General features: G+C 34.1%; 4 protein-coding genes and 2 long non-coding RNA genes across 14 annotated transcripts; 5 read left to right on the top strand and 1 right to left on the bottom strand.

The window, feature by feature from the left end:
• The first annotated feature begins 5,046 nt into the window (after positions 1–5,046).
• LOC145114837 (hAT dimerization domain-containing protein) lies at positions 5,047–9,072 on the top strand. 2 transcript variants are annotated; one of them, XM_079050927.1, is made up of 7 exons: positions 5,047–5,218; positions 5,651–7,101; positions 7,183–7,869; positions 8,001–8,084; positions 8,190–8,265; positions 8,359–8,678; positions 8,746–9,072. In XM_079050927.1, exons 2-7 carry the CDS (start codon positions 5,815–5,817, stop codon positions 8,941–8,943), a joined length of 2,652 nt encoding a protein of 883 aa, XP_078907053.1. In that variant the 5' UTR covers positions 5,047–5,218; positions 5,651–5,814; the 3' UTR covers positions 8,944–9,072. The 2 variants fall into 2 exon arrangements, with proteins under 2 accessions (XP_078907053.1, XP_078907052.1); XM_079050926.1 differs by having other exon boundaries at positions 5,619–7,101.
• Positions 9,073–17,741: 8,669 nt separating this feature from the next.
• LOC145113936 (uncharacterized) lies at positions 17,742–24,588 on the top strand. Of its 2 annotated transcripts, none has more exons than XM_079049971.1 (10): positions 17,742–18,298; positions 18,737–19,115; positions 19,196–19,267; positions 19,364–20,152; positions 20,229–21,326; positions 21,388–21,543; positions 21,608–21,957; positions 22,034–22,454; positions 22,542–24,134; positions 24,221–24,588. In XM_079049971.1, the coding sequence occupies exons 1-10, from the start codon at positions 17,925–17,927 to the stop codon at positions 24,404–24,406; spliced, it is 5,418 nt and encodes a 1,805-aa protein (XP_078906097.1). In that variant the 5' UTR covers positions 17,742–17,924; the 3' UTR covers positions 24,407–24,588. The 2 variants fall into 2 exon arrangements, with proteins under 2 accessions (XP_078906097.1, XP_078906098.1); XM_079049972.1 differs by having other exon boundaries at positions 18,110–18,298; positions 18,742–19,115.
• A 266-nt stretch (positions 24,589–24,854) lies between these two features.
• On the top strand, positions 24,855–26,647 carry LOC145111976 (uncharacterized). Of its 3 annotated transcripts, none has more exons than XR_013710400.1 (3): positions 24,861–25,723; positions 25,828–25,974; positions 26,059–26,647. It is a non-coding gene; the product is annotated as an uncharacterized LOC145111976 (long non-coding RNA). The 3 variants fall into 3 exon arrangements; XR_013710401.1 differs by having other exon boundaries at positions 24,862–25,723; positions 25,831–25,974; XR_013710399.1 differs by having other exon boundaries at positions 24,855–25,974.
• Positions 26,648–26,855: 208 nt separating this feature from the next.
• LOC145115760 (uncharacterized) lies at positions 26,856–28,339 on the bottom strand. 2 transcript variants are annotated; one of them, XR_013711688.1, is made up of 4 exons: positions 28,229–28,339; positions 27,397–27,455; positions 27,190–27,279; positions 26,856–27,106 (listed from the first exon to the last, which is right to left on the bottom strand). It is a non-coding gene; the product is annotated as an uncharacterized LOC145115760 (long non-coding RNA). The 2 variants fall into 2 exon arrangements; XR_013711687.1 differs by having other exon boundaries at positions 27,190–27,261.
• A 9,311-nt stretch (positions 28,340–37,650) lies between these two features.
• On the top strand, positions 37,651–43,340 carry LOC145115470 (Spc97 / Spc98 family of spindle pole body (SBP) component). 3 transcript variants are annotated; one of them, XM_079051761.1, is made up of 13 exons: positions 37,651–38,054; positions 38,257–39,090; positions 39,177–39,488; positions 39,617–39,711; positions 39,930–40,811; positions 41,266–41,407; positions 41,498–41,657; positions 41,868–42,031; positions 42,187–42,263; positions 42,435–42,534; positions 42,624–42,685; positions 42,774–42,891; positions 42,980–43,340. In XM_079051761.1, the coding sequence occupies exons 1-13, from the start codon at positions 37,881–37,883 to the stop codon at positions 43,154–43,156; spliced, it is 3,297 nt and encodes a 1,098-aa protein (XP_078907887.1). In that variant the 5' UTR covers positions 37,651–37,880; the 3' UTR covers positions 43,157–43,340. The 3 variants fall into 3 exon arrangements, with proteins under 3 accessions (XP_078907887.1, XP_078907886.1, XP_078907888.1); XM_079051760.1 differs by having other exon boundaries at positions 42,435–42,555; XM_079051762.1 differs by having other exon boundaries at positions 37,961–38,054; positions 38,202–39,090; positions 42,435–42,555.
• A 935-nt stretch (positions 43,341–44,275) lies between these two features.
• On the top strand, positions 44,276–47,709 carry LOC145115143 (transcription factor GAMYB-like). Of its 2 annotated transcripts, XM_079051338.1 has the most exons (4): positions 44,276–44,757; positions 45,341–45,709; positions 46,439–47,264; positions 47,393–47,709. In XM_079051338.1, exons 2-4 carry the CDS (start codon positions 45,341–45,343, stop codon positions 47,557–47,559), a joined length of 1,362 nt encoding a protein of 453 aa, XP_078907464.1. In that variant the 5' UTR covers positions 44,276–44,757; the 3' UTR covers positions 47,560–47,709. The 2 variants fall into 2 exon arrangements, with proteins under 2 accessions (XP_078907464.1, XP_078907463.1); XM_079051337.1 differs by having other exon boundaries at positions 44,276–45,709.
• Positions 47,710–72,089: the final 24,380 nt, after the last annotated feature.

The raw sequence follows: 72,089 nt of genomic DNA, 5'->3' as shown, positions 1-72,089 counted from the left end.
GTGCACTCGGCGAGTCTGGTCAATGTTGACTGTTGACTTCTGTTGACTTTTAGGGATTAGTCAGTGTTTGGACTTATGAGCCATTAGAGGGGCAGAATGGTCTTTTACCCTTCTTAGAGAACTTATAGTGAGGAGTTGGCCTAGCCTTTAGAAGTTGTATTAATTAGAGAATTTATTTATGTGATTAGGTGAAGGCTAGTACAGTATTTCAGAGTTCGAGGTTTACCGAGTTACTCGAGGTGAGTCTTCTCACTATACTTTACCTAGGGTGGTAATTAGAGTTATGTGACAGAGTATTTTGTATGCTTTTGCATGATGTGATTTTTATGTGATTTATGCTATGTATGTACCAAAGTTTACAAAGTTAGGACCGAAAGGTCCACAGAGTTAGGGCCAGAGGGCCCACAGAGTTATGGGACTGGAGGGTCCCACTGAGACACATTGACCAGATGGTCAAACAGAGTCATAGCCTCGAGTGGCTAATATGTGTTGTGTGTGGTATTTTGGGGAACTCACTAAGCATTTATGCTTACAGTGTTTTGTGTTATGTGTTTCAGGTACCAGTGAGGATCGCGGGAAGGCGCCGGCATGATCAGTACACACTATTGGAGTTTTATATATTATGATCTTGGAATGTGTTTTTATGGATTTGATATGTGATACATTGGAATTTGAGAATATTTATGAATGAAATCATATTTTAAAAAGTGAAAAATTGTTTTGAAATTTACGGTGTTACAAACGGTTTAGCATCACATTATGCTAATTGTTATATTATTTCCAGCAAAGTAGGATGAATCGAATGATTAATGCTAAGTGCATTAATCATTTATAGTAGAATAAAAATAGAAAAAAAACGGTTTAGCATCACATTATACTAATTGCTATATTATTTCCAGCAAAATAGGATGAATCGAATGATTAATGCTAATTGCATTAATCATTTATAGTAGATTTTATAAGAATGAAGGTTCGATATCAAACACAAACCATGAAGAAGATGAAGGAGAAGCAAATAAATGTAGAAATATGAACGATAGAATAAAGACTAACCTTATGGGTTGAACTTTGATGAAGCAAAAATTCTGAGATGCAGTCGAAACATAAAGAATACGAAGCAGAAATACCATATATCCAAGTAACCGGTGAATATATAATTCAAAAACTGAAAGGATTGTGATGTTTACGAAATTTAAGGTAAGATGTTGCGTTATCTTTAAGGTGATTACATTTTTAGTGCTAAATTTGTATAGAATTATATAGATATAGATATACGAAATATAATTGAAAAATTCTTCCTGATTTTATGTGATTTTTAATGCAGGTTTATTGGAATAGGAAGATTTGAAATTTGAAATCCGAAAATTTAAGGTAAGATGTTGCGTTATCTTTAAGGTGATTACATTTTTAGTGCTAAATTTATATAGAATATGAAATCCGAAAATTCATAATGATTTTATTTGATTTTTAATGCAGGTTTATTACAATAGGAAGATAGGAAGATTTGAAATATGAAATCCGAAAATTGAGGATTGAGGAATAGCATATTAATAGGGACAACTACTTTTTTCGGTAAAGGGCAAATAAGGAAGTTAACTTAGCCTTTTGAGCGGGAAAAATTGATGGGGGAGCTCATAGAATGTTACGTGGCGAGTTGGTACTGTTTTATTAGATTACATTTTCTAAACTATATACATTTCAACGAATGCTTCAAGCTTTGTCGTTAACAAAGTTATTAATTTTGTTATCTATATATGGATATGTATTTAAATTTATGTAAAAACAATTCTTTAATTATGTATATAAAATTATTTTCATACATGTGTATATTAAACATAAATAGTTTACAAAAATCACTAAAAGGTATTTATGTCATTTTTATTATTGATTTTTCAGATTCCATTTTTTTGTCATACAAACACTCCTCTAGGTTTGAACTCCATCTAAGTTCCAACTTCACTAATATTTTAATTTCTTCTAGAACATTATGTGTACCAAACAAATCCTAATTCTTTACAAGAAATATGTGAAATCTCAAGTTGAGTTCATGCACCTTACGTATTCTAAAAGAAAATTAATTCACCCATCTTGGATCAAAATTTTATTCCAAACATATAATATAATAATTAAACCTCCAAGTCATGGAAGTATGTTTCTTCGTTTCTTCATATAAAAAGATGTTTCAATTTTTCTCGAAGGAGGTGGGAGGGGAATTGAAATCATTTTTTCTTGTCAGTTTCTTGATGATGGCAATCGTGAGTTTTTTAGGGGATGGGGAATCGTAGGGAATGAAAAATAATAAGGAAAAAGAATTTAAGGGTGAATTGGAAGTTTCATGTAGTAGTAGCATGGAGTGGTGGTATGATGTGGAAGAATGAGAAAGTGAGGGATAGAAAGGTCAAATGTGTTTTGTTTCATATTTTGGATGAGGCTAAAATTCAACAAAAAAAAATCCATTTGACTTGGTCAACATCTTACGATGTTCGTCATGTGAAAAGGCCATGTTCTTTTCTTATCCAATCCCATGCATCAAATTCTACCATATGTAAAAGTCACAATTAGGTCCCGTTTGATAGTTACTGTCTGGGAAAGTGTTGTCTGGTAAAGTGCTGTCTGGAAAAGTTTTCCGACTGAGAAAGAATGATTGTACATCTGATTGACAGTGTTGAATGATGAAAAAAGTAATAATTCAATAAAAAATAAATTTAAAAAAAGTTATTTAAAAAAATTAATAATCCAATAAAGAAAGAAAGAGGCGGGGTTTGGTGTATAATTGTCTTTCCAGCCCATTTAGCCAGAAAGATATGATTTTGGGGCTTTCTGGGAAAGACATATCTTACCGGGAAAGACCCCTTCTTTTGTGCAAATCAAACGGTCTTTCCGGTCCATTCAGCCAGAAAGATCTGTTTGGACCTGGAAAGATGTGTATCAAACGGGGTCTTAGTAAAACATGATGTGTTTGTGTGCTTGCCTGTGTACACACTCCTTAACAATATACAATTTACAAGTCTATAAAAACTTAAGTTGAGTGTTACATACAAATAAAAGTTAAGCCCCGTTTGATAGTTGCTGACTGAGAAAGTGCTGACTGAGAAATGTCTGTCTGGGTAAGAAATCCTGGCTGAGTAAGAAAACATGTTGTTTGATTGTTCATCTGATTGAATGTGCTGACTAATGAAAAATGACCATTTTACCCTTTGCTCTATAAAATTTGTTCTATACAGTGATGTAAATTACACACAGATCCTTTAAAAATCCAAATAAAAATTATAAAAAAAGTCATTGTTTTTATAAAGTTATAAATAAATTCATTGTTTTTCTAACAATTCAAACAATTTATTCATCGACCAAAATTGATACAGAACAACAGTAAACATAAGAATAACACTTTGACCAAATTCCCCCTGCTCCATTTTTATTCCAGACCATTCCATGAGCATAGAACTTTGAAAAATCTTGCTTTCCTTGAAAAGAAAAAGATTGAATTGCCCTTTAGACAAAACCGTATAACTCCAACTCTTGAACAATTATAAAACATACTAAAAATTATCATACTAATATTTCTTAACTAAAACATATAACCCTATAGAAGCTTTATTGATCGAATAACCTCCAATTAAAGCCTCTTTTTCCAAATTAAATAAACTCATCAGGTGGTGATAATGTAGTATCAACGCATTGAATGAGTGACTGTTATGACATAAAAGAAACATTTAATGGCAATTACAATTTATGACCAACATAAGCAAAATCTCACCGAAATTAAGAATCCAAATCAGCTTCTCACAAAGAAAAAGTGCAGACTGAAAAGGGTGTTTCAAAGAACTCAATTACACAAAATCGGCAGCTTAATTGAGCATATAAGGATATAACCAACAAAGTAAACTTTTCACCCTTCAAGAATTATAAAAGATTAGACGAAACAATAAATAATTCATAAATCGGTTCAATAAAACAAACACTTGACGATTTTCAAACAAATTCACCAGTTCAAGAAATTATCTGAGAGCAGCAACAAGAACATACCCAATTCATAGAGATCGTTATTTAGAGCAAAAACAATTCTGATTTTAGAGCTTATAAACAAAGAACTTCTAATTTTAAAGGTTATGTAGTGATTGGGAGGATGAAGATCTTACATTCCGGAGAAGATGAAGATCCGACCGAAGGAAGGAGGAGGAGATCCGAAGGGAGATGCAGCGATTGGGAGGGAGCTGTCCGTTGAAGGCGATGGAGGACGCTGTCTTTTTTAGGTCACGAGAAGAATTATTGAGGGCATGAGTGTCTTTTGGGCAAGTCAGCAACTTCTTCACATCTGACCGAGACATACATTTGGGCTAGACAATCTAACTGAGACAGCCCGTATCAAACACAAATGTCTGACCGAGTAAGCTGAAACATCTGACCCAAACCGAGTCAGATGGGTATCAAACAGGCCCTTAGTATATGTTTGATTTTTATATTTATTTCATAAATAAAATAAAAATTAAATCTAACGTATACATTTTGGGGATCTTTGGGTATTCAGAATACAACTCCTAACCCTTGCCCCTAACATTTTGTTAAAAATACTCCCACCAATCGAGAATGGAACCCTCTCAATAAAGGTGAGGCCGAGAAACAGTTTGATATCTTGACAAGGATTCCTTAAGGAAATCTGAGAACTCATAACACTAAATTGAACTTTTTTTTGCTTACAGTTTAAATTAGATAGAAAAATATGAGAAACTCGAAAAAAAAACATGAAATATGATATATCCAAAGTTATCGGAGAGGAAATGTAAATATAAAAAGAAATGAAATATTCTCATATCTTTTATTTTTATCCATCTTCTTTTTTATCCATGTTAAATGGTGACATTCGTAATATTTAATAAAATTAATAATATTTTAATATATATATATATTCATCCTGACTAGGAAAGAAAAGATAAAAGAATATTTACTTTTTCAAAGAAAAATATAAGATTTGAGAAAACAAATCTTATTCCAAATTACAAAATATAAAAAAACCGAGAATTTGGATCTACCCTTCTCAAACGAGTCGATTTGGGCCAAAAAAAGAACAAACGGGTCATTCTGATGGTTCACCCAAAGACCCCAAAACAGAAGCGTCTTCTTCGTTAAACATCATCTTCTTCTTCTTTTTCCTGCTTGAATCCTCTCGTCAATAACTGATTCATCATCTTCGCTCAAATCTCTACCCTGTTTAAACCAGGTAACTTCACAATCTGCTGCGACTAACTGCTCATTTCTCATACTATATTCTCATTTGATTTCTTCAATTTGTAGTTTAGGGTTTCATCCATTTCGCTGTTCCAGTTTTGTAGTTTAGGTGTATACTATGATGCGTTGAAATAAATTTATGGTCCCAAGATAAAATTAAACATTCGTTCCCCATATGTTTACATAAGTTATAATGTTCTGCCGAAAATATCAGTTTGATTATCTCAAACCAGTAGACCTAATTCTCTGTTCGAATTTACGATTCCCTTTGCTTTTAAAAAATATGTTGCATACTTATTTCAACGACACAAAACTCAAACTATATGAGTATGTGGGCAATATGAATTACGAATGCCTAAAGCTAATTCACCTGGTTAATATTTCACTGACAGTTGAACTTCTGTTAAAACCCCTTGTTGCATAGCTGGCGATTGAGTGATTCAAAGCTATTCTAAGTGGGAATGCAAAACGTGCTCCATGCTAGAAAGGGCATTCTTGATACATCAAAAAAGGTATGTCTTTTAGCTTATTGCTGATGTGGGGTTAAGACTTAAAGAACCCCATGATGCCTGTGAACAATTTGAGAAAATGACATCACTACGTTCTAGTGGATATGTGGATCCTGGATGGGAGCATGGTACTGCTCAAGATGTAAAAAAGAAGAAAGTGAGATGCAATTATTGTGGGAAAGTAGTTAGTGGTGGGATTTATAGATTGAAACAACATTTAGCTAGAGTATCAGGAGAAGTAACATATTGTGAAAAGGCTCCTGAAGAAGTCTGCTTAAAGATGAAAGAAATCATGGAAGGATGTCGAATTGGTAAGAAACCAAAACAAATTGAATATGATGAACAAGCATATCTCAATTTCCCTTCTAATGATGATGTTGAAGAGGAAGAACATGTTGGGTATAGGAATAAAGGGAAACAGTTAGTAGGGGACAAAGGTTTAGTGATAAACATGGCGCCTCTTAGGTCATTAGGGTATGTTGACCCTGGTTGGGAACATGGGGTTGCTAGAGATGAAAGGAAGAAAAAGGTTAAATGCAATTACTGTGATAAAATAGTGAGTGGAGGGATTAATCGATTCAAGCAACATTTAGCTAGAATACCTGGTGAAGTTGCACCTTGTAAAAGTGCACCTGAAGAAGTTTATTTGAAGATAAAAGAAAATATGAAATGGCATCGAACTGGAAGGAGGCATAGAAGACCTGAAGCTAAACAAGCTTCACCTTTTTACATGCACTCTGAAAATGAAGATGAAGAAGATGAACAAGAAGAAGATGAAATACAAGGACAAGGGCATCTACTAATGAGCAATGAGAAACTATTATTAGGTGATAAAAAAAGATTCACAAGTGATTCAAGAAGATCCGATTCCTTTTCAAAAAAACCAAAATCCGAAACCCTTTTGATACATTCACATTCACCAAAGAGTCAAATATCAGGTAAAGTATCACGAAAGGAGGTGATGTCAGCAATTTGCAAGTTTTTTTATCATGCAGGAGTTCCCACACATGCAGCAAACTCACCTTATTTCCATAAGATGTTGGAGATGGTGGGACAATGTGGGCAAGAATTAGTGGGTCCCACAAGTGTTATGTTATCAGGGAGGTTTTTACAAGATGAAATCTTGACCATTAAAACGTATCTAGCTGAGTATAAAGCTTCATGGGCAGTTACTGGTTGTTCTATATTAGCAGATAGTTGGAAAGATTCACAAAATCGGACATTAATCAATATTTTGGTTTCATGTCCACGTGGTTTACACTTTGTTTCTTGTATTGATGCCACTGAATTTGTTGAAGATTCACAAAGTTTATTCAGGTTTCTTGATAAATTTGTGGATGAGATGGGTGAGGAAAACGTTGTTCAGGTATTCAATTCAATTCAATTCCATTCTTCCTCTTCTATCAAAAGACCAAAATACCCTTTTGATTTTGTTAATATATTCTAGGTTATCACGGAAAACACACCAAGCTATCAAGCAGCTGGAAAGATGCTTGAAGAAAAAAGACAAAATCTATTCTGGACTCCATGTGCTTCTTCTTGTATTGAACAAATGCTTGAAGATTTTTTAAAAATAAAATGGGTTGCAGAATGTATAGAAAAAGGTCAAAAAATCACAAAGCTTGTTTACAACCATATATGGTTATCAAGCTTAATGAAAAGAGAATACACAGGGGGACAAGAGCTTCTTACACCATCTTTCACTCAAAATTCTTCAAGTTTTTCAACATTACAAACCCTAATGGATCATAGAATTTCTCTCAAACGTTTATTCCAATCCACTAAATGGCTTTCATCTCAAGTTTCAAAATCAGAAGAGGGTGAAGAAGTTGAAAAAATTGTAATGAATGCTACTTTTTGGAAAAAGGTGCAATATGTTAGGAGATCAGTGGGCCCTATTCTTGAAGTGCTTCAAAGGATCAACAGTGATGATGGACTTTCAATGGCATATATATACAATGACATGTACAAAGCAAAACTTGCTATAAAAAGTAACCATGGTGATGATGCAAGAAAATATGGAAACTTATGGAGCATAATAGACAATCACTGGAATTCATCTCTCAATCATCCTTTGTATCTTGCTGCTTATTTTCTAAATCCATCATACAGATATCGACCTGATTTTGTTATAGTAAGAAAAATTAAATCTTCCCTTATCCAGTTATCCTCCCTTTTGTTACAGTAACAAAAGACGTAAATACCCTCGTCATTTATTACAGAAGCTGTTTTCTTATGTTTTACTTATGTGGTTTATTTATTTAGTATCCTGAAGTTGTTCGTGGACTAAATTCATGCATTGTTAGGTTTGAGCCAAACAATTCCAGAAGGGTTTCAGCATCAAAACAGGTATAATAAACTATTTATTAATATAATAATATAACACAAATACTCCTCCATTTTTATTATAGATTTCTGAAATTTGGTCATTCTGATTTTGATATTTTGTTATAGATTTCAGATTTTGGTTCTGCAAAAGCTGATTTTGGAACTGATTTGGCTATTAGCACTCGAACAGAACTAAATCCAGGTAACTACTGTGTAGTAAAAGACGTAAATGCCCTCCTCTTCTTTAGAAAACTATAATTGATTCTGTTTTTTTTTTTTTTTTTTTTTTTTAAAGCTGCATGGTGGCAACAACATGGGATAAACTGTCTGGAGCTTCAACAGATTGCTGTAAGGATATTGAGTCAAACATGTTCGTGTTTTGGGTGTGAGCATAATTGGAGCATATATGATCAGATTCATAACCAAAGGCAGAATCGAATTGCACAAAAAAGATTGAATGATTTTATTTATGTTCATTACAATTTAAGACTTAGGGAAAGACAAATTAGGAAGATGATGCCAAACACATCGGCTTCCATGGACACAGTTCTTCAAGAAGCTTTATTGTATGATTGGATTGTAAAACCAGAAAAACAAGCATATCAAGAAGACGAGGTAATATTTTTAAATATGATATATGAATACATGAGTTAAATGAATAATATGAATTTGGAATATTCAGGAGCTTTGTAGTGAAATGGAACAAGGGGATCCATATGAGAATGGGTTGGTGGAATATGAAGAGGGGAGGAAGGGTTCATTACAGGTGGTGACAATGGTGGACATTGAACCATTAGATACTCATCCAAATCCAGCCAATAATGTTGAAGATGAAGATGATGACTTAAATTTTCTGGATGATGGGTTGAGTGATTCATAGATGGGTGTGGCACATAATGCTAGAGGAAGAGTGTTGTATAGGGTGGTGTTAATGTTATGATGTTTTACCACTTGTTGTAATGCAAAATGATGTGTTGGTTTTTATGAAAGGGCATTGGGTTCTTAATCATATCATTGACAGAGTGAATGATAAAAATGTGTGTAGTCCCATTAAGGCAAGTGTTAAACAATTGTGTTTTAGGAGCATAATGTGAGAATTGCATAAAAACTAGATTATAACCCGCATTAAACGCGGGGAAATGCATAAAAAAAGTACAAATTGTTGAAGGACATATCTGTAGACAACTTTTTATGTTAAAAAGAATTGGATGCATTAATGGGTTAAAATGAATTTATTCAATTCTTCAATACATATATTAAACAAAATTAATATTATAAAACAAAATAAGAGATGAGTTGGCGATTAAAAAAATTAACGCTACGTTTGATATCTTTTCCATCAGCCACTGATTACCACGGTAAATAACATCTTTAACATGACGATCAAACAATACAAAAGAAGCATACCCAATTTCATATTGAACACGAATTACGACCCTCACCCTAAAAATTATAAAATGACACTTTAATGGACAATGAAATAATATTGGAAACATTCGAATACAGACTAATGGCACAAGAACTTTACAAATGTAAAATTATGAACTTACTTGCTGTAAACATCAGAAACTCCACCACAAGCATCACAAGTAAATGGTTCAGCATTAGTATCATCATCATACTTACTTTTTTTGAACAGTCACAACAATAAAAAGAATACCAGCCTTCGTCTAAATCAAAACCGATGACAGTAGAATCCAATCCAAATACAAACACACACGCAATCCAAACACATAATCCAATCCAATTAACACAAAACTAATTAAACTGAATTTTACGTTATCCAATCCAGACATAGAATCCAATCCAAACACACACACACACACACACACAGAGTATTAAGTCCGTTTATCAAAAACTCACTAATAAGTCATTGATACATATACTGAACACATAAACTATAACCAGATGTAAGAAATTAATCGGTAAATCAAATTTTTTTTTGCTAACCTTATGAAGCTGGTATTCGAACGTGATGCTGCAAAGTCCAGATTTCACGAATTTATGATAACAACTTAATGAGATTATACTTATACATAATTTTAAACAACGATTTTGGAAAGGATATGAAGAAATTAATACTGTGATTCATATCATACTATTTTGAATTCTTTGATTTAAAATTCTATAAGTATGAAAGGTATATACAAATTAATTGATTTTAAAAAGGAAGGAATCATATTTATGTTTTGACAATTATGCTACATTTATTTCATTTCAATACATTCCAATTAAAAATTTCATTCACCGTTAATAAGTTTTCAACTTTCCAAACATAGTCAATTGAATTTAGTTAATATTAATTTTATTTTATTTTATGATGACATCATCAAAATGATCTAATGATTGAAATTAATCAATGAAACATAATGAATGGCCCTGATTGTTGAAGGTGATGTCATCAAGTTTCTCTTTTAATATATAAAGATGAGTGTAATGGATGGGTAATGGAATAAGCATGTTTTGGATTGTAGGAATGTAAAGAACGACTGTAGGGGTGTAGCAGACATGACAGGAAATGCTACATGTGGTCCAAAATATCGCCCATAAGTCAGTGAAACTCCGTCTTCAAAATTGAATGGTATAAAATAGAGCCTTACATGTAGGTTCATACCTATGATTTGACCCATAGTCCTAGGATGACCAAAAGACCAAAAAACAACTAGTAAAGTTGCCCCTGCCAAGTTGTCATCAAATCAAGAAGTGACCTAAAACGTGAAGATTGTAGAGGAGATAACATTTGTAAGATTCGTGCGAAGGTATATACTTATTGATTCGATAGTAATGCGGGTGGCAGTTGGAGACTACTTTCATGAGTTTCCACTGTAATATGTATGCATTCATTCCGGTAAATATGATATTTCTCATGAGTTATTTGTAATATTTTTAGATTCATTTCATAAAAGTGAAGGACTTTGTTATAAATGTGATGCCCATATCACGTAATATATTACAAAACAACACACTAGTTACTTAATATATGTTACCAAATTTAATCTACTCGTAAATTTATTTAATAACAAAATTAAGTAACATTTGAAGGTTATATTTCCTAATCATCTATAATTTTGTCAAAAAAAAAAACTAGGAATGTATATCTATATTTCTAGTTAATTACAACTCACGTGAAAGATTAGTCTCTAACACACTTCTGTTTAGTTATTATCAAACTAAAAAGTGGGTAAACATTCAAAAATAGTCTAATTATAAAGTCAAAACGACGTGTTTAACAACGAAAGCAATTTCAGTTTTGAATAAACTAAAACCATTTTGCCCGCCAATGATCATTTTGTAAAGCTTAGGAAGATTAAAACACAACCATAGGAAGGAAAACGTCACAACCTTTGAAGACTTTGATTCCTCTCGGAAGATGGAAGTTGATGAAGTGATGCATGGAGCTCCAGTGAAGAAGTTCTCTACAAGTATCCACCAAGCAAGAATAAAGCACCATAGATGCTAGTCTTCATTTGTATATATGTTTTTTCTTAAGCCTTAAGAGTTCATACCAAATGAACCTTAAAAAGAAGCAACATATTAACTTTTAATTCAAGCACCAAATTGCAATAAGAAGGAAATGAAGAGAGGCTCTCAAAACCACAAAATGGCAGCCATCTTCCCATGAAGAAAAAAAGTGGAAAAATCACTAGTTTTTGCCTCATACACTTTTTATACGCTTGGACAAAAGTAGGAAGGAACCATATCATCTAGCTAGTCAAAGCATGGGCTCAAAGGACAAGTAAGTGTGAAAGAGATTAACTAACAAGCAACCATCTTCCCATGAAGACTGTTTATGGTTTTGACTACAAACTAGTCAAAGTTAGTTTGTCTTCCACTTCAAATATCAACTAGTTACATATGTCAATTAGATGATTATTCAAAGTGTTCAAATAATTGTGCATGTCATATATTCATACCTTATGAATATAACTAGTTTTGTTCTATTTGACTATTATTTCATAGAATAATAAATTCCAATGTGTAGGTAAAATATTATTTTCATAAAATAATAATTATCCAATTAAATACAAGTATTGATAATATTTATTAATAATCAAATTACTTTAATAAATAATCAATTAGTAGTAACTTGCTATAAGGTGTGACCCTATAGGATCATATGCAAATAACAAATATCATTTTATAATTACTCTTGGACATAAAGATCTTTCATTTGATGTTTGGAACCATATGCTTCGCTTGGAAACATAGTTTTCTAGTTGAACACGATGAATGGAGTTTAGCAACAAGGTCATTTGAGTTGAACACCATATGGTTAGCCATTATGGAAAAAGGACATCGTGTACATCAAGCATTAAACGTGAAGCCATGATTGTGACATTAATCGGATACCCATTTGAGAGTTACACTGATCGAAGAGGGTAAATGATTGTGTGGTGGAACTAGTGGATGATGAAAGGTGAAATGAGGATGATGGATTTTGGACAAGAATGGTGTTGGTTGAGTGGAAAGAGGAAGAGAGTGAACTAGAATGTGGTGCTTTCCATGAGGAGCCGAGTAACAGTATGGATATGGTGAGGCCCTATCCCTTCTCGTGCTGCTTGCTGCAGGGGCAGTGGTGAACTAGCAGGAGATGGCAAAATAATGGAAGAAAACTTGATATGAAGCCATATATGTAGAAGAATCGATTGTGATCCCTAAGAAATTATGGTTAAATGTGTCTTCTCTTACCGTTTATGGAAACATACACACACACATACATGTAAATCGATGATGAACACATACAAATTTGAATACTTATGCTTTTGTTCAATGGAAAACATACATACTCCAAAATCGAGAATGTGGAGATCTAAGAAGATGAACTTGAAGAAACTCGATCCCAATTAGAAGCTCATGGGTGAAAACAAGTATCAAATCAAAAACTCGATCCTATTTCACTATTTTTTTAATGTATTTGAGAAGTAACATGTGGCGATTTCCATGTCTTCGTTTTGTGTATTTTTTTGTACCGAATGTTAGATTGAGTTGAAGTAAGCATTAGTTTGTTTCTTTTTGATGCTTCGATTAGGTTCAAGGAAGACGAATATGATGACGGTGGTGGTTTTCAGTAGATATGATATCGACGATGATGGTTTTGGCATGGTTTACAGGTAGAGAAGATGGGGTTACAAAGCAAATGAAAGGGTGGGTAAGGGTGTATGCATGGTGAGATAAAGAGAAAGTGAGGTTGTGGTAGCCACATCAGCCACTAAGACCAAGACCGGTCAGCTGCCAACACGGTATTGTAATCGTCTAGAGAATAAAAAACCTGCTAAATGACATTTACACAAACAAATCTTGTAAAATTTCGGTTTCAATTCATGAAAAAGTAAATTTATGGTAAAACCATATTTAAAAACTTAAAGTTCCGTAAACTTTTTGTTAAGAAAAAATTGCAAAAATGGTCCATGTGGTCAGCAAAATTCTGTGATTTTGGTCGGTCCCTATACATTTAAAAAGACGGTTATGCCCTTACACTTACAAAGACAGTTATAGTCTAATATTAGATCTTTTTATTGGTTTTGGTCCCTATACACTTAAAAAGGTGGTGTGTATTCTTTTATTTTTTTTATTAAAAAGAATAAAAAATATAAAAGAATATTAAAAAAAACAATTTGTCATTTTATGTGGGGTATAGACCAAACCCATACAAAAATACGAACCATAGAAACCAAAAACACATAAAGTATCTGAAATTAGATTACCGAAGCACCATCAAATTTTTTTAACCAGAATCAGGTAATTTTATAATTTTAACAAGTACCATTTTTATAATGTTGTCTTGTTAAATATTCTTTTTAGACAAAACTGCAAAATTGGTCTCTGTGGTATTCAAAAAACTTTGGATAGGATCCAAAAAGTTTTTAACTTGCATGGAAGGTCCAAAATCAAGAATTTACTGTGATTTTAGTCCAAAAAATATTGAAATGACTATTTTGCCCTTCTCATTTCATTTTTGTATTTTTATATTTGTTTTAATACCTTCTTAATTAAAAAAACAAACAAAAGAAAAATAAAAAATATGTCGGGTCCACCCAACCCACATGTTCTCTCTCTCTCTCTCTCTCTCTCTCTCTCTCTCTCTCTCTCTCTTCTCTCTCTCTCTCTCTCTCACACACACCGACCCACCTTTGTTTTTCTCCTTCACCTCCAAAAACATTGACCCCCCCTTTCCATTAGAACCGGAAGCTGCCTTCTACTCCCACAAATCGATTGCAATCCCTTCCGTCAACAACCCGAAATTAGATGTGAGTAAAAAAGTTTCACGAAATGGTCCAGAGACTTTTGAGATGGCTGGTATGTTTGGTTATGCCTTGAAAACCGAGTTATCTTCATCCAACATCGCTTCTCTCTGTTGTGCTTCAGAAGTTTGAGAAGCTTCTCTCCGTTATCGATCTGTCTCTATTCAGTTTGCCGGAGAATGAAGCAACATCGAGTGCTGGTGGCAAAAATATGGGAGCCACCACCGGATCCGCCGACATTCATGAAGATACAACTCATCACTTACCATATTTCCCCTTCCAAACTCACCATTAAAGATCTGCTCGATAAACCCCTCAATACCTGCATCTCCACCACGTTTCAACAACAGAAGATATCCATCACTAAAAAAGATGAAAAGTCAATCTGCTAAAGTCAATCTCACCAAGAACAAGGTTGAATGAGGAATATTAGTCAAATTAATGAACTCATCGAGGTTCGCCTCTTTCGCAATTAGGTTGTACACTGTTCTTGATATGGTTTTCAAGGAGCATCCAAATTTGAAGTCATTGACGATATTTTGCACCTCCGATTATAGTACAAGCCTGTTTCTCATTAAAGTTTAGAATGATGGTGGCCTATTGACTGGGAAAATCCATCAGTGGGTTTGAAGATGCGGATACTGTGACAACCCGAAATTTTGTCCGTTTCCGTTATGCGATTTCCGTTAATAAAATTTCGAATTCATTAACTTCTCCGTCAACTTCTTGGTTTAGCAAATAATCTAGTTATATATAATTAAATTATTTGCGAGTCGGCACCAAAAATCGCACGAAAACCCGAATATCTCGAAAAATCAATCAATTCCGGCCTAAGTGAGTTTACAGTCGTAAACCCGTTTACGACCGTAAACCCGTTTACGGCCAGTAAAGAGTGGACCCCCCACCACCGACCACAAAACCCCTATAAATGCGAGACATCCACCTTCATTTGAACATTTATGGCCGAAAACTCTCTCCTTCTCTCTCTCAAAACCATGACCGTAAACACCTATAAACACCTTCAAAATTCGGGAAAGCATCGAGAAACACCGTTTGGAGTCACTTCGGGACGTCTGGAGCACTTATCTCTCCGAAAATAGCACCATTGTTCTTGAGTTTACGGTCCACCTTCAAAGACCGTAAACACTGTTCTTGAGTTTACGGTCCAAGCCTTCAAAGACCATAAACCCTGTTCTTAAGTTTACGGCCGTAAACTCATCAAGCCTTCAGAAACCGTAAACTATCAGTCGACCGTAAACCCTTGTTCACGGCCGTAAACACCTTTTAAGTGGTGTTTTTGGCTGAAAACCTACTTTCTTCGATTCGATCAGTCCCGGTAACATTCCTCAACCGAACACAAGTGTTCTTCTGACACTTTATCTAACGAAATCGCTAATTTAGATACCTATATGTATTTAGTTGATAATAGGATTCTGTTAAGTGTCACGTGCAACAACTCGGGGATCTTCATTTCAGTCAACGATTTCACGCAACAACTGTGAGTTCATACCCCTACATTTTCCATATTTTCAATGTTTTCAGGGGGAGGGGGGGGAATACAAGCTAAACATAAATGTTTTCAAGAATATACATAAAACTTATGCAAATCTCATACTTTAAATCCCTTTTGTACTATGCTAAGCATAAGGGACGTTTTCACTAAAATTGCATAGTTTTTCCGGACACGCTATTCGCTACGTTTTACATGCAAACTATAATCGATATAGTTTGGGATTTTTTCTAAAACATATCAAGTACAGAAACTTTCACTACTAAACATATGCACTAAGACATAAACCGTTTACAGTGTACATCACTACTTTATCATGGTATTCATAACTGTAATTATCACTATATACGGTATACATACGGATTTTCACTACGGTAGAACGCTACTACACTACATGTAAACTAGATTGTACGATACTGTAAGGCGCTACTTCACTACTGTACCCTTAGGTGTACAGGGATAAATCCCACCATATTATAACTAGAGTCTCCTGGAGGGAGAGCGTGAGATTTGTGAATAGATCTATTCAGGACTGACAATCCCACACCTGAACTGCTAGCTACAGTTGGGCAGGCATGCCTAGGGTGACAAATATCATTTAACTCGACGCCTGAAGAACGTTGGAAAGGTCTCTAGTCATATCAAACATGGTTATACGACTCACAATATGTATAAATCACCTTTATTTTACAACTTGACATTCTTCAACAATTTTATTTACACTAAATAGAACTAATACACACTACAACTGGAGAACTTTCAGGGTTTTCAAATAGAAACGAACATACAATGGTTGCACATACGAAATACTATTACATCATGATTAGCATTAGCTAGTCACATGAAGTAATAATTTCGCATATCACTACAGTTTTCAGTGACAAACATTCATGGTTTTATACAGAATTGAGAACACTACATTTTCACTAAAGAAAATATTGGATTTTCTTGGAACTATACAAACATTTTACGAACTCATCAACGATTTTCACTACAAACCACCGCTTATGAACTCACAAACTTTATGCTGATACTCTTTCAAACTGCTTGTATTCTCAGGAAATCAGTAGACATGTACTTGCTGGATTTTCGAGGAACTGGAGCAATAAGAGTTTTATGTTTATACTATACAAAGCTATTGGATGTAATTCAAACAAAGTTTCAACTGATGTAAACATTTTTATTTAAGTATTCACTGTAATGGTTGTGTTGCTATGATTGCTGTTATTCATTGGTTGTGATGCTACACATGACGTCCTCCGCCCCGGAACGTTTCCGCCATCGGTTTCGGGGTGTGACAGATACAAATACTAGATCGGAATCCACACAACCCAAATACATTACATCCGATTTCAAACCCAAATACATTGCTTCTTCTTCCAGTTCCATTACTCATGAATTAGTATGTGTTTATGTTAGTCGTTATTCCTAAAAAACCCAGAAATCGATTTGTGTGTGTTTATGTTAATCGTATGTGTGTTGTGTGAGACTTTGATTTGCAGGTGTTGAAGGAGAGAGAGAGAGAGAGAGAGAGAGAGAGAGAGAGAGAGAGAGAGAGAGAGAGAGAGAGAGAGAGAGAGAGAGTGAGAGAGAGAGAGAGAGAGAGAGTACCGATAGGGGTAGGGGTGGGTGGGCCCAATTCTTTTATTTTTAATTTTTAATTAATAAATTGTTAAAAGAAATATAAAAAATAGAAAAAAGAAATAAAAATGGCAAACTGGTCTTTTCAAGTTCCTTAGGGACCAAAACCAAAAGAAATTCTTGATTTTGGACCGTCCATACAACTTGAAAACTTTTTGGACCCTATCCAAAGTTTTTTGAATACCAAATGAACCAATTTTGTAGTTTGTCTTCTTTTTAATATAATATTATTTTAGAAAAATGCGAAAACTGGAATCTTTTATCAGGCCGGCTATTAGATGTGTAGCAAATAAAATTTCAGAACACCATTCTCTCCGGGGACGGACTCGAACCCTAAACCTACAATCACACTGCAACAAGAACAACACCCAAATTCTGATTCTAAATTTTCTCACACGTCACATCACCACTCACCATTTGCCCGCTAACGACCAACGGTTGCATGCAGCTCGATCCCTGAAATCGTCAATGGACACCGTCGTCTACGGAGCACTCGAAGAAATTTGCTCGCAAGGAGCTAACGGACTAACTCTCCGTGGTCTATGGTCCAAGATCCCCACTCATCTCTCCTCTAATGGTCTCCCTCTCTGCACCAACGTCAAGAAGGCCTTGTGGTCTAATCTTCTTAATATTCCAAGTCTTCGATTCGAATGTAAAGGCGTTACGTACGATGCTGAAGACCCTAAGATTCAGTCTTTCGAAGATGCCGAAGCGATCGACTTGAGGATTATCGCGGCAGAGCATCTGCTCAACAGCTTTGTTGGGATTTACGACATTAAAGCTTCGGATGCCGGCATTTCCCAGCCACAGCGTCGCGCCCTTGAGCGTCTTGCCATTGCTAGGTTTGTTTGTATGATCTACTCGGTCTTATTACGAAAACATTACCATAGTGATCTTGCCTTTGGTCTGAATACAGAGTTCAGATCAATCGTTAGAACATGATCAGCTCTGAAGTCTGAACCTTTCTTATTCATATGGGGACACAGTTGTGCAAACATTTAGTTAATATTAGCTATATGTGAATTTGAACTCGAAGGCAGCTCATATGCTATCTATTGGACTAATTAAAGTTTAAACTACAAACCTCTTAAAGAAAAAGTAAAATACATTGGTTAAACTCTACAATGAATGCCAAAATCAGGAAACCATTAATGCAGGAACTGAAAACTCTGTAAAATTTGAATTTGAAGGTTTCGTTTGATATAAAAGCTGCTCTGAGAGCTCTCGGACAAAACTATGCATAAAGGTTACTGATGTTACTATACTTTCTACTGCTGCAGAACAGATGGAGTAACCCAGAATGAACTTGCCAAAGAATTTGGCATTAAGAACAACAACATATACTACATATTAAGGAATCTTGAAACCCGTGGGTTAATTGTGAGGCAATCAACAATAGTAAGGAAGAAAGAAGCTGGAAATGATGGAGAGTACAAAGCTGGTTCAATAGTAAACACCAATATGCTCCACTTATACCGTTATGCAAAGCCTTTGGGAAGCTTACAAAGACTTGAAATTATCAAAGAGGATGATGCAGACAGAGGAGTTGTTACAGGAGGTGGTGTATCTGAAGAACACATCAAAGAAGATGTACACATAAAAGACTATGTACCTGCTATAAAAGCTATTTGTGATAGACTAGAAAAAGCCGATGGCAAGGTTACTATCTAGTATCTACATTTCAGTTGCCTTTATACTTAATCATCTGCTAATTCTTGCTTCCTTTTATACCTCTTAAGGTTCTTGTTGTTGGAGATATCAAGAAGGAGTTAGGTTATCGCAAAACTTCTGGACATAGAGCTTGGAGAAGTGTAAGTTCATTTCTTACAATTTACCATTTAGCATAACCCTAAGGTTCTTTTCATCTTCTTCCCTAAGTGTATTGCAATTTGCACAAATTCTCTCAGATTTTACACAGGCTGAAAGATGCTCATCTAGTTGAGGAGTTTCAAGCTACAGTGAACCAGAAGGAAGTTAGCTGCTTACGTCTGCTAAAGACATTTTCTCCCAAAACTTTTGTCCCCAAAAGTCATGGAGGTGGAGATGATGATCTTGATACAGAACAACAGGTCAAACTGGTCAACAGTGGCCAAAATACTGAACAACTTCTTGAACTTCCTATTGAGCAACAAATTTATGATATGATTGATGCTGAAGGCTCAAAAGGGTTGATTCTTAACGAGGTATATAAAAGACTTGGCATAAAGAATAAACGTTACTACCCTCGAATTCTTGATATGGTGTCTAGATTCCATATGCATCTTGAGTCAGAAAACCTTAATAGAGGTCTAGTCTACCGAGTTTGGACTTCTGGAAACTTCAATTCTGAAGCTTCCACTTCACTCCCTACTAAATCAGAAGACACCATGGATGACAAACTTTCAACTCAAAGTCAAACCCAAGTTGGTCAACTTATGCTTACTCACACTACCCAAGAGTCAAATCATCTGATTACTACAGTCAATGCTGAAGCCAGTGAAGAACAGAATATCGATCCAATTGGTTCAATTTCATCAAGTTCTCATAATCTTCAAAGTGACACAAGTGGCATAATTGTAAATTTAAACCCTGCATTAGAGATATCTTCATCTGCTTCACCAGCATCCCGTGTTAGGCGCTCATATACAACATATCCATGTCTCGGTTTTAGTTCAGCTAGCTCACAAAGAGAACAAAGGATACTTGAAAAGCTACAGGTCAATATATTAATCTTTATCTCCTTTTACCTTGCTATTGGCTTATTTGTGTTATTGTTTTCCTTTTTTTTTATAGGAAGAAAAGGTTCTTATAAAACCTGAACTACATAGGGTGCTTGAGAGTCTTGAGAATCTTGACAACAAGCATACAATGATGGATAGAAAGACATTAGAGCGAAGTTTAAATAAGCTTCAAGAAGATGGACACTGTAAATGCATTAGTTTTGCAATCCCTTCTGTCACAAACTGTGGTCGCAAACGTACAGTTGATGTGATCCTTCATCCATCTGTATACAAAGCTGAAGATTTATCAGATATTGTTCATGAGAAAATTAGGTCATTTGAAAAGCTAATACGCACCCAATGTTTACCTCGACATACAATTGGTAAATCAAAATCAATCCCTGTTTTAAATAATGTGGAGAGAATTTGTACAACAAACGATGTTCAATCCGAGACTTTTATAGCAATGAGGGAAAACGGTTTTGTTTTGGCTAAAATGGTTCGTGCAAAGCTTCTTCATGTTTTTCTATGGGAGTATCTGACAGGTGTCCCTGGGTGGGATGATAGTATTAGTATTCTATCAGGAGAAGAAGATGATGTTCATGTATATGAAAGAAGGAAGAACAAAAACCCGTATAGTTCTTGCAAATTGTTTGAATTAGATTCAGCTATTAAGGCCATGCCACTTGAGTTGTTCTTACAGGTTGCTGGGTCTGCTGTGAAACTCGATTCCATGATTGAGAAATGTCGGAATGGAATTCGTCTTTCCGATCTTTCGATTCCGGAGTATAGGTCACTCATGGAGACTCGAGCAACTGCAAGGATTTCGTATGTAATTGACATCTTAAGACGTTTGAAGCTGATACGTTTGATTGGTGGAGAATTTGTGGAGAGTAATGTGGGAGTGGGCCCACATTCTACTACTACTACTACTACTACTACTACTCTTAGACATTCTCTAGAACTTAAGCCTTACATTGAGGAACCTGTTACAGTTGCTTTGCCTTCGCCAGGTGTCAATTCTTTTGATCTTCGTCCTCATGTTAGACATGATTTTGTTCTTGCATGTAGAAAAGGTGTTGATGAATACTGGAATACTTTGGAGTATTGTTATTCTGCTTCTGATCCAAAAGCTGCTTTGCATGCATTCCCTGGATCTGCTGTTCATGAGGTTTCTTTCTTTCTTTCTTTGGTTTTCTTTTTATATATTTTCTGAAATTTCATTTTATCAGGTATTCCTTTCGCGTTCATGGGCATCAGTTCGAGTTATGACAGCTCATCAACGGGCTGAGCTGTTAAAACTTGTAGCAAATGATGACTCAAATCAAAAGTTATCTTACAAAAAGTGTGAGAAGATTGCAGAGAATCTTAATTTGACCTTGGAACAGGTATGTTTTCTCTTAGTATTTGTGTCCTTTTTCTTTTTGTAAAACTGATTAATTATGTTTGTAGGTGCTTCGTGTATTCTATGATAAGAGACAAAAGCATAAATTGAAGGGAGCAGGAAGCACGAAAGATAAATCAACAAATGCTGTAATTACTTACAAAAGAAAAAGATCTTCGAAAGTAAAGACAGTAAATAATGAAAAAACATTAATGGAAAATATACTTGAAGAATCTAGCAAAGTAAAGCGTCCCAAATTGTTCCATACACATGCGTCAATTGATGACATGGATGTCCAGAAAGAGGTTGCTGATGACGTGGCACTAATTGAAGATGAAGACGATCAGCCTTACTCTGTGTCAAAGCTACAACAGCCTACACGCACAAAAAGATTTCCATGGACAGAAACAGCAGACAGGTTAAGGGACTGAAATTGCAAATTAACATTTAGTCCAGGGACTATTTTTGTAATTTGTTGATTTTTTTTTTCTCAGGTTGTTGGTGATTGAGTACGTGAGACATCGTGCTACAATTGGAGCAAAATTTCACCGAGCAGAATGGAGCTCACTTGAGAATCTACCAGCACCTCCTGAAACATGCAGAAGAAGAATGTCAACATTAAACAGAAACAATCAATTCAGAAAAGCTGTAATGAGACTCTGTAACATGCTTAGTGTCAGATACGCAAAACATCTAGAATATTCCAAGAACAAAACACTCATTGATAATCGAAAAGCTCCTGATGTTGCTGTTCATCCTTCAAATGAGTTGGATGTTGATGAACAATGGGATGATTTTGACAAGAACGATATAAAAATAGCCCTAGATGAGGTTCTTCAGTACAAACAGGTTTCCAAAATTGCAGCAACTAAAGGTTCTTCTCGATTCGTATCCAACAACTGTCCTCGACAACATGTAAGAATTTGATCAATCATTTAAATTTTGACAAATCAGTCGTTAAATTTTTTTTTTTTTTTTTTTTTTTTTTTTTTTGGTTTGTAGGAATTTGATGAAACCAATGTAGGTGTAGGTTCATCAGGTAACCCTAGCGATGAGTTTTTGGATAGTGGAAGGAGGGAAGGTTCTGGAAGAAGATCAAGAAGACGTTGTCTGCCTAAAAGCTATGACAAGCTTTTGAATAGAGGAAAAAGTTTTGATACACAAACGTACAAATCATTAGCAGTTTCTAATGCAATCGAGCTTTTCAAGCTTATCTTCTTAAGCACTGCAAAAGCTCCAGTCGTCCCAAGCTTGTTAGCTGAAACATTGAGGAGATACTCAGAACACGATCTTTTTACAGCATTTAATTATCTAAGAGACAGAAAATTCATGGTGAGGGGTAACGATGCGAGTCATTTTGTACTCTCGCAGCAGTTTTTACACAGTATTTCATCTTCTCCGTTTCCTGTTAATACTGGAAAAAGAGCTGTGAAGATGTCGAGATGGATTCATGAGAGAGAGAATGATTTGTTGGAGTATGGAGTGAATCTCCCTGCTGATCTTCAGTGTGGCGATGTTCTTCATTTATGTTTGCTCATGTGTTCAGGGGAAGTGTCGATGTTCCCTTGTTTGCCTGATGAAGGTGTTGGAGAGATCGAGGAGTTGAAGAAAAGTAAACGTGATTCGGATGATAATAAACAAGAACAATTGCGTGTTGAAAAAGCTAAAAAGCCGAAAATATTAGATAGCGAGATTTTTTCTCGTAAAGAAAAAGGTTTTCCAGGTATTCAGTTATCTTTAACCCGTAGTTTGATTTCAAGAATCGATGCGATTACTTTTTCTAAAGATAGAGACACTTGTCCTTCTGTTTCCATTTCATCTGTACACGTGGCATCTTCTGAGTCAACATGGGAAGTTATGAGTAGGCATGCAAGACACGTGGCAACTTCTGGGACTTTTGATCCGGATATGTTTAAAAGTGTTTATTCAGCCATCCAAAAGGCTGGTGACCAAGGGTTAAGCATGGAAGGAATCTCCCAGATTATTACTGATGTACAAGAAGGGGAAAAGATAGAAGAAGTTATTGTTGAAGTGCTTGAGGCATTTGGGAAGGTTTTAAAGGTGAATGCATACGATTGTGTCCATGTTGTTGATTCTCTGTATCGATCAAAGTACCTTTTGGCTTCATCAATGGCATCACACCAACACCAACATCAACATGAACATGAACATGATCTTCTTCATCTCAAGGAGCCTCAAACCTCCTCCATTAATGATGAGTTACAACAAGAAAATCATACAAGTACTCCTCCTGATGAGGAAGTGCACAGAGTCACCATTTTAAACCACCCACAACCAGAAGAAATAGAAGAAGAAGTTGGTCAAGTTTTGACTGAAAATGAAAACGAAAGAAACAAAGAGATTGTGAAAGTAACGTCTCCAAGAACAACAGGGACAAAAGAGGGATTTTGTATTGGTGATTTTGATGTTGATTCGCCTTGTTATAAGCCAATTTTGCCTTGGGTAAATGGAGATGGGAGTATTAATGAGATTGTTTATAAGGGACTTGTACGCCGTGTTCTTGGTATTGTGATGCAAAATCCTGGGATTTTGGAGGACCATATTATAACCCAGATGAATGTTTTAAATCCTCAGGTATGTCAATTTCATCTGTTTGAAAAAAAAATTATTACATTATTTGTGAAGAAGAATTAATAATCCTTGCATTGATTGCATTTCAGAGCTGTAGAAAGTTATTGGAGGTGATGATTCTAGATAGTCATATCAGGGTGAGGAAGATGTATGCATCTGTATCAAATGAGCCACCAGCCATGTTACGAGGTCTTTTTGGTTGCAGCTTTAAGAAACCAAAGTTGGTTTTTAGACAACATTTATTTGCAAACCCTACGAGTATCAACTGTTTGTAGTCTGTAGAATATATGAATATGTATGTACATAAATTATAAATTATATATTTATATGATCGCAATCAGTTATTTATCAGATCAAGCTGAAACTAAATCTCAGCCTCAGCCGTAATAAGTCATTTGTCCCACTTTCCATCTATGTAAATCTAAGAGGTTTTGATCAAAAGAGGGTTATTGAGAAATTTTTTTACCAAATTAGTATTTTTTTAATTTTTAGATATCTTGCAGGTGAGGCTTAATCACCGGTAGCAAAGGCTTTTTTTTTTTTTAGTAGTAATGTCTTAGTTATGAAAATACTTTAAATACATACTAACATATTATGTCATATATATATATATATATATATATATATATATATATATATATATATATATATATATATATATGGGAAAAGTCAATATACCCTACCCTTCAGGGTATATAGGTTTAGGTACCCAAACATTTAAAAACGACGTCGTTTGACAAGGGATATGATTTATCAGAATTTCGATTCTTTCTTTATTTTTCTAAGACTTCGTCCGCTAAGAATCTTTTTGATTCAACGTCATCATTCTCAGAACATCGGTTCTTGATTAATCCCAGGAACATTTTTTTTTTCGTTTTATTTCTCCGGTTCAAGGATTCAAGGAGTCACATTTTATCATCATCTCCCATCGATGACCATGGTTCCGTTGAATGGGTTCACCATCCATCTGATTTCATGCCTATGGCTTGTCCGTGAAGACGTGTACTCTGCAGTATTCATCAATTTCGTCGCTCTTGCAACTTGCTTGTTCAACCAGGATCGTTAATTCCATCTTCTTTAACAAATTCCCTCAAATTTTAAGTTTCTTAGATTTATTTTGGAAACCCCATTAATTTTCTTCAAAATCCAAGTAACAATCAAAGATCAAATTACCTTATTTTGAATCGATTTTCATGAATTCCTTGAACTAATGATGATCGATAACTCTACATTTTCTTATATAAGTCAATATCGATATCACTATGTTTAATTTGGATGAAATTGGTGTTTGGATACAGGACCTGTGAAAGTTTAACTTCACCCACCAGGTGTTTGACATAATGTCAACAGATATTATAACACTCAAAATCAATAATTCTAAACATTTTGATACCTTTTTGGTAAATATCTTGATGAGATTATTTTGTAGCCAACATGTTCTTTAAATTTTGTTTATTTGTTAACCAGGTAACAAGAAGAATGAGGGATTTCCGTTTTTGTTGATGTCCTGTTGGCTTCTGATTTAGTGCCTTTTTTAGTCTTTTAACCAAACCTTGTTTAAAAGATGATGTCATTTTCTAGCTTTATGTTTTGTAAGTGCATAATTTTGTTTCTCTTCCACTTAGTATTGAATACTAAACAAGTCCTAGATGATGATTATCTACATTCAAGCTTTTGAATCTTAATTATTAAATAGCAGAAAGGTGTCATCCATGCTTCATTGTGGTTGGTGTTCTTTCTTGGAATGTATGCCTAATAGATAGTGTCGAAGAAGAGACTACATTATGGAGGAGTTGATGGTTTGCGTTCCTCTGTGGTAGCTAAAGCTCCCAGGTCTATAAGGGTGAGTATATAGTGCAATGTATTTAATTACAATTTCCATCTGATTCCTGAAAGCTTCTATTGACATTAATTTTGTTTCTTTTAGAGGAATTTACATAAGAAACCATCAGGATGCAGTGAAATTTGCGCCTTTGAGTTATTAGCCGCTATAGTTGGCTAGTTATTGCAGGAGAGCGAAAATTCTGTTCTAGCACTAGTTCCAAATAAAAAGACAGATTAACATTCATAAATACAATGTCAAGCAGGAACCACTTGAAGTTAAACTCAAACTTGCAAGATTAGAGGATCTTGATCTCGGATGTTGTGCTAAAACTAGAACTCCGATTGAAGGATTCACTACACTCTGATAATGATTTTGGATTAGAACATGCTTCTATAGTTACCACTTCAGATTTATTTAAAGAAGTTGACTCTAATGTGAAGTTGGAAGTATCAGATAGCAAGAATATAGTTACTGATACTTCTAGAAAATATGAGCGATGGTCTTATAGTCATGGAGACTTATGTGATGTTAATATATGGTTTGTGTGATTAAATTATCAGGTCACCGGGATAGTCCAATTACCACTTCAGATTTCTTTAACATGTTGACTCTTCATTTGGTTCATATGATTCTTTTTGTACATTGTAATTTTATTTGTAATCTTCTTAATCAAATTTTATTGTTTCGTTTCTATTACTTTACAAGTTTTTGCGAAAATGATGTCATACATGTCATTATTGGTTAAAACTGAGAGTTGGATGTTGTTACCGGTTGAAAATGACAAGTATGTTCCTACATCACTTAAAAGTGCTAATTTTAGTTAAAAATGATAAGTACAGTGTTATTCCGGATAAAAAATGAAAAGTGGGGTGCTATTTCTGCTCATAAATCTAAGTAAGTTATGTTGCAAATAACAAGTATGATCATACATCTATGAAAAGTATAAGTACATTACTTATTTTGTTAAAAAAATATAAGTACACTGCTATATAACAACCCAAACTTTTTCTAGAGTTTCTACAATTCTTTCAATTCTTCAAGTATTCCCACCAAATCCAACAAAGAAACTCTAAGCACTCTTCCTGCAACTTTTCAAACTTTCCCCTGACCATTACCATGAACTCCTGAACCAATGTCAATAGGATAAAAACTACAATGGCACACCCAAAAAGGTTACAATTTCACATGTAAATGTAATTAAACAAACTAATAAAAAAAATTTAAAATGAGTACCTTCCATTGATAAAGCAGCATGAACCATAAAATTATTCAATCTTTTAGCTTTCTTATGTTGTTCATCATTTTCTGGATCAAATAAAACAACTGTGTGAAAATAAAACAACTGGATCAAATATAAGTTCAAGAAAGTGAAGACATAAAAGATCAAAAAAAAATAAAAAATAACAAGTCTTTATTGTTTTCAAGTTGGTGAGGTGAGACCTGTTCTGTCAAAGCAATAGCATCCGATGCATTGCCTTCTAATGTAGAGTGTAAAATTCCTGAAATTTTACATTAAGAGTATATAATAAGGGTATTCAATGTCCAAAAAGGGTATAAAATCAGTTTAAAAGAAATTATTTGTCTTGGTATTGTGATATAATGCCCAATGATAATTTAACACCTGGTGGAGATTAGGACACATCAATGATAATGCAAGTGCTTCCTATAGGCTTGGTCTTGTGATATGGTGCCCAATGGTAAGGGTATCTTGAAGAAAAAACTCTATTTTTTAACATATGCAAATTGTTCTCATAAAGAAAATAAAAAAATTGTGAACAAATGGGTAAAACAGTCATTTATACTCCTTCAAATAGTTCGTTAAGTAAAAAAGATGGTCTTTATTCGTACAATACTTCTACTTTCCCTAACAGGTTATGCTTGTAAAAGTCTATGCTTATAAATACCCATTCTCGATAACTGCTTATGCTTTTTAAGCCATATTGACACAAAAGTTCACTAAGGCATTTAATCAAACACATGGTGTACATTTCCAGAAACACTTCTCTTAAATAAGATGAACATATAGAAAACACCCATCAAATAAACCTACTATCGATCAAACATCTCAATCTAATGAAATTAGTAAAAAAGTTAGAATCAATCTAATTCAATTTCTACTGATGCGTAACTAGAACCAATTGAAAAAGATAAATTTGTGGCGTGATTAACCACAAAAAATTAAGAAAGAGAGGATGATAACAAAAAAACCTCTAATAGAAATAAGATGAATTTCTTCATGATTAAATATGTTGAGAAGAATCGAAGGACTCACACTCAGTTGATAAATGCGATATCATCGAATTCGTCTTCTGAGTTCTCGATGGATGCGATAAGGAACGAAGCATAAATAAGGCGACGTTAACTTAAAACGACGTAGGATTGCATTTTGGGTATATATATATATATATATATATATATATATATATATATATATATATATATATATATATATATATATATATATATAGGGTTAAGTTTATATGAGACCACGTTATTTTGTGAGACATGGGGACCTATTTATGTCCCTTGATCAAAAATAATCTAAGGCTGAGATCAAAACATACAATCTGATAAGAGGCGGTGTCAATTTTAAAAATTTATCAAAGTTTAGGATTAATTCGATGACACGGAGGGGTAAAATAGGAATTGTGTACTCCAATGGATGATATCTGATCAATTCACGTTTAGAAGTTTTTTCATCGTTCTCGCCCAAATTTTCTCAATCCAAAATTTCTCTCAATCTTATTCCCAGCATCTTCCAGGAAAAAATTTCATTTATCTACTTATCAAAAGGTGTAATTAGATGGAATAATCTTGAAAAATCAGTCGATAAAACCCTAGCTTCTTGTTCGATTGGAAGGTATCAAAAAACCCTAGAAATTGCAATAATCAAAAAGATTTCAAGCTTCGGTACACCAATTTGAAGGTTTTTTTTCTAATCGATCATCAATCGTGGCTCGTTCTGCTAAAATTGATTCTAATTCTAGCTCCGGTTTGTGTGATGATTCGTCAGAAGTAGTTGATTCTCAATCAAAGGCTTCGGATATAAGTTTTCATAAAAAAAACTTCAACTGCTACTTCTTCTCATGATTCTTAGTTGAGGAAGGATTCTTCTCATCAGGTAATAAAAGATTCCATTGACTCATCTTTGGCTGTTAACAATTTCAATGTTAATAAATCTACAATCCAAGCTATGTTATTTATGCATAAATGAAGTTATTTACAAAGTCTGTAGAGATATTATTGGAATTTGAATTATAATTTGTTAGTTTGTTTGGTTTATCTTATTAGTTACATACTTCTAGTGTCAGTTAGGTGTTTGGTAAATTTAGTGATCGCCCGTTAGGTGTTCGACATAATGCATTCTGTAATGATTTCATATTTTCTGCAAGAAAATTGTGAATGAAAATGATAGAATGTTGTAGATGCAAACATAACTTGCTTCCTAAATTGATTTTAGATGTTATTTTGTTTGAGTAATTGGATTATCTAGTAAATATTTAGTGAAATATTTTTTGATGATTTGGTATTCTAAGTATTCTAGTTTGATAAGCAATATGGTACTTCTTAATTTGAATCGGATGTTACTTTGTTTGATACGTTAGATGATCCAGTAAAAATATTAGTAAAATAGTCTTTGGTAACTTAATATTCTAGGTATTCTGATTTGTAAAGTTAGGTGTTACTTCATAAATTTGATTTAAGATGTTATTTTATTGATTAACTAGATGTTACTCCTTACTTTGATAAGTCAAAACTAAAATACATTTTGAGAATTTGTTATTCTATCCTGACATAATTGAATTCATCTCTTTATGTTTTAGCTCGATAATATTTGATTCAGATTTAGATTCTACATAATGTAGATTCTAAATCATCTATTGTAATAGGCTTTAGGAAGTTGTTAAACAATTTATTCTAATTTAGGAATTATTTTTTTGAAATTTATATTGTAGCTATGGTTAGTGTTTAATCCAGATTCACTATAGCTTGGGCTAGAAATGAACTTCTTTATTGTAGTTTCGGTTAAACATTTTTGAATTTATTTACTGTAGCTAGGATTAGTGTTTGATACACATTGAAAGCTAATGAAATTTATTCTGATGTGTTCTTAATGCGACAGATGGAAATTTATTCTGTAACAGTAAGTGGAAATGTGAAATATTGACTTGGGTAAAGAAGGTTTTCTGCAGAATAAGAAGCATACAAAATAGTTATGCTTTGACCAATCATATTCCAATTCCATAAGAAAGTAACCGACGAAGCAAAGGAATAGGGAAAGATTGATAAGATTGGTCATTAAAAATGATGAGAGAATGGATCGATGCAAGAAACATACTGGAAGGACGTGAATAATTTTTTTGGAATATTTGAAAGTCTTTGATTATGAATGACATGGTAGTGTTTTGTTCGTTTGAATATTGGTTATCTTTTTTTTAGTTTTGAACAATAGGTATGGTTGTTTCAATGGCTAGTGAATGTTTCACAGAACAATAGTCATGGTTAAAAAATAGTTATGCTTTGACCAATCTGAAATATCATGCTTTTATGATCAAATGTTCATTTTTTGTTATAGTTCATGTACAATATTTTAATAGAGTAATGTTATAGGTTTTCTGTACATTTATAATATTCTATTAGAATAATGTTAAATGTTGTTTTTTTTTTATAGATTTATATGTAATGACATTTTTACAATAATATTTTAGAATTTATAGATATATGTGATGTTAATAAAACTTACTTACTGTGTATATGAGAAATATTCTAATAGAATAATTTTATAGGTTGTATGTTCATGTATAATTCTATTTGAATAATGTTCTATGTTTTAGAATATTAGAATATTACATATATTATATTTGTATAAACACTGAAATATTAGAATATTTCACTAGAGAAAAGTGGTCTCATGGTCTTACGGTCTCAAAAAAATTGACATTTAGAACATTCTATTAGAATAATATTAAATTTTGTTGGTTTTTATAGATTTATATGTAATGACCTTTTTACAAAAAAAATGGAATTTATATATATATATATATATATATATATATATATATATATATATATATATATATATATATATATATATATATATATATATATATATTGTTCAAAAGATTTATTTACTATGTATATGTTGAATATTGTATGTCCATGTATAGTAATTCTTTTGGAATAATGTTATATGTTTTAAAATATTAGAATATTACATATATTATATTTTTATGAACACTAAAATATTAGAATATTTCACAAGAGAAAAGTGGTCTCATGGTCTCGCGACCTCACAATATTAAGGTCATCTCATTTGAATCTAATGCATGATGTATGATGTTAATAATCTAATTGAAAATTTTTATGAGTTTCTTGTTAAATAATTTCATTTATTAAATAAAAGTAATATGTATATGTAGAATATTCAAATAGAATAATGTTATATGTTATTTGTTTTTATAAATGTATATGTAGAATATTCTAATAGAATTATGTTATAGGTTTTTAAATAAATAAGTTAATTTATTACATGAAAATATTTTGTAGTATGTGTAGAACATTCTATTAGAATAATGTTATATGTTGTTACTTTTCAGAAGTTTATACGTAATGAGCTTTTTAAAATATAACAATACTTGATTATATCAACAACAAATATCAATGTAGAATATAACACATAACAATAATCAGATCTAGAATATTAGTCATAGTAAGAAAACACATTCAATTACATCATCATTTATAAATGTGTATTAGAATATTACACTTATAAATTATTAAAAATAGAATTATACACTTCAATAAGATATTAGTATCATCAATATAGAACATATAATAATAGACTATATCATTAAATATGTGCACTATATCATGTATCATATTCTAAACGAAATATGGAACTAATTGAGTAGTTCAACAAAAAAAAATCAAAGTGGACTATAACATTATATATCTGTACATGTAGAATATCCAGAATCCAAACTAAATAATCATTAGTTGAAACGAGTTCATTGCTTGAGTGCGATTCTTCAGCACCATCATTAGTTTGACCTACAAAAAAATATTCCATTAATATTTATTATTGTATAAATATTTACAAAATTATATTCTAAACTTAATTTTCTGAATATGTAAGGACATATGAGTAATGTTTTTTAATTATTCTAATCAGAATAATATACCATGTATTATGTAATGTAATAAAAAATATGATGAAATGGGACCAAGTACCACTTCTGCTTCATGCTAAACTGGTCCAAATTCATCATTTACTTTACATGCTACTGACAAGGAGGATAGTAACTAATCTAAACCTTTCACTCAGATAATCAAAATAATAAAAACAATGAGGAAACATGTTTCAAGCTTCAAGCATCAACATGGTCTGAGATTTCCCTACAATGATTACACTAATATTTCATATATGCACCATTTTGTGTAATTGTCTAAATATGATGGAAAAAGAATAACATTTATATCAACAAGAATATGATTTAATCATTTAGAGGCAAACCAAAGGACAAAAAACTTTTGATAAGTATCCATTTCCATTTCAAAGTTAGTGAAGGTGCATGATCACTTGACTTGATGTAACGATTTTGTTCTATTGTGATTATCTTCAACCTATATATGTAAAGTTCACACTTTAGTGCCATAAATTGCTACTAGATAGCAATTAATTAGGAGCATGTCTAGAGTTTAAATGCATTAGAACTTAAGTTATGATTATTCTCTTAGGCATTTCATCAAACAGTTGGCGTATCAAATAATACTTCTCCAATTCTTCTGTCCTCAAATAGATGGTACATCAATTGCTACTAATGATGAGTTGTTGAATTTGTTCTATAATGGAGAAATTGTTCCTTCTTGATGATGAATTGAAGAAAATCAATCCTTACTTATCCTTCTGTGGTTTGCAATTTGCGATTGAACAAAACTGATTAAGAAAATCATGAAGATATTGACTCATATTTGCAATTACAATTGAACGAATCCAACTCAAACAATCATCAGATAAAGAATAAAGAAGATGAACTAGCAAATCACTAAAATTGTGAATTTAATAGTTGAGATTTTGATAGGAGAGGATAATTGATAAATCAATGAATGTCAATCTCAAAATCATGTTGATCGGGTATAAATACATACCTATTCAAGGCGATGAAGATCTTGATTTCCTGAATGTGATGATTTTGATATGAAGGATAATTGATCGATCAATGAATATCTATCCGACATAACGATGATCTGGTGTGAGATTTGAAGATCGAAGGAGATAAAGATCTTGATTACGTGAATATGAAGTTAATTTTTGTAACATGTATGTTGATGATCTGTTTAACCTAACAATGACTAATCTGCCCTTAATTAACAAATCAGGTACATTAATAAGTCTTAATCATGTTTTTTTATGAGCCATATGATCAATTTTGATCAAAGGCTAATATGTTGTCCCCATGTCTCACAAAAAACTCTTGGTCTCAAATGAACCTCTACCTATATATATATATATATATATATATATATATATATATATATATATATATATATATATATATATATATATATATATATATATATATAGAGAGAGAGAGAGATAGAGAGAGAGGTGGGTTCAATTGAGAAAATAAAAAGGTTGAGAATGGGGGAATCATTCTCAGCCACTCATTTAATCTAAGCATAAAAAGACACGGTGGCAAACTTGTAAATATGATAATAACCTTCAATCTCAAATACGTAACTGTATAGAAATAGATAAAAGTTCAAACCAATTTCTAATCGATCATTCATCATCCAAATTTCTCCTCCAACCTTCAACAATCATCCAGATTTCTTCAATTAAACCATCATCAACATCATACAGTGTTAATCAATCATCGATCTTCGTCAATAACATCTTTATCAACACGATTCAACAGTTAACAACAAAAATTCGTTTTTTGGTTCTTTTAATCCAACCTTCAATTCTGCTTGAATACGATCAGATCTTCAACATCTACGATTAATTATACTCCCAGTGTCATTAGATCAACATCATTGATAATCAACAAAAAATACACTTCATATCATTCATTCAACATCGATTATCAAATAAAACTTTAAATTGAGGTTAGAAAAAGATCAAATCGTTTTTTTTTGAAAAATTTCATATAATTCTTTATCAATCTACTATTTTGTAAGATTTAAATAGTCAAAGTATCATGTTTTTAACATTTTTAAAAAAGTTAAATTGTATGCACTCCAACTGTTTGATGAAATGCATAAACTAAATTACCATGTTATATTCATATATGAATATGTTTTCTCACCTGAATCAGTATATGATTATTAAAACAAATATGCAAGTCTGTATGTTATTCATATGTGAATAACATATAAAAATTATATATATTTGTGAAAATACCTTGTAATATTCATATGTGAATATACTGTGTAATATTCATAAGTGAATATATCATCTAATATTCACAAGTGAATATACTATGTAATATTCACATGTGATATACCATGTAATGCTATGTAATATTCAGATATGAAAATATTATCTAATATTCATAATTGAATATATCATCTAATAATCACAAGTGAATATACTATGTAATATTCACAAGTGAATGCATCGTCTAATATTTAAATATGAATATACTATGTTTATTATATGCTATATTCATATATGAATGATACTTAAATTGTAAAAAAAATTAATCATAGTTTTTATTCATAAGTGAATAACGAATGTACTGTAGTAAAAACATGATTCATTTTTATTCACTTATGAATAACGATAACTGAAAATATAAAAAAAATAAATTTTTTATTTTATCTTAAAACTATATCAATATGAATGTCTATTTGTAGAGAATAAAAAATCATGAATTTTGATATATTTAAAATCATTTTTCGATAAAAATAGCTTCTTAAAAATTAAAAAAAACGAAAAAACTATGTTTTTGTATATATTAAGGTAATGCTTAGCATAGTTTAAGGAAACATATTTTGCTGGAAAACACATGTCTATTTCTTTCCCATTTCCGCTGGTACGACGGAGGTTTTTGCGGCAAAAATAAATGAGTGGCTGAGAATGATTCCCCCATTCTCAACCTTTTTTTTTCACAATTGAACCCTCCTCTCTCTCTCTCTCTCTATATATATATATATATATATATATATATATATATATATATATATATATATATATATATATATATTTTGGTGTAAGATATATAATATATTTAGTAGCACAAAACCTAAAGAATGTGCAGTTGACATGGTTAAGTCGTCCGGGAGTTTGAGGGCTATAAGTTAGTCCCGTGTTCGAACCGCGATTGTTACGTTTTTAGAGCTTTACATTTTCTTTTTGGAATTTTTACATTATTTTCCTGTGCATAATTCTTTTTTTCTTTTTATTCTTAAGCAGGAAAAGACTCTCGAAGAGTCGCCGTCTCTTAAATTTCCCAACTTCCTTTTCCTTCCTCTTAAATCTTTAAGTCCTAAAGCATTTCTTAACGGTTCAAGAAGCAATTTAATCACCTTCACAAGGAGAATGGATTATGGATATCAATCTAAAGGTAATGTATTGCTTTTCTTTTCTCATTTGCTTTGTTTATCGATTTCTATAGATTTAGGTTTTGATTTTTGATTTTTGGGTTTGAATGGGACTTGATTTTCTGATTTCTAAAGTGGTTTATGGATATCAACCTAAAGTTAATATATTACTTTTCTTTTTCATTTGTGTTGTTTATGTGGATTTATTCCTTTGCACAAGCTTCTTTACCTAGAGAAAATGTGTGGTTTTGTTTGTCTATTAAGTGTTTGATGAAATGCCATAATGAAATCTACTTTTTAAATAAAATACAGGTAACACAGATTTACAATTTCATTTTGTTCTGCATAGTATATTGATTCCAAGTTTCTAATCAATGATTAGTGGTGCTTTTCTTTAATATTTTACCAACTAGGTGTGAGACCCGTGCATTACACGGGTTTATAAAAAAGAAAAGTTTAATATAAAGTTATAAGCATTACATAATAGTTTTACATAAATACAAAAAATATAATAAATAAAGTAAGTAATTTAAAATATAATGCAGGAGATTTGAAAAGTTGTAAAACATTTATTATGAAATTTAATAGAATAATCTACCTTACATATATAAATCTCACTAAAATATGGATTTTAAATTTAAGAAAATGAAAAATACAAGAAAATGACAAGTGGAAAAAAATAATTCAAAAACTCTTAGAAATTGACATGTGTCAAATTCAATGAGATAATGACATTTGACAAAATTGATTTTCATTTATTAGGTTAGATTGTGAATGCAGAATGAATCGTGCTATCTATCAAACAAGGGATAAGAAAAAGAAATTTATATCCATGGACTTCAATGACATTTTTAACTTTCTCCAAGTACAAGCATCTATAGCAGAATTATAATAAAAAAAGGATGTTGGAATATGAGTACAGGTGTTGTGTGGAACAAAGGAAAAAATGTTTCTAAGGTTTGAATATATTGAAAGGTTAGCTTTAAATATTTGGTTTCTAGTTATGTTTGATTTCACATGGTGCTAATCAAGAATATCTTGTGTTATTCTATTAATTAGTAGTTTTTTTTTTGTCTATGTGAAGCAAACGGTATAAAACCTCAAGAAAGAAGTATGCAAAGAGACAAGTTTTAATCACATGTTGAGGAATGAAGACTTATACAAATAAACATATACTAATCTATATAGTAATCCATGTATGTTTATGTTCAGTTGTACCCTCTAATGTATTAATTATTTTTAATAATAATTTTTCCAAAGGTTCCGTCCTTTTTTACCAAAAACGTTCTAGTGAATTAGCACATGTTGCTGTTTCGTATATTAATCGAAACTGATTGATTATAATTCTTTTACTAAGAAGGGCCTCATTTTTTATTTGCCCCGGGCCTCAAATCGGCTAGGACCGGCCCTGGGCGAAGGCGTGACCGTACACATCCTGATTTTTATGTTGTTGATCTTGGGAGACTGTTTTTGAATAATGTTTTGAAAACAATGGTTATGTAAACACTTGTTTTAGTAAATGAGTTGTTTTGAAAAGTTTAAATTTATTGTGAGTTTTGAGACGTTACAACACATATCGCAACTGTAGCAACTTTTGTATCCACCTTACAAATTCGTATGATGTAGTGTGGTAGATGTGATATGACAACCACCAGTTTCGTAAAATAAAAGAAAAAATAAAATGACAATATAAAAGTATAATACGTGTGATATGCTCACATACTACGAAAACTTAAACCATCCTAACTAGGGATGAGCAAAAGGACCGAACCGGCCGGAACCGGACCCGACCCGGGAACCGGCTTCGGCCAAAATCAAGAACCGAACCGGCCCGGCGGTTCTACCGGTTCCCGGTTCCTACCGGTTCTTGTCGTGTCTTCAAATGTTGGAACCGGTCATCGAAAAATAGCATCATACGGTTCCGGTTTTTGCCGGTTCTATCGGTTCCGGTTATATTGGTCCGGTTCCTACCGGTTCCCGGTTCCAAAAATCCACAAAAATAACGTCCCGGTCCCGGCCCGACCGGTTCCATCGGGTTCCGGTTCCGATGCCGGTTCCGGCCGGTTCCCGGTCCATATGCTCGTCCCTAATCCTAACTATGTAGTATTTTTTTTTTCCTTCGAAAGAAATCTTAAAGAAAAAGGCGTAAAAGTTTCGTGTTGTACAAAAACTTGCCCTCTCAAATTCCCTCCATCCCCTTTATCAACCGGTCGGAGATCACAAATTCGCCGTCTCTCCGCAGATTTCCCAACACTCTTTTCAAATTCCTCGTTCATCCTCAACTCTCATCAGCTTAAAAAAGGGAAAACAACAGCGGGAAAGAGAAACCATCACCTCCCACATCGACGATATTGCCGGCATTATCTTCTCCGGCGACGATGGCTGTCGATACAGACTTTACTTCGCTTTTTAACAATTTGAAGGTCGAAGATCCATGGCTTCCACCTAGACCTTGGGAATCAATTCCTACAGAGAGTGGACGTTCTGTCACTTCAACATCTATTTCCTCTCCTTCAATTTCTAGACGCCTCTACGACACATCAACTGTTTCTGTAAGATCTCTTTCTGGTTATACCCCTCATCTCAACATCAGTTGTACTTTCTTTTCCAAAAGAAATGTCCAATTGCTTTTGATGATTCGAACTCGGTACTTCAAAATTTTGTAATTGACTCGGTTATTGTTACTTTTCACTTTTCAGACTCTAAGATGGTTTTGGTGGGATATTACTAAACCTATTTTTACGTATGCTTCAGGAGGCTAGTTTAGTAAGGTTGGCAATGAACGCTCTGCAAGGATTAGAGTCATCTCTTACAAGCATTGACAGACTATGCACAATATTCCGTTCTGATCCAACAGACAGAACATTTCACCGAATTCCTAGTCTATGGAACCAGTCTGTAAGTACACTTGCTCTTGAGAAGATACTTAGATCCTTAGGCTGCATGGGCTGTGAAGTTTTCTTTCTCTATAAATTTATTAGTCACTTCACAAACATAAATCCGGATGAGGCAAGTAGCAATTATCCTCCATACAGTCTGGTCAACCAGGCTTTTGCAGTCGCCATTGGAGATGTTTTGGAAGGTTACATTGCTGCATTGGATACTTTATCTTCTTCTGTTTGCCTGAGAAGATTATCATTTAATGATAGCATGATCGGGTGTCTTTCAAGTGTTGGGCATTCTGAGGTTACATTGTTGGAGGTTTTTCTTCATACGAAAGAATTAAGAAGTCAGATTGAGGTTATTGGAAGCATATGCAATGTGCATGATATAGCTCTTTGTTTCTCACTTTCACCCCTTGAGGATTTAGGTACTCAAACAAAATTTAGTGAGTTTCCAAGAGGTGGAAATCTTCTTACTTATTTGTACAACGAGCTCAAGGTTGCTGATCCAGTCCATTGTGCACTTCTCAAAACTCTCTTCATTCGTTCATGTGAACCATATTTTGACTTTATTAGATCCTGGATTTTCAAGGCCAAAATTGTTGATCCATTTAATGAGTTCATAGTGGCTGAGGCTGATAGTCATCAATCTTATTCACTTTCCAACACTGGAGTTCTTGTTGACTTCCCTTCAGCCACCATCAGGGTAAACTGAAATGTGTTATCTTTATTTTTCTATGGTTTTAGTACTCATTTAATACTTATTCTTGCAATGTGGATGTTTCATTCCAGGAGGAAGATGGAGTTTCTGTTCCATGTTTTCTGAGGGAATTCTTGATTCCACTGTTTAGGGCTGGTCAGCAGCTTCAAGTACTGATAAAATTGCTGGAATTTTCTGATGGTGTTGGGAATTGGAATCGTACTTATGAGGACTTTCTTCCATATTGGAGTAAAATATCAAGCTCCCATTTGTCACATGCATCTCATATGGCTTTCAGTAAAGAAGGAATTGAGAAAATGGTACTTGCAAGAAGAGACTACTATAAAATCATGATGGAGAAACTCAAACATCATTTGCCAAACCTAGAGTTCAGATATCATCAGGTGATTTCACAAAAGCCATACCTATTCTTGTTTACTATTGATTCTAGTATATCTTCCTTTTCCAGTATATTATTGGTATTTAATATTTATCTCCCACAATTCATGGCTTAACTTGTTATGGTTGACAGGTAATTCCACACTCTACAGCACCAATTTCTGTTTCTAATGGTAGAGGAAGTCTGGAATTACTATCTTCTTCAGCAAAGAATATGAATCAAAATCTGTAAGATATCTTTGGTCATTTATCTAAGCTAAATAAACACTTTGATAGTTTATTCTTTATGTTTTATTTAAGAAAGCAATGCATACCCTGAATCAGGTAACATTGTGCTGACTTAATCAAACTGATGTGCATATAAAGCTCTAATTCACATCTTTATTTGTTTACCTTTTCAAAGATTTTATAAATTCCCTAAACTTTGATATCTTTCTGTTCATCAGGCGTCTTGATACAGTAGATAGCGATCTATCTAGCATGACAGAAGAGTTCTCATATGAGAATGATCCATTAGATTCATCCGAATGTTCATCTGCTGAAGAAGACATAGAGAAATCTGAGAATATAATCGAATCTTTTCATGATGCAGAAGATCTGGAGAAAAAATACTTGTCTGCTTTAGAATTTAAATCAGATACCTCTTCCCATATTCTGTCTAAAATTTCCTCTCAAGTTAAGAGTCCATCCACCATAAGAAGTGGTTCACATGAGTCAGATAGGAATGATTTGTCATCAACACCAGAAAAAACTCAATATGAGAATAATCAACCACTTAATCCCATTTGTAATGCTATAGGGAACATAGAAGATGTTGCTTTGAGTTTAAAAAGCTTGAAATCATGGGAAGTTGAATCTGCTAATAACCTAATACAAGGAACAAGCAAACTTCGTGAAACATCTTCCAAAGTCAATTTACCTTCTTTTGACTTTAAGTCAATACGAGATCCTTTTACTGAATGTGTAGATAGATTAGGAATAGGAATTTCTAATAGAGCTGACCATTTCTCAGTTCCAGCTAATAATACTGCTCCCATGAAGAGAAATTACCATAAAGCCCCTGGTGATGATACACTCCCTGTCAACAAGACTTCATTCCATAAACTTGAAGATATTCGTTTCAAAACTGATCACCAAAAACACGAACTGTTACCAAATGTATCTGGTGGTGGTGGTGGTGGTGGTTGGCAGGTTATGCTTAGTGGCACTGGCAACAAAAATGTAATCCTCCGCCCTGGTGACCATAGTAAGACTGGTGTGGCTGCAGTTATTGAGATACCATTGGATTTTGTTCTTGAGAAATGCTTGTTGGAGGAGATTCAACTACAGTATCCTTAAAAGTTTAGATCATAGCCGTTTACAGTATGTGGGTCATTTTCTTTTGAGTAAATTACCGAAATCGTCCCTTTGATATTGTCCAAAGTTACAGATTGGGTCCCTTGCAAACTTTTTTTTAACCCTTTTCGTCCCTGTAGTATGTATTTGTAACATTTTTCATACTTGGGTTGGATACCACATAACAGTTACTGTTAACTTTTACAAAAAGACCATTATACCCTCGCTTTATATTTTTATTCATCTTAATTCATTACGGATTTTATCTGTGGGACCCGGAAATTAAAAGACTGAAAAAGGTTAAAAACGTTACAAATCCATACTACAGGGATGAAAAAGGTTAAAAAAGTTTGCAAGGGACCAAATCTGTAATTTTGGACATACCACAGGGACGATTTTTGTAAGTTACTCTTTTGTATTAGTTTATGTTCTCCTTAATGTTGGTAGATATATTTATGTGAGTAAATTGACAATTAAGCTACTTGAGGAAGGTTTTTCTTTACAAGAACATTTGTTGGCTTTGAGGAGATACCACATGATGGAATCAGCAGATTGGGCAGATTTATTTATCGTGTCCCTTTGGCAACATGTATAACTATTTTTTTTTCCTTGGTCTCTTCTAGAAAGTTTTATGCTCTGATAATCATATACTGAATTGTTTTTTATGTTTATTTTATAGAAATGGTATGCCACAGAGGCAGATAAAAGGATATCTGAAATACAGGGGCTTCTAGAACTTTCAGTTCAGAGGTCTTCATGTGAAAGAGACCATTATAAAGATAGACTCTTTGTTTACATGAAAGAACAAGGCTCCACATCTCTTCCTGGTTTTGCAACTGGTATGTTTGGTTTGTGGATTCTGATGGAATTGGAATCCATGATTCCATTTGTTGCGTGTTTGATTTGTTAAATGGATGGAATCCAATCCTTCAAATTCCATGGTTGATGGATTTAGTGTTGGAGGAATTTACTTCCATTCTTCATTTTTTTTTATTAATGACCAAAAATACACTCATTATATATATAATTTATATATGGTATATTTGCAGGTATACAGTCCTTCAATGTTTTAGGCCTGGGTTACAGAGTAGATTGGCCAGTGAGCATTGTTTTGACTCCTGCTGCATTAAAAATATATGCTCAAATCTTCAGTTTTTTGATACAAGTCAAACTTGCTTTATCTTCTTTGACTGAAATATGGTGTTCATTTAAGGTATTCTACTCCAGCAATTGATTTCCATAGTGCATGTAGACACCCTTAACCCTAAATCCTAAGGGTTTAGGGTTTTGGGCATCTCTAGGGTAGTGGTCAATTTAGTCTTTTCAGCAAAAAAAAATCCGTCCTAATATATTTTTTTTGATATACAGGAATTCATGCATTTCACCAACAAGAATCGTCATTCTGATGTACAGAAATCCCATTTCAATATCATGGTGAAATTGAGGTACTCTTGAATATCACAATAAACATTTTTATTTTAGCAAGAAACACATATAAAGCAAACTCTCATCTTTTATTGGATGAAGTATGTTTGGAAAGATGGAGCATAAAAGACTTTCTTGCCCTTGATATGTTGTATATTTCGATTATAGATTCCAATTTTTGTATGTTTCAGGCACCAGATTTTCCATTTTGTATCAACATTGCAGCAATATGTTCAGTCTCAGTTATCACATGTATCCTGGTGTAGATTTCTAGAGTCTCTCAAGCATAAGGTTCTGAATAATCATTATCAGGTTTCATATTTAGTTCATGTTAATTAACTTATGCAAATTTTCAGTAATAATTCTTTGTTTTCGATTAGGTTAAGGATTTGACAGATCTCGACATTGTGCATATGGATTATCTCAATGATTCACAATGCATGTAAGTTAATCTAAAACTATGTTACTGAAGTATATATACATACTCTGAAGCTATCAGTTTTAGATATTGGTTTTTATATTGTTTGCAGATGTTTTTTATCTGATGATATGAAACAAATAGCTGAGATTATTCAAAGCATTTTGCAATGTGCATTGGACTTCAGATCTTTTGTTGTGCCAAACAAATCAGCTGTCAACATTGCTCAGGTCATTTTTACTGTCTTCATTTATTAATTATTTTTTATTTTTATATTATTAGTGATTAAACAAAGCATAAAGCTATTTCCTTCAACAGGTTGTGAGCATTAAAGAAGCATTTGAGAAAAACATGAGACAATTGTATGCATGCTATATCAAGTCTCCTAAGAATGTGGAGTTCAGTCTTCCACGCTTCTGGGAGTACCTCAATTACAATCACCATTTTTCAGATGTTATTAATAAAGAAATGGGCCACCATATTCTTTTCTTCTAAAACTCTTATTATCAATGTATGTGGTTTTTGATTGATGCCATTTTTTTGTGTGTAATTATATCATGTCTTGTTTATTTTCCCACTTTGTGTAATTAAAACTGGTTACCATTAGATATGTGTTGACTCTTGCTGGTAAAACAGGCATGAGGTATATATATGGGTATCTTTACAAAACTAGCTTCCATTCTTTGGTTGTGTGTAATGTTTGACAAAAATAGCTGTAAACTTTTGAAAGGTTTTAAATTACATAAATTATAAAGGCTAAAAGCTTTCAAAAACTAATTGAAGTAAGTTTTTTGGATTATAAGTTTTTTTGTTTAAAATTAGGGTTTAGGGTTTTCTAATACGTACTTTTGTGATTACTTTTTGAGAACTACAAACTCTTAAAATTTGTCGCCAAATATATCATGTATTTCTCACGTCGACTGACCAAAATTTATGGAGTTATTTGTTAGTGGATTATATGGCAAATACTTGAAATAACGTTGATGAAATAAAAAAATTATAAAAGTTTTTAATTTCAAAATTATGTAAATAATTGGGGAAAACTAAAACAATTAAGGGAAATAAATGTGACTTGAATATGTGATAATTCTAATGATAAAAAAAACCTAAAAAAACTAGACAAGATGATGATATAATTTGGCAAAAAAATCAAGTATTTTTATTATAGATAAGAGTATCTTCAAAGTTGGATCTTTGTTAAGCTTATTAATTATTATCATTGAATGAAAGTTTTTTTTTTTTTTTTTTTGGGTAATTTACTTCAGCCAACTTAATAAAGTAAAAAGTCGTTAAATGAGTTAATCATTGTGGCTGCTATATTGCTATTATCATTAATTTATTGCATTCAGTTAAAGATACTCAATTTTATATTAGTATCAATTTCTGTGACTTATAACTTTTTGTTTTAATTTCTTTTGTTATAAAAATATATAATTATTAAGTAGAAGTGTCTCTTTGCATTGGGGTTTTATTTGGGGGATGAGAGAGTAGTTTCTACTTTCTACTTGGAGTAAAGTACCGAGTAAAAGGGAATAATATTAATATGAATAACAATAAAAACAAAAAGAAAAAGAAAACAAGTACAGTAGCAGCAATAAAAGAGGGTTTACTCCACAAGTAACCTGGACTCCGATCATCTTCATCTCTCTCATATATATCTTCTTTGAAATTCAAGCAATCATCTAATCTGTATATATATTTATAATTTATCTGTAACTCTATATTTATCTTCTTCAAAAGATTCTATGATTGGATCCTGCGTTTTTTTCTTTGCTGATTACGGTTAGGCCTTTTCAATTTCAATCTCCTCATCACTTTCATTCTTTCTCTGTTTTGATTTTCGATTTTAGGTGTAGATCTGAACCTGTTTCCTCGAGATATATAGAAATTTCTTTACGATATGCCTTGCTTTTCCCTACTCATGACTCTCAGAGATCTAATTCACCGAATTTTCATTCAACTTCGTAATTTTCTCTTCTACTGATATCGACTTCTTTACATTGAATTCCTCTTTGATTTGCTTTTCGTTCTTGTTTCAATAAATTAATTATCCTTTTCTTATGGCCACTTGATGAGCGATTAAAAGTTTCTTCAAGGTAAATTCTCCCACTTAATTACTTATTCGTAGCATTAATACATGACTGTGCGTGTGTAAGTGAGTGAGTATGTGCACGCTTCTTCTGCTAAATTCTCAATAATCGAGCTTGAGGCCATATACAAGTTTTTCGTTGTTGTTGTTCTAAGTGGTTTTGATGATTGTAGTGTCATTTGTATTTGGTAACTATACACTATGAAATTCGGATATTAAAATATCATAATCATCATTATTATATGTTTTGTGGTGAGGTGTTATCGTGAGCAAGAGTTTACATGGTATGTTTCAGCTTATAGATTGTTTAATTTTACCCAATGTAGTTGTATTAATTAGCAAGTTTCCATCAAACTCTGCCATGCCATTTATGGGGTTAGTTTAACCTGTTTTTGACACACATTCTCTTAAATGGTTACAGAAAGTTTCAGAAATTGGTAATTTAGTATGGATTCAGATAATCAAATGTGACTACGCAATAATTCACTAAACTTCCAACTTTTTTTTTTTTATACTGGCTCCTTAGTTTCATTAATCTATTTTCTGGTTTTATATTTGTAATTGACATGGTTTTGTTGTGGTTCATGGAGATGAGCAACATGACAAGTGAAAGTGAAGAGAGAATATCCTGCAAAAATTCACCAAGTTTCGATGAAGGTAGCACTGAAAGTGAAAGAAACATGGTAGAAGGAACAGGATTTGGGTCACTAAAGAAAGGTCCCTGGACATCTGCTGAAGATGCAATATTGATGGAATACGTGAGCCAGAATGGAGAAGGGAATTGGAATGCTGTTCAGAAGCTCTCAGGGCTATCTCGTTGTGGTAAAAGCTGTCGCTTACGTTGGACAAATCATTTGAGACCTGACCTTAAAAAAGGCGCATTTTCCCCTGAGGAAGAACGCCTCATCATTGAACTTCATGCTAAAATGGGAAACAAATGGGCACGTATGGCTGTTGAGGTCTGTGCTCTTCTCATCTATACTTTTATGTTTCCTATGTTATATATGTGGTATGTAATGTATGCATTTGTAACTTATCAAGTTGCTTTAGGGTATGCCAAAAAAGATGAAACTAAAACAAGTCAAAATGAAACCAATAGATGTTGAAATGCTTTGTTTCTGTTTGACTATTAAGGCTTGGATACCATAGATGTTTATATTTTGGGGTTTAGGATTTAGTATGTTTCTTCCCAAACTGCTGCACTTCCACCATTCTTGCCTTTGGTAACATTTTGCATTTGTTGGTTTTTGACTATTAAGGCTCTGATACCACAGATGGTTTTTGCTCTATATTTACTCTTTGATACTGGATGACTCATTTTAGTTTTTTTAAAATTTATATTTCTTTTTTTGTTTGATTGTGTTTTGGTTTGTAAATTAGAGGCATATATTGACATATTATGTTTCAACTTGAAGGTGTAACAGTATACACTTACTAGAGCTAGGTTTAAACTTTTTCTTCAAGTCACACTTATATTCAAGAGGTTTAGCCTTTTTTCATTATTCTGAAATTTTGTATTTTTTTTTTGTTTAATTGCTATGAAATTTTGCGGATGGGACATAAATCGCAATTTTTTATTCATTGGCATCAGTCCCAGTCGCGTCCAATCAAACACAGTACAACCTGTTCTGTCTTGTCATGTCCTACACTGACATGACCCATGGGTTATTCATTACTTTTGGTTTCAGTTACCCGGACGCACAGATAATGAAATCAAGAACTTTTGGAACACTAGGACCAAAAGAAAGCAACGTGCCGGATTACCAATTTACCCTCACGACATCTCTTTCCAACAACTCAACGATAACTCCCAGAATCAAAACATGCTCATGTTCCCCAATGGCGATTCCGGAATTTTCCCACCAACCACTAACCTCCACATTCCATCCATCGATTACAAAGATTTCATACTAAATCATGAGTTTTATCAAAATCAAATTCCCACCGAAAGTAGCTTGCTTGATATTGCATTCCCTATGCCAACACCATATCCACCTAAGCGCATCAGGCCAGGTGGCAGTGGTGGTGGTGGTCTTGGTGATGTTTTTTCTGGTATGAATGGATATGAAGATGAGAAGATTGGTCAAACTTTGACCCCATCATCATCATCTTACTTATATAATACAGGCATAGGCAGCCATGCCTTTATAAATGGCAACAATTGTTCATCTTTTGAGCCCAATTTATGGGCAATGAAGAATGAGCTCCCTTCACTCCAATATTTTCATGGTGCACCACCTTCTTCTTCTTCTTGTTCTTCCTTTGAAATTGAGTGGTCGGAATCTGATTCCCACTCACGTAGGAACAGTGGCCTGTTAGAAGCTGTGCTCCATGAATCAGAAACCTTAAAAATCTCAAAAACCAAGAATGATCTCAACAATGTTGATGATCAGAATTTGGTTTCGGATTGTTATGGTTCCCCATTGACTTATTCAGCTGCATCCGTGTTTAGTGAATATACTCCAATCAGTGGAACCTCAATGGATGAACATCTTTCAGTTGAAGCTACTTCAGGTGACATCTACTTTTCTTTTTCTTTCTCTGTTTCCTTTTTTTATTTAATAATTAATAATTTGATTATTACTACTAATGATAAAAAAGAAAGAAAGAAAGAATAATTGTGTGTTTTTGGTGGTGTAAAGTTAAGCAGGAAGCAGGTGAATCCGATGACATCTGGAATGACGTCAGCTGTTTGAGGCCAGATTCTCTTCTTGGCTTAAACTGGTTTTCTAGTGATCCCATAACTTCACTTGTTTCCCATCACGATGACAACTCTACAACAATCCACACAGGGTCTCAATATCTTTAAACTATTATTATTATTATTATTATTATCCTTGTTTATTAAATTCATAAAATAACACTTGTTTGTAATTCCTTTAAACCCGGATCTTGTTTTACTATTTGGTTGGGATATTGTGATATGCTGAAAACCTCTTGGAATATGTTTCGCTTATTATCGATACTACATTTTAGGATAATTTCTAGTACTTCATTTGAATTGATCTTCCAGTTTGTTAATCAACCTCAATAACATGAGAGGGTCAACTCATCCAACAAATCAGCATTTAAATCTTGGTCAAAATTAAAGGATAGTCATTACATTTGGGAGGAATTAAATCAAGGGCGATACCTTGGCTAAATAGGACATGACGAGTAAAAGAGACGTGAAGTCCATCAAGTTTTAACTACGAATACTCTACCACAGCAAAAAAATGCCTTGCCGTTTTTTTTTTTTTTTTTTTTTCTCTATAAAATGTTAGTGGAGGATGAGGCTAAGTAGTTACGAAAAAGGAACAAATTGTCAACATACATCAGTTCAACTTTATTGAACGGGAGAGAAATAGGGAAAAAAAACTAGTAAAGATATGTACATGACTATCTTCGACCTTATAGTTGACTGTTCTGGACCCGGCCCAAACACAATCCTATTAGGTCTACTTGAGCCCGTTAACCACAACCCTATTACGCCTACTTGAGCCCGCTAATTGTACTTCAGTCTAAAATATAGATCAAACAATCCAATTAGGCTCCCTCCAAGGAAAAGCCTATTTATAGGTCAATTTAGGTTCTGAAAATTACCCAGATCAATCTCCACAAATCTAATATTTTTGGGATTAGTGTATCTCATGAAGGGGTGGATCAATTAGCTTTAATTACAGGTTATAAAAGTGCATAATTATCTTTTACTTACTTGGGTCCATGGTTGGTGCTTCTTTCGTGGTTTAACGCTTGGAATGTCACTATAGATAAGTTTCAAAAGAAACTTGCTTCTTAACATATTTGGTTACTTTCCATAAGGAGTCGTGCTATGTTATTGAAGTCGGTTTTTTAGGAATCTTTTCAATGTCTCTTTTCCACATGCCAGGTGTGGTAAACAAACATCTTGAAAATGTTAGAGCAGGTTATTTTTGGGGAGATGACGAAGGGGACTGTAAATTGCATTGGGTTAAATGAGATATTATTTTACTCAATAAACAAAAAGGTGGTTTTGATATTGGTTCGTTGGAAGCTTTTAACAAAGCTTTGTTACTTAAATTGAAATGGTGTTTTTTGGTTGACTGTGATTCGATATGGGTCAAAGTCTTAAAGTCTTTGCATGGGAGATAGGGTGGTTTTGGTTGGAATGTTTGGTCCGGTTCTTAAAAAAGGTGTTTGACATTCGATAACTGGTACTATCAATCAACTTCATGATACTGGATTAACCTCAAGGGATGCAATTATTCGAAAAGTTGGTAATGGAATGAGATTTTTTTGGAAATACCAATGGATTGGTGATATTCCTTTGATAGTGCGGTTTCCTAGACTTTTTAGATTGGAGACTGATAAAGATTGTTGTATTAATCAAATATGGAATGTGGTTGATTGGAATTGGAATTGGTCTCGCCTAATGGAGTGGAGGATACTGTTTTTGCAATTATGTAAGAATTGAAGACCCTTATTTTTCAGTTTGTGTTTTTGGATTGAAGAGATAAGTGGGTGTGGGATGTTGGCGGTTCTATTGAGTTTGTCGTGTCGGAGGCGCATAGATCCATTGATGATATCTCTCTTCCGGATGGTTCTCGCTCTACCAGATGGAATAAATGTCCCTTGTAAAGTAATTTTTTTTGGAGATATCGTTTAAGCAGGTTGCCAGCTCGTATGAAATTGGTTGACAAAGGTGTAGACGTCCCTTCCACGATTTGTTCTATTTGCAATGCTGATATGGAAAATATCTTTCATCTTTTCATTCAGTGCGAAGTGGATGGTAACCTTTGGAAGTTTGTTGGAAGATTGTGCGATGTTTCTGTCACACCCCCAAACCGGAACGGCGAAAACGTTCGGGGGCGGATGACGTCATGTACAGTATCACAACAATTGTATAATAGTAATCAAAGCACAACAACCATGATATTAATAATGTATAGTTTTACATCTGTGTTCAAATCAATGTACACTTGACACCAAAATGTATAGCAAAAATTAAAAGACGTGACACTACGAGGCTCCGTCTTCCCAAAACCTGTGTGGATACCTGTCTACTGATTCACTGAGATTACAAGTAGTTTTGAAAAGAGTGTCAACAATTAAGTTGGTGAGTTCATAAGCATGTTTGTATTTGAAATCTGTCATTTGTTCCTTGAAAATGTATGTGTTTTCTTCCTAGAAAATCCAAAATTTTCTGTTGTAAATGAATTGTAGTCTTAGTACCTTAAGGTTAAAATGTATAAGTGTTGTTGTACTCTGAAATAGTATAATGTAGTTTTATATCACATAAAACCATAAAATGTATGTTTCTAGAAATGTAAGTTTTCTCTTTACTGGAAATAGTATTCTGTATTTGTACTTGTATGAAAACTCTGTAAACGTAAGTGTCTGGATTCACCAGCTGTACTGTAAGATATTGTATTGTAGTTTTATTACTAAATAAAACCATATGAAGCTGTTTATGTATTCATACACTAATCGTATTGTTCAATACCAAATTGTGAGTTATTATAACCATGCTTGATGACCTAAGATGACCTGAATACGACATTCTTCAGGCGTCGAAAATGGTACTACATTTGTCACCCCAGGCCTGCCGGCCTAACTGTAGCTAACAGTTTAGGTGCGGGATTGTCAGTCCTGTATAGATCTATACACAAGTGTCACGCTCTCTCTCCAGGAGACTTTGGTTATAATTTCAAGGCTTGGTTGGTACTTAGATAAGTACTTGAAGTATGTCTCAAAAAGCTATATTAACGGTTACGTGTAGAATAATGAAAATCACTTTGTAATGGATAAAATGTATTTATGTTTCATAAACTATACCTATTATAGTTTATATGTTTGTTTCTATTGAATTGTAACCTGTACTTGATAAAATAGTACGTATGTTCCGTAAAGTATACCTATTATAGTTTATATGTTTGTTTCTGTATTGTATCCTGAACTTGGTAAATTAGTACATAAGTTCCGCAAACTATACCTATTATAGTTTAAAGTGTATGTTTGAAATCATAAATCTGTGATAAAGATATTTCATGAAAATTTAACATTTATGTTCAAACGGTAATAATATAACTTGCAAAAATATTCTTTTTGTTTAATAAAGAAACTTGCTTCTTAGCATATTTGGTTACTTTCCATAAGGAGTCGTGCTATGTTATTGAAGTCGGTATTGGGTTTTTTAGGAATCTTTTAAATGTCTCTTTTCCGCATGCCAGGTGTGGTAAACAAACATCTTGAAAATGTTAGAGCAGGTTATTTTTGGGGAGATGACGAAGGGGACTGTAAATTGCATTGGGTTAAATGAGATATTATTTTACTCAATAAACAAAAAGGTGGTTTTGATATTGGTTCGTTGGAAGCTTTTAACAAAGCTTTGTTACTTAAATTGAAATGGTGTTTTTTGGTTGACTGTGATTCGATATGGGTCAAAGTCTTAAAGTCTTTGCATGGGAGATAGGGTGGTTTTGGTTGGAATGTTTGGTCCGGTTCTTAAAAAAGGTGTTTGACATTCGATAACTGGTACTATCAATCAACTTCATGACACTGGATTAACCTCAAGGGATGCAATTATTCGAAAAGTTGGTAATGGAATGCGATTTTTTTGGAAAGACCAATGGATTGGTGATATTCCTTTGATGGTACGGTTTCCTAGACTTTTTAGATTAGAGACTGATAAAGATTGTTGTATTAATCAATGATGGAATGTGGTTGATTGGAATTGGAATTGGTCTCGCCTAATGGAGTGGAGGATACTGTTTTTGCAATTATGTAAGAATTGAAGACCCTTATTTTTCAGTTTGTGTTTTTGGATTGAAGAGATAAGTGGGTGTGGGATGTTGGCGGTTCTATTGAGTTTGTCGTGTCGGAGGCGCATAGATTCATTGATGATATCTCTCTTCCGGATGGTTCTCGCTCTACCAGATGGAATAAATGTCCCTCGTAAAGTAATTTTTTTTGGAGATATCGTTTAAGCAGGTTGCCAGCTCGTATGAAATTGGTTGACAAAGGTGTAGATGTCCCTTCCACGATTTGTTCTATTTGCAATGCTGATATGGAAAATATCTTTCATCTTTTCATTCAATGCGAAGTGGATGGTAACCTTTGGAAGTTTGTTGGAAGATTGTGCGATGTTTCTGTCACACCCCCAAACCGGAACGGCGAAAACATTCGGGGGCGGATGACGTCATGTACAGTATCACAACAATTGTATAATAGTAATCAAAGCACAACAACCATGATATTAATAATGTATAGTTTTACATCTGTGTTCAAATCAATGTACACTTGACACCAAAATGTATAGCAAAAATTAAAAGACGTGACACTACGAGGCTCCGTCTTCCCAAAACCTGTGTGGATACCTGTCTACTGATTCCCTGAGATTACAAGTAGTTTTGAAAAGAGTGTCAACAATTAAGTTGGTGAGTTCATAAGCATGTTTGTATTTGAAATCTGTCATTTGTTCCTTGAAAATGTATGTGTTTTCTTCCTAGAAAATCCAAAATTTTCTGTTGTAAATGAATTGTAGTCTTAGTACCTTAAGGTTAAAATGTATAAGTGTTGTTGTACTCTGAAATAGTATAATGTAGTTTTATATCACATAAAACCATAAAATGTATGATTCTAGAAATGTAAGTTTTCTCTTTACTGGAAATAGTATTCTGTATTTGTACTTGTATGAAAACTCTGTCAACGTAAGTGTCTGGATTCACCAGCTGTACTGTAAGATATTGTTTTGTAGTTTTATTACTAAATAAAACCATATGAAGCTGTTTATGTATTCATACACTAATCGTATTGTTCAATACCAAATTGTGAGTTATTATAACCATGCTTGATGACCTAAGATGACCTGAATACGACATTCTTCAGGCGTCGGAAATGGTACTACATTTGTCACCCCAGGCCTGCCGTCCTAACTGTAGCTAACAGTTTAGGTGCGGGATTGTCAGTCCCGTATAGATCTATACACAAGTGTCACGCTCTCTCTCCAGGAGAATTTGGTTATAATTTCAAGGCTTGGTTGGTACTTAGATAAGTACTTGAAGTATGTCTCAAAAAGCTATATTAACGGTTACGTGTAGAATAATGAAAATCACTTTGTAATGGATAAAATGTATTTATGTTTCATAAACTATACCTATTATAGTTTATATGTTTGTTTCTATTGAATTGTAACCTGTACTTGATAAAATAGTACGTATGTTCCGTAAACTATACCTATTATAGTTTATATGTTTGTTTCTGTATTGTATCCTGAACTTGGTAAATTAGTACATAAGTTCCGCAAACTATACCTATTATAGTTTAAAGTGTATGTTTGAAATCATAAATCTGTGATAAAGATATTTCATGAAAATTTAACATTTATGTTCAAACGGTAATAATATAACTTGCAAAAATATTCTTTTTGTTTAATAAAGAAACTTGCTTCTTAGCATATTTGGTTACTTTCCATAAGGAGTCGTGCTATGTTATTGAAGTCGGTATTGGGTTTTTTAGAAATCTTTTAAATGTCTCTTTTCCGCATGCCAGGTGTGGTAAACAAACATCTTGAAAATGTTAGAGCAGGTTATTTTTGGGGAGATGACGAAGGGGACTGTAAATTGCATTGGGTTAAATGAGATATTATTTTACTCAATAAACAAAAAGGTGGTTTTGATATTGGTTCGTTGGAAGCTTTTAACAAAGCTTTGTTACTTAAATTGAAATGGTGTTTTTTGGTTGACTGTGATTCGATATGGGTCAAAGTCTTAAAGTCTTTGCATGGGAGATAGGGTGGTTTTGGTTGGAATGTTTGGTTCGGTTCTTAAAAAAGGTGTTTGACATTCGATAACTGGTACTATCAATCAACTTCATGACACTGGATTAACCTCAAGGGATGCAATTATTCGAAAAGTTGGTAATGGAATGAGATTTTTTTGGAAAGACCAATGGATTGGTGATATTCCTTTGATGGTGCGGTTTCCTAGACTTTTTAGATTGGAGACTGATAAAGATTGTTGTATCAATCAAAGATGGAATGTGGTTGATTGGAATTGGAATTGGTCTCGCCTAATGGAGTGGAGGATACTGTTTTTGCAATTATGTAAGAATTGAAGACCCTTATTTTTCAGTTTGTGTTTTTGGATTGAAGAGATAAGTGGGTGTGGGATGTTGGCGGTTCTATTGAGTTTGTCGTGTCGGAGGCCCATAGATTCATTTATGATATCTCTCTTCCGGATGGTTCTCGCTCTACCAAATGGAATAAATGTCCCTCGTAAAGTAATTTTTTTTGGAGATATCGTTTAAGCAGGTTGCCAGCTCGTATGAAATTGGTTGACAAAGGTGTAGACGTCCCTTCCACGATTTGTTCTATTTGCAATGCTGATATGGAAAATATCTTTCATCTTTTCATTCAGTGCGAAGTGGATAGTAACCTTTGGAAGTTTGTTGGAAGATTGTGCGATGTTTCTGTCACACCCCCAAACCGGAACGGCGAAAACGTTCGGGGGCGGATGACGTCATGTACAGTATCACAACAATTGTATAATAGTAATCAAAGCACAACAACCATGATATTAATAATGTATAGTTTTACATCTGTGTTCAAATCAATGTACACTTGACACCAAAATGTATAGCAAAAATTAAAAGACGTGACACTACGAGGCTCCGTCTTCCCAAAACCTGTGTGGATACCTGTCTACTGATTCCCTGAGATTACAAGTAGTTTTGAAAAGAGTGTCAACAATTAAGTTGGTGAGTTCATAAGCATGTTTGTATTTGAAATCTGTCATTTGTTCCTTGAAAATCCAAAATTTTCTGTTGTAAATGAATTGTAGTCTTAGTACCTTAAGGTTAAAATGTATAAGTGTTGTTGTACTCTGAAATAGTATAATGTAGTTTTATATCACATAAAACCATAAAATGTATGTTTCTAGAAATGTAAGTTTTCTCTTTACTGGAAATAGTATTCTGTATTTGTACTTGTATGAAAACTCTGTAAACGTAAGTGTCTGGATTCACCAGCTGTACTGTAAGATATTGTATTGTAGTTTTATTACTAAATAAAACCATATGAAGCTGTTTATGTATTCATACACTAATCGTATTGTTCAATACCAAATTGTGAGTTATTATTGTTGGATTAATGTCTAAGTCCATAACTATAATTGGTAAGACTTTACCCGACCCGGCATGGTCCATTTGGGTTGCATGGCATCATGCATGTGGATAGACTATAATGAGAGAAATAACACTTAAGGTTGGTTAATATATTATAAGTTCTAATATATTAATAAGGTTATTTAATTAGTATTGATCAAGAATTAATTTGGAATTAATTAAGTGATCAAAAGGAGACTAATTAAATATATGGGTTGATTGTGTAAATCATTCATTCTTATATATGTGGGCTTGTGATCCAAGATTCCTTATGTTGGACTAAGTCCATGGGGTGACCCATGGATACTCCATGGAGGTTAAAATCCATGGAGCATAAGGAATGGGTAAAGTTATGAGTTACATGGTGTAACCCTAATAGCCACCATATAAAAGAATCCCATGGCTCAAGAAATCGTGCACTAATGTGTGAGGGTGAGGGCTAGACGATTTCAAGGAGTGTTCAAGTTTCTCTCAAGTTATTCCAAGTGTATTTGGTGTTGTGTGAACCATTTGAGGTGTCACACTTGGGGCACTAGGCACTCAAGCTTCATGAAGACATTCTACATCAAAGAGGTATGTATTCTATCTTGTTATATTTATTATTTTGTATGCTAGATTAGGATAATACCTTGGATGTTCATAATTGTATGTATAATAGAGAAAACATAGATCCAAGGTATTTAGGGTTGCATGTACACTTAGGAGTGTTAGAATGCTCATAATCCAACAGTGGTATCAGAGCCTAGGCTTGTTTTCTTGTTATACTTGCAAAAGTAGCTGAAAAAATCGAGTTGGATGCATATATTCGATTGTTTTGGCTGGAATTGGACTAGGAACATTACCCTAAGATGTTTTTGGACTTATAAACTTGTTTTTGATGTGGTAATGTTCATGCTAATCCAATTTCTAAGATAATTGTCATAATTTCAAGATTTGTATTAGTTTGTATGTTCATGCTAATTTCTTGAAGATTGATGATTTGAATTATCTTGTTCTTATGAGGTTCTTAGATTAATAGAAAAGTTGTGTGAAATAGTTGTTTTCAATCCATTTTAATCTAAGAGTTGATTCCAAAGTGTGTTTTTGTAACTTGTCCTCAAGTTATATGAAAAGTCACATTTAAGAATCATAAAACTCATAAAAGTTGGCAAAGGTTACAAAATGAAGAGTCTAGTTCTAATTAAATGGTTTTATGACTCCATAACTTGTCCTCAAGTTATGGAGGTTCAAGAGTCTCTTCATTAAATTAAAAAAAAAAAGTGTAACCTTAATTAGTTCCATAAGTTACAATAAAAAAAGTTATTTTTTTTATTAATTAGTTTAAAGTCTTCCATAACTTGTCCTCAAGTTATGGAACTTGAAGAGTTTTTTTTTTTTTTTTTTTTTTTTTTTAAATTAAAACTACTTTAAACTCATAAGTTATGGAATTAATTAGTTTTGAATAGTTTCAAAACTTGGCCTCAAGTTTTGGAATTTGAAAAGTTTTCACTTATGAATACTTTAATTCCAAGTTAGACCTTAGAATTTTAAAAGTTAAAATTCAACCCTTATACTTTATAATATTATAAGTTAATAATATTTATATATATGTATAAGAGTAAAGTCAGTCTTACCGTTAGTAGGCCTCATTCACGAAGCCGGTCTATAAGGGGGGGTATAAGGTTACTGCCTATAAAATGGCAGTTTAATGGGTGTCCACTCTCACCCACCGCTTCCTTGACTGGTGGAGGGTCGTTAGCCGAACGGGTAGGACAAGGACTATAATTCTCCTTTCATTAAAAGTATTAATGATAAATACTAAGTAACTAAACTCTTATTAATACCCAATCTTAGTTACTTAGGAAAATGTGAATTTGGTGCTAACCCATGAAATTACACTTTGCACTTTGCTTAAGTCGTTAGTGGAGCGTGTGTGGTTAACCGGCTCACTAACCTGGACTTAACAAGGTAGGCAAAGGGTAACTTAATATTTATCATAGTATCGGTGGAGCGTGTGTGGTTAACCGGCACGATGATTGAGGGGTAAATATTAAGGGTACCAAGTATATTTGCATGGTTATTCACACCTTGTTTTGTGATCCTCGGCATCCCAGTCACAAAACCTGAAGGGCACACTCGAGATTGAAACATGCCTTTGAACAGTTCAATGAATCTCAAAGATCTAGGACTTTCAAATCCAATTAAAACCTAATAAATTATTTCGTTTTTCATGGTGGAAATTGGTGAATCGTCATTCACCTACCTTCAAATATTTTATAGCTTGGATTACGGCATCCCTCTTCTAAGTTATAAAATAGTTTGTTGGGTCCTAGCCTTAATATTTCATATTGGGTGTCATATTAAGGACTTTAAATCAACTATCTTGAATATCTCCCAAAAAGATGTCTGGTCTAGACATTTATGATCTTCCCAAATCTCTTGAAACAAGCTTTCCTAAATGAAGATGATGTCCCATGGATATCATACTTCTTTCACCTCCTCCAATTATTCTCCCTAACCCACAAGTTCCTAAAAAGTTTAAGGTCACTCAAGCCCTATTGGCAAGGCAAGGTCTAGGTGTGATCACATCTTGGAGATGTAGTCACATATTGACAAGCCGGGAGAGTTGGGTGTCAAAGTCTTGAGAAAGTTGGTGGCTCAACTACTTTCTAAGTCACATAGTGAGTTCTTTTGGGAATCCTATGAAACAGACTAAGACAAGACCCTTAATGATCTTATCTATTTGCTAAGATCAACTTCCTAAAACGCTATGGACCTTGACAATGATGACATTGGATATCCAGTAAAGCTCTCTCTTCCCAATGGAAAGGGATCGGCCATAGTCAACTCGGTTGACCCAATGGTAAAGAGAGAGGCGAAGTCTGAGATAGTCCCATTATCAAGGGTCCATAGGTAACTATTGCCAAAGGAAGGGGCATTGGTTACGAAGCTGCCAAATTTACCTAAGGATGTTAAAGTCAATAAGTTTGGCTCTACTTCAGGTAAAGTCCATTGTCTAACTCTATTAAGTACATGCTGATTCTGATCGCGAAGATGGATTTCAATCGCATGGTTCGGTGATCAGAATTTTGGGCTATTACTTAAGAGTTATGATATTTATATTGCTTAGGAATAGATAACAACAAGGTTTTCATATGGATTGTAAGGATAAGTTTTTCCGCAAAGTTTTAAAATAAAAGAAAAAGGTTTTGATTTTATTTATTTTAAGTATCCTTACAATGGCATTTGTGAAAAGTTGTAACTTATAAGATTCCATTGATAGCAATATTGGAAAAATGGATTTGATTCTTTCGGTTGTGGTAGTGTCTAATATTACCAAATAAGGAAAGATTCTCATCACCCAAGGTTCAATTGGACCGAAACTTGGAATCATGCAAGTTGTATAGTATGATGAATGAGAACTTTCAGCTTGGAAAATTAAGACTAATTCCTTATGTGAATAAGGAAAGGACTAAGGGATCGAGTACACATTCTTGTGCACTGGTCAAGTTCACCACAAAAGATCAAGAAGACTATTCGTCATGATTTACTTAAGTTCAGTAAATATGGTTATACTTATAAGTTTAAGTATAAGTCTGTAGCATTGGAGAAGTTTCAATGTGAGACAGAACGAATAAGAAGAATCAAAGTATGGCAGAAAGATAAAAGTTTCTCAAATCTGAAAAGATGGGAGAGTACTTTAGTATCATGTTTATGATCATCTTAATGATTAAGATACCATATCACAATTGGTCCTCTAAAGTCATCTTAGTGCATTCTTATGACTAAGAAGAGGAGTCATGAATTGTTGAAATGGTTAAATCAAAAAGATGAGTCATACTTCGTTCCAAAACAATTCTTAGAGTCATACTCCAAGATTGTAACTTGAGTGACATATCTTAAAGAGGGTTTGTTAACACTAGTCAAATGTAAGAGTAAAAGGTTATCTACTCTTGTACATTTGAAATTGGTAAGTTGTGATGTTTTGGATAAAATAGAGACCAACTTAGGCCAATTGTGTAAAGTGTTAGTCTTGATAAAGAATCCGCACTATCTCTTGAATATTTGACAAGGGAGTCTTATATGTCAAGAGGAAAGTGGGAGTCTTAAAGCTCTTGAAAGTTTCAAGACTTAATCAAGAATAAAACCTAAAGTCCTTCACTAGCACACGACTTGAGGTTTATAACCTATCGTGTTGAAATTTTTGTGCCTATTCAAGTTGGCTTTGCATAGGAGTTCTGAGAGTTCTCAATTGGTTGCACAACTACTTGGAAGCAATGGCAGGCACCTGAGCTGCCAAATGGCAAGAATTTAAGATTGCACAAGTTTAATCAATATGAGTTTGGATTTGTCACTAACCTTGTCTTGTGATTATGGTTTTGACAAATTCACATGGATAAGAACACATACACTATTAAATCTAAGTGTCATAAGGTTTCTCTTCGATTCATGAAAATGATGGTGAGGAAACACTTTCACTAAGTAGATTTTAGCTAGATAGCAATTGTGATATTTGCATTCTCAAAGTCGTTAGTGGAGCGTGTGTGGTTTACCGGCACACTAACATGGACTTGTGAGAAGTGGCAAAGGTCTAAACAATTGAGACTATGATTACGGCATCCCTTTTCATAGTTCTAAAATTTTTTTAGACACACATGTGAGCTATCTAAGAGAGGTGTATGATTTTGATAAAGTTTTATCAAAACAATCTAGTATCAGAAATCTGAACTTTGGTAAGAAAGTCAGCTGATTTCTGAGTACATGTCAAAGCTAGTGGGAGCAAAAGTGTTATGCTAATAATCATCATGTTAGTGGGAGCATGATAATTATGACAAAGGTTGCAAGTTAGCAATGTTAATTATAGAAAACAAAAGTTTCAATTCGTGAGGTTGCAGGGGTTGAAAAAGTTGTTTTGCTATAATTAAGGGAGAGGAAATTATACTTCATTTCAATTCTAAAAGCTTAGATTGAGATTTTAATCGTATTTAATCAAGGATATATATATGAATTTCATGTTAGAATGGCTCAACATAAGGAAATTCTATATATGGGTCCATTATTTGCGTTCTAAAATTCGATTATGATTACGGCATCCCTTTTCATAATCTGAATTTTGAGAACTTGGCAAATTGAAATGGAAATATTATAGCAAAAGACTGGTTTAGTTTTTATGTGAGACATCATGAATCGTGTCCCATATGCTTCGGATATAGGATCGATTACATGTGCTATATTCATCCTTTCTAAAATTTTCCAAATGCCTGGGGCATTATGAAGGGAAAAGGTCTAGAATTGGATATGACTAAAATGATTAAGCAATTGTCGAGGACAATCTAAGGTTTACCAAAGATTGGTTGCTCAAGGACAGTTGGAAGTATAATGTTAATTCTGGAAGGACCATATTGACATAATTTGTAAGGAGGCAACTCTTGTTCAGAAGTGATAGTCAAAATGGAATATGGAAATGTTTCAAAGTTAGAAATTATTCAATCTGTGTAAGATTAGGAAACTTAATGAAAGAAGGATGTTTCCAAGGAGCTGATCTCCTTTGGAATGCTCTGTAATGATTGTTGTCAAGTCTTTCTGACTTCGTGCATAATCATTAAGAGGATCAATGCATATAAGTTTAGAATCTAACAGATTTCAGTAAATGGCATGAATTTGGAATTCTTGCATTTGCAGTAAGGATTTGGGACTGTGAAAAGAGGATCATTGGAGTGATGTTCAATTGATCTATTTTACAAAGTAAAGATCATAGACAAACATAGTATGCATACTTGGTGTATGGCATGACTAGTGTTTAGAAAACATAGTGTACATGCTTGGAGCATGGGACAACTATTGTTTTAAATTCAAGTATAAAGTTGATAAAACCGAAACAATGAATAATGAGTAATCAGTATGGTGATAAATAAAAGTATTTATTTATATTCATAGGGTTTGATACCATATTTGATTCATTTATTCTTGTGTTTCACTTTGCATGTTTTGACTTCCAGAATAACTAAGTCGCTCTTCCTGAATGATTAAGTTATTCAAACCATCCACAGTCGGTCATATGTTGGAAGTAGATATGAATCAAGACTGTCATGGGTTGGTTTGTAGAGGTCCAAGTTGGTGGACAAAGTGGTACTACAACACTCATGAGTGCTCATAAGTTCTGAGTATTGGATTCAACCCGCGCTCATTTGAATCACTTCATGGATTTTATCACGAGTGATCATGAGACGATAATATCTTATATTCTTCAAACCTAGAGATATGAGTTGTTACTATGAGTTGGTTATACATTGATTGCACGAAAACGCATTGGTAACTCGATGTTATAAAACGTGCCTTTGTGTATGATTCAACAAGTAGTAGAACAAGCCATATGAGTCGAAGTTTATCCATTCCTTTTACCTTCGGGATAAAAGCGATATCTGTGGGCCCCTCGATGATTTAAAGATGATACATGTGAGTGCTTGGCCAAGCCAGGACTGATTTGATTTGTTCAATCAGTCAGTCATCATGAATCGGAAATCGGGAAACAACAAATAGACAGAGAGAATGATTGATAATCCATGTCTCAGTCCATATGATATCTAGAATGGAGGAATATATGATCCCTTATCTAATGGACAAATCATTGATAAAGGTCAGAGTTCATCGACAAGGTCAGAGTTCGACAGAAGCTTTTGAGAGCTACGATTGTTGATCGGTTCCTGAAGTCATACGCAATAATAGTTTTAGACTTATCCAAGTGGGAGACTGTTGGATTAATGTCTAAGTCCATAACTATAATTGGTAAGACTTGACCCGACCCGACATGGTCCATTTGGGTTGCATGGCATCATGCATTTGGATAGACTATAATGAGAGAAATAACACTTAAGGTTGGTTAATATATTATAAGTTCTAATATATTAATAAGGTTATTTAATTAGTATTGATCAAGAATTAATTTGGAATTAATTAAGTGATCAAAAGGAGACTAATTAAATATATGGGTTGATTGTGTAAATAATTCATTCTTATATATGTGGGCTTGTGATCCAAGATTTCTTATGTTGGACTAAGTCAATGGGGTGACCCATGGATACTCCATGGAGGTTAAAATCCATGGAGCATAAGGAATGGGTGAAGTTATGAGTTACATGGTGTAACCCTAATAGCCACCATATAAAAGAATCCCATGGCTCAAGAAATCGTGCACTAATGTGTGAGGGTGAGGGCTAGACGATTTCAAGGAGTGTTCAAGTTTCTCTCAAGTTATTCCAAGTGTATTTGGTGTTGTGTGAACCATTTGAGGTGTCACACTTGGGGCACTAGGCACTCAAGCTTCATGAAGACATTCTACATCAAAGAGGTATGTATTCTATCTTGTTATATTTATTATTTTGTATGCTAGATTAGGATAATACCTTGGATGTTCATAATTGTATGTATAATAGAGAAAACATAGATCCAAGGTATTTAGGGTTGCATGTACACTTAGGAGTGTTAGAATGCTCATAACCCAACAATTATAACCATGCTTGATGACCTAAGATGACATGAATACGACATTCTTCAGGCGTCGGAAATGGTACGACATTTGTCACCCAGGCCTGCCGGCCTAACTGTAGCTAACAGTTTAGGTGCGGGATTGTCAGTCCCGTATAGATCTATATACAAGTGTCACGCTCTCCCTCCAGGAGACTTTGGTTATAATTTCAGGGCTTGGTTGGTACTTAGATAAGTATTTGAAGTATGTCTCAAAAAGCTATATTAACGTTTACGTGTAGAATAATGAAAATCACTTTGTAATGGATAAAATGTATTTATGTTTCATAAACTATACCTATTATAGTTTATATGTTTGTTTCTATTGAATTGTAACCTGTACTTGATAAAATAGTACGTATGTTCCATAAACTATACGTATTATAGTTTATATGTTTGTTTCTGTATTGTATCCTGAACTTGGTAAATTAGTACATAAGTTCCGCAAACTATACCTATTATAGTTTAAAGTGTATGTTTCAAATCATAAATCTGTGATAAAGATATTTCATGAAAATTTAACATTTATGTTCAAACGGTAATAATATAACTTGCAAAAATATTCTTTTTGTTTAATAAAGAAACTTGCTTCTTAGCATATTTGGTTACTTTCCATAAGGAGTCGTGCTATGTTATTGAAGTCGGTATTGGGTTTTTTAGGAATCTTTTAAATGTCTCTTTTCCGCATGCCAGGTGTGGTAAACAAACATCTTGAAAATGTTAGAGCAGATTATTTTTGGGGAGATGACGAAGGAGACTGTAAATTGCATTGGGTTAAATGAGATATTATTTTACTCAATAAACAAAAAGGTGGTTTTGATATTGGTTCGTTGGAAGCTTTTAACAAAGCTTTGTTACTTAAATTGAAATGGTGTTTTTTGGTTGACTGTGATTCGATATGGGTCAAAGTCTTAAAGTCTTTGCATGGGAGATAGGGTGGTTTTGGTTGGAATGTTTGGTCCGGTTCTTAAAAAAGGTGTTTGAATTCGATAACTGGTACTATCAATCAACTTCATGACACTGGATTAACCTCAAGGGATGCAATTATTCGAAAAGTTGGTAATGGAATGAGATTTTTTTGGAAAGACCAATGGATTGGTGATATTCCTTTGATGGTGCGGTTTCCTAGACTTTTTAGATTGGAGACTGATAAAGATTGTTGTATTAATCAAAGATGGAATGTGGTTGATTGGAATTGGAATTGGTCTCGCCTAATGGAGTGGAGGATACTGTTTTTGCAATTATGTAAGAATTGAAGACCCTTATTTTTCAGTTTGTGTTTTTGGATTGAAGAGATAAGTGGGTGTGGGATGTTGGCGGTTCTATTGAGTTTGTCGTGTCGGAGGCCCATAGATTCATTGATGATATCTCTCTTCCGGATGGTTCTCGCTCTACCAGATGGAATAAATGTCCCTCGTAAAGTAATTTTTTTTGGAGATATCGTTTAAGCAGGTTGGCAGCTCGTATGAAATTGGTTGACAAAGGTGTAGACGTCCCCTCCACGATTTGTTCTATTTGCAATGCTGATATGGAAAATATCTTTCATCTTTTCATTCAGTGCGAAGTGGATGGTAACCTTGGAAGTTTGTTGGAAGATTGTGCGATGTTTCTGTCACACCTCCAAACCGGAACGGCGGAAACGTTCGGGGGCGGATGACGTCATGTACATTATCACAACAATTGTATAATAGTAATCAAAGCACAATAACCATGATATTAATAATGTATAGTTTTACATCTGTGTTCAAATCAATGTACACTTGACACCAAAATGTATAGCAAAAATTAAAAGACGTGACACTACGAGGCTCCGTCTTCCCAAAACCTGTGTGGATACCTGTCTACTGATTCCCTGAGATTACAAGTAGTTTTGAAAAGAGTGTCAACAATTAAGTTGGTGAGTTCATAAGCATGTTTGTATTTGAAATCTGTCATTTGTTCCTTGAAAATGTATGTGTTTTCTTCCTAGAAAATCCAATATTTTCTGTTGTAAATGAATTGTAGTCATAGTACCTTAAGGTTAAAATGTATAAGTGTTGTTGTACTCTGAAATAGTATAATGTAGTTTTATATCACATAAAACCATAAAATGTATGTTTCTAGAAATGTAAGTTTTCTCTTTACTGGAAATAGTATTATGTATTTGTACTTGTATGAAAACTCTGTAAACGTAAGTGTCTGGATTCACCAGCTGTACTGTAAGATATTGTATTGTAGTTTTATTACTAAATAAAACCATATGAAGCTGTTTATGTATTCATACACTAATCGTATTGTTCAATACCAAATTGTGAGTTATTATAACCATGCTTGATGACCTAAGATGACCTGAATACGACATTCTTCAGGCGTCGGAAATGGTACTACATTTGTCACCCCAGGCCTGCCGGCCTAACTGTAGCTAACAGTTTAGGTGCGGGATTGTCAGTCCCGTATAGATCTATACACAAGTGTCACGCTCTCTCTCCAGGAGAATTTGGTTATAATTTCAAGGCTTGGTTGGTACTTAGATAAGTACTTGAAGTATGTCTCAAAAAGCTATATTAACGGTTACGTGTAGAATAATGAAAATCACTTTGTAATGGATAAAATGTATTTATGTTTCATAAACTATACCTATTATAGTTTATATGTTTGTTTCTATTGAATTGTAACCTGTACTTGATAAAATAGTACGTATGTTCCGTAAACTATACGTATTATAGTTTATATGTTTGTTTCTGTATTGTATCCTGAACTTGGTAAATTAGTACATAAGTTCCGCAAACTATACCTATTATAGTTTAAAGTGTATGTTTGAAATCATAAATCTGTGATAAAGATATTTCATGAAAATTTAACATTTATATTAGTAAAAACAACAATTGAAACTATTTGAAATAGTTTTGATATTAACACAAGATTCCTTGTGTTTTACTTGTATTCCCCCCTAAAACAATGAAAAATCGTAAAAAAGTAGGGGTATGAACTCACCTCTAGGGTATATTCGCAGTTTGAAAACGAAGAGGTTGACGATGTTCTTTTTGTTAGAACACGTGATAATAACCGTATCCTAATTATATTATGTCACAAATAGCATTTTAGCTAGGAAATTCTATTCCTGTGTAACCATTCAACCATTGTAAAACATATACTCTAAGTAAATATAACTCAGTGCTCATTTAAAATCACCTTTCATGTTCAACAAAGAACTTGAAAACCCTAGGAATCCCTGTTTAAGTCTATATTGGGCTAGGATTTCCTTATTGGGCCTAATGGACCAATAAGTATTCAATTCAACTATTTTGGGCTTAGGACCCTTAAATGGGCTGTAATTGGACCCACTTCCATAAATCTATAACATTTTGGACCATTTGGGCCTAGAATGATTCATTCTAACCCTAATGGGCCTTATTGGGCCATAACCACTCCAATAAACCCTAATGGACCTAAAACCCATCCCTTTATCTTATGTTGGCCGTAAGTGCTTCCAAGGGCCCAATGGGCCGAAAATTTATGATTAGGTTCCAAAAATCCTAACTAAAGTTTAGTGGGCTCAAACTATTCCATTCCTATCTTCTTGGCCCAAACTCTCGGCCCAACACCAATTAACAAAAAAAAAAGAAATGAAATTGGGGGGGGGGGGTTGACTTTGGAGGTGCCACCTCCATATTATTCACCATGTATCAAGGCATGGTTTCTCATATTTCCATGCAACTCATCTCTTCTCTCTCTTTTTCTTCCCATCGGCCGAAGATACACACACACACACACTCCATTTGCAAAATTTCTCTCAAACATTCACAAGAACACTCCTTCATTTCCTCTCTAATTTTCGAGATCTTGAGCATCTTCAAGAAGGTTTTCACCACCAAAAATCATCATTCTTAGTAAGTCTTTACATATCCAAGTTATATAACTTCTTTCTCATGTTAGATCACTCCTTCTAAACAAGCTTTTGGTGATCATACTCCTAGAAAACTTCTTAAGCTCGAAATCGACTTCAAGGTGTTGATACGACCAAAAATCTCTTCATCTCTTCTTCACAACCGAAACACCAAAGCAAAGGTGAGTTCATATCCACTTGTGTTCGGTTTTTACATGATTTGTGGGGGAGAATACAAGTAAAATGTGTAGATCTATGTGTTATATGCATGTCTTGTGTGATTTCTTCGCTTATTTTGTAAAAATGTGTTAGATCTTAGCAAATCTCGACATCTTAAATAACATTGAGTTAAGATCCATGAACTAAGACACCTTATACATCATATTATCAAGTTAAAAGTGTTATATGTTTAAGATATAAAAATCTAAGGCAAAAACGTTTTTAAGGGTCAAAATTGTCAAGAAAACAAAAGATAAGGGTAAAAAGCGACATTTATGTTTTTATAAGGATCAAACAGGTCCTATTTGTATAAAAATGGATTTTTATGATAAACATGCTTTCCAAAGGGCCAAAAATGTAAAGTTTAGCTTAATGGGCCAAATATTTGGGCCTCACGGTTTTGGGCCCAAATTTGCGAAAAAATGGAAGTTTTGGGATTAAAAATGTTATTTGACCAAAGTTTGAGTCATAAATGTAAATAAACCAAATTTAGGGGTGAAAATAACATTTATTTCTAAATTGGACCAAAAATGTAACTTTTATCGAAATTGGGCCGAAAGTGTCAGTTTTACAAACAAAGGGCTGAAAATGTAACTTTCTGCAAAACTGGGCCATAAATGTAAAAATATAAATCTTTGGATTCAATTCGTGAATTTCTAAACATTTGGGGCGAAATTACAAATTTTTATAAATTATGGACTAAAGTGTTATTTTTACAAAACTTTGGGCCTTAATTGAAAATTTGAGGCTTATTGGCCAAGAACGTCGTTTTTACAAAAGAGGACTTTTTATATTCAATGCGGTAAACCTCGAACTAAAACAATCAACGAAATAATAACAAATGGACGAAATACATCGATAACAATTTTATTGAGCCTAATATTCACGTTACGTGGCCAATGGGCCTTAAGGGCCCATTCAAGTGTATATTGAGCCCAATATTTTCCATGACATGTTTATTGGGCCATGCGACCCATTTACATGTTAATTTGGGCCTGAATTATGGGTCACATGTTTGTTGGGCCTTTGTGGTCCATTTACATGCCTATTGGGCCCAAATTACCCACTTACATGTTATTGGGCCTTTGTGATCCATTTACATGCTATACCTTCACATACTTAGTAGATCGTAACTATACCTTCACATAACTATTGAATTTCGTATACTTATATATGTACCTTTGGATATGATAACATACAACATATACGTAAACATTAAACATAGTACGAAAGGTTGAGAATCTAGTGAGACGTGTCGGTTGGTACCTTTGAGTGTACAATCGTAGCTTGTAGTTATAATCAGAGTCTCATGGAGGGAGAGTGAGAGTTTGTGTATAGATCTATACGGGGTGACCCCCCCACGCCTTAGCTGTTCGCTCCAGCTAGACTAGGCCAGTCTAGGGCGACAAAACCTTGAGCAAATACCGACATTTGGAAAAATGCCAAGACAGGCAACCTAGTCATTATCATGTATGGTTATAACGGCTCATAAAGAGATTCCAATACCAATTTAACATTTCGGAGATTAACCCTTCGATTGTGTCAATACAAAACAACTTAGTAAACGATACAATGAACCTCAACATTATAACAAATCAGAAAATATCGGATTTTCTGAGGAAATACTAATATTCAATTATCACTTACTTACAATACAAAGAAATCTAAACTACATTCATATATGTTACTACTATGAAATTCACACATGCATCTATACTTGATTTTCACATCATTTTCAGACATTTTACAGAAAATATCGGATTTTCCGGGTTTTTACGAAAGATACAAAGACCTTTACTCAAACATACTTATGAACTCACCAACATTATATATGTTGATCGTTTTCAAAATAACTTGTACTCTCAGGTAATCGTTAAGCTGGAAGATTTCAAGTGTGTATGGTTTCATTTTATGTAACATCACTCATCGTAGTTTTAATAGTTTGAACTTATGTATTTATAATAATGTACTTGATGTGAACAATGCTGGTTGTAATATGAAATGATGGTGATGAATGTGTTATGATTCATGTATATTCATTGTGATGATAATTCAATTGTTAGTCACATGAGCCCCCAGACGTATCCGCCGTCTGGTTTGGGGGTGTGACAGGTTGGTATCAGAGCAATGTTTATAGTGAACTAGCATATCTAACCATACATGATATGCAACTATAAACACAATGAGACTAAATAAATCTGAACAAAATAAAAATTTCACACTTATGTGCGCAATTTAGAATAACAATCTAACAATATCTAATAAAAGCTTCTGGAGGAAATTGAACACTATGATTAAACTTGTGCAGTTATGTAGTCATATTAGGGATAAATATAGCCTGATCAACTATATTTATTCAGAATATGATCGACATGTGTTCGGGAGTTATCATAACGGGAAATGAATCCAAAAGCCTACCTCACTCTCCAATAACTCTAGGGAACCCAAACTTAAATAACTAAAAAAAATATACTATAGGAATAATCAAAACATGACTTATTCCTGCGCCCCCATGCAGTCACCATGGATGATGATCAGCAAGGAGTACATTTTTATCAAGCCCTAGTGGCTCAGGGGATGCTTGAGGAGGATCCCGAAGAAGAACAGGGGGAGCCCCTGGCATCGGGCCCGACGAGTACACTGACACAGACTATGAGTTTGATGGGACTGACAAAGACATGGAGGAGGATAGGGACACAAATGAAGCCCCCGTCGAACCATCTATCGATGAGGCACACCAGGACCACCCTCCTCCACTAGAGGATCCCGTTGGTGAGGATCGTTCTCTGGAAGCATCTATTTGCTATGGAGGCACGAGCCGTGCAAGCTGAGCATGAGCGGGATGAGGTCATTGGGGAAATGACCGAGATGGCTCAGTTGTTGACACAAAATTTTGGGATATGATTTTGCTACCACCATTAGGAACTTCTCAGTATGATCGGGATCAGTAGTATATCTTATTAGTATTAGATTTCTCTTAGGTGTACTATGCTATGTACTATCGACTCTATGTTTAAGTGACCACACTACTCATAGGGTCGTCATGTTGTCAGATTTTATATTTTCCCATGTATTGTATTCCGTCTGGCGAATTTTCATGTATCAAAACTATTAGTATTAATGAAAATGCTTTATGTTTTATCATGACGTTGTCATCTGCTATGTGTTTTATTTTCTTGTTTTATGTTAATGCATGAAATTACTTAAATACACACACTATACGCCTAGTCTATGGGATTCCAAACTCACAAAACAATAGACACTCAACATCTTTCCGTTCCATGACAGAAAGATGCCTCAAAGACCCAACCGTGGAAACAACGCAACACCGACCCCACCTGAGATAAACTCGGTTGCATTCCAGGCAGCAGTGTCTGATGCGGTCACTGCAGCACTTGCGCAGATTCACAATGGAAACAACGGAGAAGGAAACGGGCAGGGATCCGGAAGCACCAATCAAGGAACGAACCACGGACCCGCTCGAACATGCACCTACAAGGATTTCACCAACGCCAAACCTCGGACCTTTAATGGGACAGGAGGCGTAATAGCCCTGAAGCGATGGATCGAGAAAATAGAATCCGTTTTTGAAATCTGCGGGTGTCCAGATGAGTGTAAGATCAAGTTCGCAGCTTGCACCTTCATTGATCAAGCCCTCTGCTGGTGGAATGGCCACATAGAGGCCATGACACTCCCGGTGGCGAACGCGATGCCCTGGGAAGAGCTTAAGGAAATGATGATGGCTGAATACTGTCCAAGAGGAAAAATCCAGAAGATGGAACAAGAGTTGTGGAACCTCACGGTTCAAAACTCCGATATCGAAGCGTACATATCCAGGTTTAGTGAGATATCTCTTCTGTGTCCTAGAATGATCACCTCAGAAGGGAAAAAGATTGAGAGGTTTATCTGGGGATTGACTGCACCTATCCAAGGAAATGTCATTGCGGCAAACCCTGAGACGTTTGATAGCGCCAAGAGACTGGCCAAGAAATTGTATGATCATGGCAACAAAAATGGTGCCAAAACGGCAGAAGCGGAGGTCAAGAAAGAAGGTGAAAACAAGAAGGGCAAAAACAACAAGCGAAAGGGAAAGCAAAACTTGAAATCGTCTAAGAAGCAACAAACTGTGGCTGTCCATGTTGCAACTCAAGCTACCACCACACCACATGCTCCAGCCTTAACCACGCCAAGTGCTCCAAAGCAGTATTTAGGAAATCTCCCCAAGTGTAATAAATGCAACTTCCACCATCACGGGGAGTGCAGAGAGATGAATTGCACAAGGTGCAACCGGAAGGTCCATACAATAATGTATTGTAGGGCTCAGCTTCAACATAACCAAATGACAAACAACAACAACAACAACAACAATAACAACAACACCAATGCGGGAGCCAGTTATACCTGTTACGGATGTGGGAAAACCGGGCATTTCAGGCGAAACTGCCCCAACGCGAACAATCAGGGGGCAGGAGCAGCAGGGAGAGTGCTGACAATGGGTCAGGGTGAAGCAGTGAAGGACCCAACCGTTGTCACCGATACGTTCCTACTTAACAACTCGTATACATGCATCTTATTTGATAGTTGGGCGGAACGAAGTTTTGTTAGTAATAAATTCAAATACTTGCTAAATCAACAACCCCAGAAGCTTAACGAAGCCTTTACGGTGGAAATGGCTAATGGGAAAACAGAAACAACCAAAGATATCTATATAGGATGTACGTTAAAACTAAACAACCACTCTTTCCAAATAAATCAGATGCCAGTAAATATTAGGAATTTTGATGTAATCGTCGGCATGGATTGGTTAAGCCCACATCATGCCGATATTATGTGTCACGAGAAGGCCGTTCGCCTTCATCTTCCTAATCACGAAACCCTAATAATCTACGGAGATAAACCTGATGCAAACCTTCGCCTTATCTCCTGTATCAAGACACAAAAGTGTCTACAAAAGAAGAACTACGCATTCCTTGCTCATGTGGTGGACAAAACCAAAGAGGAAGCGAGTCTTCACAACATCCCTGTGGCGTGTGACTTCCCGGATTTGTTTCCAGAAGATCTTCCGGGAATACCCCCAGAACGACAAATCGAATTCCGAATCGACCTAGTGCCTGGAGCCACTCCAATCGCCAAATCACCCTATAGGTTGGCCCCTGCTGAAATGCAAGAATTACCAAGCCAACTAAGCGAACTCCTGAATAAAGGATTCATCAGACCCAACTTCTTGCCATGGGGAACTCCAGTTCTTTTCGTTAAGAAGAAAGACGGATCCTTCAGGATGTGCATCGACTATAGGGAATTAAATAAACTCACCATCAAAAACCGGTATCCCCTTCCACGAATCGATGATCTGTTTGACCAACTTCAAGGAGCTAGTTACTTTTCAAAGATGGATCTGAGATCCGGTTATCATTAACTCAAAGTCCGAGATGAGGACATTCCTAATACTGTTTTTCGAACTCGATACGGTCACTACGAATTCGTCGTAATGCCCTTCGGTCTAACAAATGCCCCCGCTGCATTTATGGACCTCATGAATCGAGTCTGCCGCCCATTCCTTGACAAATTCGTAATCGTTTTCATCGATGATATTCTCGTATACTCTCGAAGTGAAGAAGATCACAACCAACACC

The sequence above is a fragment of the Lactuca virosa genome, chromosome 5, assembly GCF_052849685.1.
Source record: "Lactuca virosa cultivar CGN04683 chromosome 5, Lactuca_virosa_CGN04683_v6, whole genome shotgun sequence".
Lineage (NCBI taxonomy): Eukaryota > Viridiplantae > Streptophyta > Magnoliopsida > Asterales > Asteraceae > Lactuca > Lactuca virosa.
Note: the sequence above shows the minus strand (reverse complement) of the source record. Positions and strands in the feature narration are given on the sequence as shown.

Coding starts and splice junctions, on each gene's coding strand:
- LOC145114837 (XM_079050927.1), top strand. CDS start 5,815: ATGACATCACTACGTTCTAGTGGATATGTGGATCCTGGATGGGAGCAT. Junction 7,870..8,000: donor ATCGACCTGATTTTGTTATA/GTAAGAAAAATT, acceptor TTATTTATTTAG/TATCCTGAAGTTGTTCGTGG. Junction 8,085..8,189: donor GGGTTTCAGCATCAAAACAG/GTATAATAAACT, acceptor ATTTTGTTATAG/ATTTCAGATTTTGGTTCTGC.
- LOC145113936 (XM_079049971.1), top strand. CDS start 17,925: ATGGACACCGTCGTCTACGGAGCACTCGAAGAAATTTGCTCGCAAGGA. Junction 21,327..21,387: donor CTGGATCTGCTGTTCATGAG/GTTTCTTTCTTT, acceptor TCATTTTATCAG/GTATTCCTTTCGCGTTCATG. Junction 24,135..24,220: donor TGAATGTTTTAAATCCTCAG/GTATGTCAATTT, acceptor ATTGCATTTCAG/AGCTGTAGAAAGTTATTGGA.
- LOC145115470 (XM_079051760.1), top strand. CDS start 37,881: ATGGCTGTCGATACAGACTTTACTTCGCTTTTTAACAATTTGAAGGTC. Junction 39,489..39,616: donor TAGAGTTCAGATATCATCAG/GTGATTTCACAA, acceptor TATGGTTGACAG/GTAATTCCACACTCTACAGC. Junction 42,892..42,979: donor CAGCTGTCAACATTGCTCAG/GTCATTTTTACT, acceptor TTCCTTCAACAG/GTTGTGAGCATTAAAGAAGC.
- LOC145115143 (XM_079051337.1), top strand. CDS start 45,317: ATGGTTTTGTTGTGGTTCATGGAGATGAGCAACATGACAAGTGAAAGT. Junction 45,710..46,438: donor GGGCACGTATGGCTGTTGAG/GTCTGTGCTCTT, acceptor TTTTGGTTTCAG/TTACCCGGACGCACAGATAA. Junction 47,265..47,392: donor TTCAGTTGAAGCTACTTCAG/GTGACATCTACT, acceptor GGTGGTGTAAAG/TTAAGCAGGAAGCAGGTGAA.